The 65,936-nt window shown below is 46.7% G+C and overlaps 1 long non-coding RNA gene, 1 other non-coding gene and 1 pseudogene across 2 annotated transcripts; 2 read left to right on the forward strand and 1 right to left on the reverse strand.

Moving 5' to 3' along the window:
- The first annotated feature begins 17,242 nt into the window (after nt 1–17,242).
- LOC117071588 lies at nt 17,243–20,356 on the forward strand. The gene is made up of 2 exons (XR_004432366.1): nt 17,243–17,310; nt 20,273–20,356. It is a non-coding gene; the product is annotated as an uncharacterized LOC117071588 (long non-coding RNA).
- A 13,562-nt stretch (nt 20,357–33,918) lies between these two features.
- Nucleotides 33,919–34,042, forward strand: LOC117071908. The gene has a single exon (XR_004432633.1).
- Nucleotides 34,043–38,834: 4,792 nt separating this feature from the next.
- LOC117071097 lies at nt 38,835–39,463 on the reverse strand (annotated as a pseudogene).
- Between the last annotated feature and the right edge of the window lie 26,473 nt (nt 39,464–65,936).

A 65,936-nucleotide genomic window follows, 5' to 3' on the forward strand; every position in this document is an offset into this window, starting at 1 on the left:
CGGGAGGCGGAGCTTGCAGTGAGCTGAGATCCGGCCACTGCACTCCAGCCTGGGCGACAGAGCGAGACTCCGTCTCAAAAAAATAAAAAAAATTAAAAAATAAATAAAAAATAAATAAAAAATAAAAACTCAACAACTAACAACAGGTATACTGTAGTTTTGGGAAGATAATTTTTCTCTCTGTAGTCCTTATTTTTATTAAAAACAAATTATAATAGGACTGATTTGTTTGGAAAATAAACTTTAGTTGTATTATACTTGGTCTGATTATTTGCATAAGGCACAGCAAAGATAACTATTTTTCACATAGGGCTTTTTTTTTTTGAGACAGAGCCTTGCACTCTCTCCCGGGCTGGAGTGTAATGGCGTGGTCTCGGCTCACTGCAACCTCTGCCTCCCAGGTTCAAGCGATTCTCCTTGCCTAGGCCTCCCGAGTAGCTGGGATTACCGCTGCCCACCACCACGCCTGGCTAACTTTTTTGTATTTTTAGTAGAGACGGGGTTTCACCATGTTAGCCAGGCTGGTCTCAAACTCCTGACCTCATGATCCCTCCACCTCGGCCACCCAAAGTTCTGGGATTAGGATTACAAGAATGAGCCACCATGCCTGGCCTCACATAGGCTTTTAAAATTGGCTTTGCAGGCGTAGTGGCAGGAACCTGTAATCCCAGAAACTTGGGAGGCTGAGGCAGGAGAATCACTTGAAGGTAGAGGTTGCAGTGACCTGAGAGTGTGCCATTGCACTCCAGCCTGGGTGACAAGTGCAAAACTCCACCTCAAAATAATAAATAAATAAATATAATTTTTTTTTTTTTTTTTTGAGACGGAGTCTTGCCCTGTCACCCAGGCTGGAGTGCAGTGGCGGGATCTTGGCTCACTGCAAGCTCCGCCTCCCGGGTTCACACCATTCTCCTGCCTCAGCCTCCGGAGTAGCTGGGACTATAGGCACCTGCCACCTCGCCTGGCTAGTTTTTTGTATTTTTTTAGTAGAGACGGGGTTTCACTGTGTTAGCCAGGATGGTCTCGATCTCCTGACCTCGTGATCCACCCGAAAAATAATTTTTTAAAAATTGGCTTTGAAGGAACTATGTTCCATAAGGAATCTCAGATAATACTTTTTTAAAGCTGAGCCCAGCTATAGGTTTGTACCCTCAAATGCCTGAGTTAGGTAAATTCCTCTTCTCTTGAGGTCCCAAGACAACTCAAGGCTTCTAGGACTCTCAGAAAGTGACATTTTTTTACTTATCACAAATCAGGAACCCTGTACAGGGACTGTGTAGACAAGGTATGAGGCCAGTTTTCCCAAGGGGCTTTTATTGGCTCTACAAGTCAAGTTTAATTCCTTAAAGGAATCATTCCAGTCAAAGTTTTGGTAAAATAACCAGTTTTTCCAACTGCATCCTGTTGCAAAAGAAAACATTCTTATTGCACTTATGCAAATAACTACATTGCCATTAGTTAAGAATACTCACAAATAGTTCCCAAAATCTGGAGAAATCAGGTAAAGAGAAACAAATATGCTTCAAATTTTGTTCACAGGAATATGCTTTACTCAATTGTTAAAACCTGAAAATAGCTCAAAATAAAAGTTTTCTTAACTCTGAGAAACAAAAACGATCAGCAATATTTTAAGCAAAAAAAAAAAAATTGCTTAAATTTTCTGTTGGTTGAGTCCATTCAGTTAACTCCTGTTCTGCTTGATATTCATGAACATTTCAGCTCTCCATGAGAGTCCTGAAAGTTGTTTTCTTTATTTTAATGTAATAATCTCCATAGTCGCTGGGTGCAGTGGGTCATGACTGTAATCCCTGCACTTTGGGAGGCCAAGTCAGGTGGATCACCTGACGTCAGGAGTTCTAGACCAGCCTAGCCAACATGATGAAACCCCATTTCTACTAAAAATATAAAACATTAGCCAGATGTTGTGGCGGGTGCCTGTAATCTCAGCTACTCAGTAGACTGAGGCAAGAGAATCACTTGAACCTGGGAAGCAGAGGTTGCAGTGAGCGGAGATCACGCCACTGCCCTCCAGCCTGGGCAAACAGAGAAAACTCCGTCTCAAAAAATAATAATAATAATAATCTCCATAGTTATCAGAAACTTTCATTCAAGAGCACCTGTCAACGTTTAATAGCTGATTATAAAACCACCTTCTAAAGAGGACCAAAGAAAGACAACAATTGGCTGTGGATGACAAAAGCATTTAGGGAAGCCACAAAGACACAGTTGACAAGGAAATTTGTTACCTCTGTGGCACAAAATAATTCAACACAATTATAATTATTAATAACATATACTATAGCATATCAGAATTACAGGCATCCTATACAATTTTGCAACACATACTAAAAACAAATTTATGTAAATATAACCCCAAAAAAGTTAAACACCATTTTATATTTGACAATGTTTCCTGCATGGTATTGAGAAGTGACAATGTGCTAGCAGCCCTTGCTCTCGGCGCCTCCGCCTCGAAGTCCACTCCAGCGGCACTTAAGGAGCCCTTCAGCCCGCAACTGCACTGTGGGAGGTGCAGCCTCTCCGGGCTGGCTGAGGTTGCCGGCTCCCTCTGCTTTCCAGGAGGTGTGGAGGGAGAGGCGCGGGCAGGAACTGGGGCTGCGCGTGGCCCTCAGGGGTCAGCATGAGTTCCAAATGGGCGTGGGCTCCGTGGACCCCACACTCGGAGTGGGCAGCTGGCGCCTCCGGCCGCAGGCTGTGAGGGACTTAGTACCCAGGCCAGCAGCTGCGGAGGGTGCGCCGGGTCCCCCCAGCACTGCCAGCACAACTGGGCCATGCTCCAATTCTCGCTGGACCTCAGCCATCTCCCTCCCAATGCCCAAGCCACCCGGCCACTGCCGCCCCTCCCCGCCACACCCCGCGGGCTCCAGCATGGACCCAGCCTCCCAAACGTGCACTGCTCCCTGCTTTGCAGTGCCCAGTCCCATCCACCGCCCAAAGGTTGAGGAGTCTGGGTGTGTGGCATGGACTGGCGGGCAACTCAGCCTACAGCCCTGCCGTGGAATCCCCTAGGTGAACCCAGCTGGGCTCCTGAGTCTGGTGGGGACTTAGAGAACTTTTGTGTCTAGCTGAAGGACTGTATATGCACCAATCAGCACTCTGTGTCAAGCTTGGGGCTCGTGGATGCACCAATCAGCACTCTGTATCTGGCTAATCTGGTGGGGACTTGGAGAACTTTTTATGTCTGGCTAGAGAATTGTAAATGCACCAATCGGCACTCTGTGTCTAGCTCAGGGATTGTAAATGTACCAATCAGCACTCTGTCAAAACGGTCCAATCTGTTCTCTGTAAAATAGACCAATCAGCTCTCTGTAAAACGGATCAATCAGTTCTCTGTAAAATAGATCAATCAGCAGGATGTAGGTGGGGTCAGATAAGGGAATAAAAGCAGGCTGCCCAAGCCAGCAGTGGTAACTTGCTGGGGTTTCCTTCTGGTATGTGAAAGCTTTATTTTTTTGCTGTTTGCAATAAATTGTGCTGTTGCTCACCTTATGGGTCTGCAGCGCCTTTATGAGCTGTAACACTCACTAGGAAAGTCTGCAGCTTTACTCTTGAAGCCAGTGAGACCACGAATCCGCCAGAAGGAAGAAACTCCAGGCACATCTGAACATCTGAAGGAACAAACTCCGGACACACCATCTTTGAGAACTGTGACACTCACCATGGGGGTCTGTGGCTTCATTCTTGAAGTCAGTGAGACCAAGAACCCACCAATTCTGGACACAGTATTAATACATTAAATAAGGTGAATATGTCTTTTTGGACTTCAGGGGCCCTAATTTTTTTTTTTTTTTTTTTTCATTTTAAGTTAGAGCTTGATTTTGAAAGGTTAAATAGTGAAGGCTTAAAACACTGGACATTACGAAATAGAATCCTAGGTTACCATAAGTCATTAATTTAACCAAAATAATAACTCCAAAATTTATTAGCCTGGGTCTTGTGGCTCACACCTGTAATCCCAACACTTTGCAAGGCCAAGGTGGGTAGATCACTTGAGGTCAGGAATTCAAGACCAGCCTGGCCAACATGCCAAAACCCTGTGGCTGCTAGTACAAAAATTGGCTGGGCATAGTGGCATGTGCCTGTAATCCCAGCTACTAGGGAGGCTGAGGCAGGGGAATCTCTTGAACCCAAGAGGCAGAGGTTGCAGTGAGCCAAGACTGTGTCATTGCACTCCAGCCTCGGTGACAGCAATACGTCATCTCAAAAAAAATTTTTTTTCTTATAAGGAAAAACCTTTGTTCTGATAAAGAGGAGACTTAGCTTTGTAAACAATACCCAATGAAGAAAACATGAGGCCAAATGACTGTCTCACCAATGCTTTTTGTAGTTCACTTAAGACACAAAAATCTTTCATTGTCTGTTACATAAAAATCTTTTTCAAAAGAAAAATTTCATGTATGCATTGGTGCATCTTTAATGCTAAAACTAGTTTTTAATGCAATTCTGTAAGTGTATCCAGTTTTAATTAGCTTGAATATAAGGTAAGAGTCTTATAAACCTTTTATAACTCTTTACAGATTTTTTTTTAAGAACAGGACAATGTTCTGAAAAAAACACTGTTGTGCTTTTTTTTTTTTTTTTGTAAGGTGGAGTCTGGCTCTGTTGCCTGGGCTGGAGTGCAGTGGCACGATATCGGTTCACTGCAACCTCTACCTCCTGGGTTCAAGTGATTTTCCTGCCTCAGCTTCCCGAGTAGCTGGGATTACAGGCTCCTGCCACTATGCCCAGCTAATTTTTTGTATTTTTAGTAGAGACAGGGTTTCACCATGTTGGTCAGGCTGGTCTTGAACTTCTGACCTCATGATTCGCCTGCCTCAGCCTCCCAAAGTGCTGGGATTACAGGCATGAACCATGGTGTCCGGCTTCTGCTTTTGATGGCAACAAGGGGCCGTCTGAAGTGGCTGCTGCCATCACACTGGCTGCAGTAGGGAGGCATGGGTGGTGGTAGCAGGAGAAGCTGTGGGAGCAGCAGTGGCAGTAGTGGGACCCCTGTGCCCCATGTTGCCTGTGCCCTGCATCCCTGAGGCAGCTGGTTGCATCACCCCCATCCTCTCATGGCTGGGCAGAACCCACTTCCAGACCCAGAGTTTCCACTATGACCACAACCTTGTTCCCCACTTGTCCCATGAGCACATGCGCACCCAGCCAAAGGCACAGCTGGGACTCATGGGGCCAGTCCCAAGAGCATTTGGTTTGTTTGTGTGGGGTTGGCTGGGGCCACAGCACCACCTGCACCTTGCCCATGACTGGGGCAGGAAAAATGCAGAGAGGAGGCAGGCAGTCCCTGGAGCCCATGCCTGGGAGCCCCCTAGAGCCCACTGCCCTGGGAGCCACTGTGATGAGGCTGGGCTGAGTCACCCACTGATGGGGGAGCAGCGTAATTGAGCATGGAGGGGCAGGCAGAAAAGGGCCCTCATATGGAACTGGGCCCAGGCCAGTGCCACACTCCAAGGAACCAGTGAGAGCCAGGAGCAGGTAGGAGCCTGGCATTCCTGGGCATGGTTGTGGCCACCCAAGTCACAGCTGTGGACCCAGGCCTCCCTGTGCTTTTGGGGGCTGGGAGCAGATAGGAGCCCCACCCTCCCAAGGAGCAGCTGCAGTCACTCAGCCGTAGCTGTGGACCCAGGCCTCCTCTGCACTCTTGGAGCCCCAGGAAGGCCACCCCCTTCCCCGTGCAGACTTGGAGGTGTCTTCTCTCACTGCCTGGCCTCTCTCCACTCCTGGCAACTGCCCTGATCTCAGAGCGAGGTTGGGGCCAAGCCTGGGCACTGTCGCAGCCCGGCCACGTGGGCAGTGCTAATGCACCAGCCCCCTGCCATCTTAGCCCCCTCCTGACTTTGGACACTGACAAGCACCAGAGGGAGGCCAAGGGGATGCTGAGGGCAGCTTGGCACTGGCCTCCAGGTGCCCTTTGGTATGAACAGCCTGGACATCATGAAAGGAGGCAGGAGTCAGGCTCCTGGGCAGAAAGGGAAAGTTCCCCAGCGGAGCCCCACCTTCAAGCTGGGGAGGGCCTGTAGCTGGGGACCAGGCTGCTGGTACCACAGACCAGAGTGGGAACTTGTGATGCTTTTTCTGGGGCTTCACATGGTTTCCTATGGACCAATTGACATGCGCTTCCTCCCCTCTGAGGCCCGTAAAAGCCCTGAACTCAGCCAGACTTGAGAAGATGATGGGACAACCCGCTGCAGAGAGGAGATATCCTCTCTGCTGAGAGCTGAGGAGACAACGTGATGACCAGCTACAGAGAGGAGCTACCTTCTCTCCTGAGAGTTGAACACTCATTGGGACACCCTGGCTACAGAGAGGAGTTACCCACTTCAGGTCTCCTCTAAGCTGTTCTTTCACTCAATAAAGCTTCTCTTCATCTTGCTTACCCTTCACTTGTCTGCACACCTCATTCTTCCTGGATGCAGGACAAGAACTTAGGACCTGCCGAATGACAAGGTCTACAAACAAAGAGCTGCAACACAAACAGGGGTGAAACATGCCCCTTGCTCACCATGTTGTGCATGACAAGGAGACAAGAGAGAAGGAGAGAAGAGCTGCAGCCCTTCAGGGAGCCTAGACCTTAGGAGCTCCCCAAACCAGGGCTGTGACATCCTCTTTAGGGCTCTGTGGTTCCTGGCATCTCCAAGCTTCTGGGCACCACCACATTCCCCAGCGTCAACTGTGTAAGCTACTTATGGTTCGCCTGGTCCAGCTGCAGCCTTGCAGGGAGCCATTGCCCGTGCCAGCATCTGGAGCTGCCCACCCAGCTGCAGTCAGAGTGCCCTTTGTGGGATCCAGGCTGGTAGCACAAGCTGAGAGCAGCCTGCCAGTGTGAGTGGGCAGAATGAGCCCAGCAGCCCAGAGCAAAACTTGGGCAAAGGTGCCACTGAACACAGAGGTTTCCAGCTGGCAAAGTGACACCCCAAGGGTCCTGTAACACTTTGCGGGCTCATCCAGGGTCTGTGGAAGGGTGACTAAAAGTGGATATTTTCTCTTTCTTTCTTTTGTCTTTTTTTTGAGGTGGAGTCTCACTGTCACCCAAGCTAGAGTGCCATGGTTTGATCTTGGCTCACTGCAGCCTCCACTTCCCAGGTTCAAGTGATTCTCCTGCCTCAGCCTCCCAAGAAGCTAGAATTACAGGCATGTGCCATCACACTTAGCTGATTTTTGTATTTTTAGTAGAGATGGGGATTCACCATGTTGGCCAGTCTAGTCTCAAACTCGAGATCTCAAGTGATTTGCCTGCCTTGACCTCCCAAAGTGCTGGGATTATAGGCATGAGCCGCTGTGCCTGGCTGGATCTGCTCTTTCTGTCCTTTCTTCAGACTCCACAACAGCCAAAATTAAAGAAAAAATACCAGGCCTCTGTCAGCCAATTAAAAGCAACTAGCACAGCTGCCAGACTTAAGAAATGGAGGACAGGCTTGCTGGGGAGGCACTGTCAATCCCCCATCACCTTCAAGTGTTGGGAATGTTGGCTTTGTTCCAATCTAGCTTCCCTTCACAGAGGTTTAGCCATTGCATGGGACCAGAAGGAGGTCCTGGGGCAACTGAGGGTATCTCACCAAGGCCACATCTTGGTGTTATCCAAAGGCCCCTGGACTAACTCCAGGCCCCAACTGCTCATAAGGGTGTCGACCCTAGGACCTCCAGTCTTTCCTATTGTTCTTTTTTTTCTTTCTTTCATGGCTCTCATGGTTCCTATCTCTTCTTTATATACAGTGTTAAATGTTAAGGGTGTTGTTGCAAACCACTGATGTTACTGGGTAGAATGAGCATTTGGCTTAATCATCAAAAGCATAAACTTGAAGGTTAAGAGTAGCACAGATGAAGTAACATGTGCCTTGGTATCTGTAAGTAAATTCATGGCAAAAATGTCCATCATTTCCCTGGTTGCCAATGTAGTGCTAAGCACCATGAGACACAGAGAAAACATCTCATATTCCTTTGCACAAAGATGTGGCCAAATTATGTTCTGCAGGGCAGAGAAGCTCGACCTCAGGAAGGAGGCACAGTGCAGTGAACATGAGTAATTCCTGCCAATTAGGCCCTCTTGCTTCATGGATGGAAGTCATGCTCACATCCATGGCATAGAGAAGGTATAGGGAACCCAAAGGTTACCGATATCGGGAGGATAGGGCAGCACATAGGTAAGTGCGAATATCCCTACCCATTAGGCCTCCCTGCTACATGGGTGAAGGTCGCACTTGCACCCATGGGTGGCACCAGCAAAGTTTCTGCAACTTGGGGATATAAGATCTGAAGAAAGAAAGGGATTTTTTTTTTCTCTCTCTCTCCCTTATGTACTCTAGGTATTCACTGGAAAGAGAAAGGAAAAAAGGGACACGTTTTTCCCTTTCCAGATGGGTAACCAATCATTTTCCGCCTGCACTCCTCATGAGTGCATCCTCAATCACTGGAATTCCTTTGAGCCTCAGACTCTGGAGAAAGGAAAAAGCTGTTTCCTTTTTTCCTCCTTTGTCCTCTCTTCAGTGATGGGTAATTGCATCGCTATGCCCCAGGACACTCCCCTCAGATGCATCCTCCAAACTGGGAAGAGTTTAATTTCTCCCAAACCTTAAACTGCTTGGCAATCTCTTGAGGAGGTCCAACTTTTCTATGCCTGTCTCCCTTCACAGGACTCCAGAGTCAAAGGGCTTCTTCCTATTCATTGGGAGTTAAAATGTCCTGTTTCTTTTTAAGCAATAGAAGTTCCTTTTTGTATTGTGGTTGGCAAACATATAAAGGTAAAGCGACAGGTCTATGTTGGTTTCCCCAATTTTATTTTATTTATTTATTTTTCAAGACAGAGTTTCACTCTTATTGCCCAGGCTGGAGTGCAATGGTGTGATCTCAGCTCACTGCAACCTCCACCTCTCAGGTTCAAGTGATTCTCCTGCCTCAGCCTCTGGAGTAGCTGAGATTACAGGCACTGCCACCATGTCCAGATAATTTTTTTGTATTTTTAGTAGTGATGGAGTTTCACCATGTTGGCCAGGCTGGTCTCAAACTCCTGACCTCAGGTGATCCACCTGCCTTGGCCTCGCAAGATGCTGGGATTACAGGTATGATCCACCACTCTCAGTCCCTCAATTTTAAAGAAAGTGGCTGTTCTGTGAACCTGTAACTGCCCAATGGGTTTACCTTGCCCACTGCCTACATAGAGCCGATTTATCAAGACCGGGGAACTGCAATGGAGGAAGAGTAATTCACACAGAGCCAGCTGTGGGTGAAACCAGAGTTTTTTTATTATTCAGATCAGTCTCCCTAAGCATTTGGGGATTGGAGTTTTAAAAGACAATTTGGGCCAGGCGCAGTGGCTCACGCCTGTAATCCCAGCACTTTGGGAGGCCGAGATGGGCGGATCACGAGGTCAGGAGATTGAGACCATCCTGGCTAACACGGTGAAACCCTGTCTCTACTAAAAATACAAAAAATTAGCCAGGTGTGGTGGCGGGTGCCTGTAGTCCTAGCTACTCTGGAGGCTGAGGCAGGAGAATGGCGTGAACCCGGGAGGCAGAGCTTGTAGTGAGCCAAGATCGCGCCACTGCACTCCAGCCTGGGCGATAGAGCGAGACTCCGTCTCAAAAAAAAAAAAAAAAAGATAATTTGGCGGGTAGGAGCTTGGGAAGTGGGGAGTACTGATTGGTTGGGTTGGAGATGGAAGCATAGGGGATTGAAGTGAAGTTTTCTTGCTATCTTCTGTCCCTGGGCAGGATGGCAGAACTGGTTGAGCCAAATTACCAGTCTGGGTGGTGTCAGTTGATCCATCCAGTGCAGGGTCTGCAAAATATCTCAAGCACTGATCTGGGTTTTACAACAGTGATATTTTCCACCGGAGCAATTTGGGGAGGTTCAGACTCTTGGAGCCAGAGGCTGCATGACCCCTAAAATGCAACTTCTCATCTTGTAGCTAATTTGTTAGTTCTGAAAAGACAGGTCCCAGGCAGGAAGGGGGTATTTTCAGGAAATGTCTATTATCAATTTTGTTTCTGAGCCAAACCATAAACTGAATTCCTTCCCAAAATTAGTTCTGCCTATGCCCAGGAATGAACCACGACAGCTTAAAGGTTAGAAGCAAGATGGAGTCAGTTAGGTCTGATCTCTTTCACTGTCATAATTTCCTTAGTTATGATTTTTGTAAAGGGTGTTTCAACCCCCTCTCCTTTCCCCTGATCTTGGCCCTGTGAGGCCCACTCTCTTGATGTTATATGTCCCTGCAGAAGCCACAAGTGACACCCAGCCAGCCTTGATGAGAGCTGGCAATTCTAAGCATTAGAAGTGGGTGCCCAAGAGACAACGGCTGGAAGGGAAGGCTCCGGAAGAGTTGTGGCCCCTTCCACCTACAGCTCTCTGTCCCTGCAGGGGAAGACAGCTTAGGCTGACAGCAGCTAACAAAGCTGAGGCAGCTTTGAAACCCAGCAGGGAGATAACAGAAGACAGAGAAACCAAAGTCTCCCTGATAACTCGCCAGGAAGCCAACACAAAACAAAACATAGATAAGAAGCAGACTGCCTCTCTCAAGGCCAAACTGTTTTAAAAGAGAGTTCTGCTGTGGACATTGGGCTTAAAGACTGCGCGGCTGATAAAGTGATCCCTTTGATGGGGAGCTAAAGAGATAGATTAGGCTCCACCAGCATGGTTTGGGGACCTCTAAAGAAACTGTGCTCCTGGATGGACAGCAGCTAGGCAGCTGGATACCTCCAGCCCTCTGAGTTTTGACCTCATTCCCTAGGGTCAAGGCGAGGTCTTCTTATTTCAGGTTTCCCAGTTAGCCTAAAGTTGTTTTAGTTTTGAAGTTCATTTTTTATTTTATTTTAATTCATTTTATTTGGAGACAGAGTCTCACTCTGTTACCCAAGCTGAAGTGCAGTGATGTGATCTCAGCTCACTGCAACCTCTGCCTCCCAGATTCAAGCAATTCTCCTGAATCAGCCTCCCGAGTAGCTAGGACTACAGGCGTGCACCACCATGCCTGGCTAATATTTTTGTATTTTTAGTAGAGATGGGGTTTTGCTGTGTTGTCCAGGCTGGTCTTGAACTACTGAGCTCAGGCAATCTGCCTGCCTTGGCCTCCCAAAGTGTTAAAATTACAGGTATGAGCCACTGTGCCCATATATCTTTTTTGTGTGTGTGTGGTGGGGGGCTGCTGGTGGTGGTGTTGATTTGAAACAAAGCTAAGGAGATGATGTTTCTACAAAATGCTCAATCAAGTGTCTTTGAACCAAGGAGGGCCTTTGAGGCCATGTGGTATAATGGAGAGCTCCTGGTCTTGGCTTCAGACATATGTCCCAGGACCCTGGGCAAGCAACTGACTTTTCTATGAGCCTTGGTGCTCTCACTGGGGCAATGAAGACGATAAGCCCAGTGGAACAGGGCTAGGTGAGGATCAAGTGATGATGGATAGTACTGGGTGCAGTGGCTCATGTCTGTCGTCCCAGCTACTTGGGAGGCTGAGGTGGGAGGATCACCTGAGGTCAGGAGTTTGAGGCTGCTGTGAGCTGTGATTACGGCTGTAAATAGTCACTGCACTCCAGTATGGGCAACAGAAGGAGATCCTATCTCTCAAGCAAACAAACAAGAGATGAAAGATATGAAGTGCTCAGCTAGTACTGCCCTTAGCTGTGGCATGGGGCCCCTGTCTAAGCCATATGCTTTAGAGAACCTCACTGTGGTCCTCTTCTGCTCCTGGGCTCATTGGGACTAAGGGTTGAACCCATGTGAAGCCCACGACCTTCTTCTAGACCCCAAGCCCACTTTCCAGACCTGAGCTGACCTCCACCCCATGTTGCTTCCCAGAGGCAGCAGGATATGCACTTCCAGGCCCAAAGGATGGCCAATGGGGGCTGTTTGTACAAAGGGACATGGGGAGGGTATAGAGAGTTTGTACAGGCGTTCTGCAGCTCCCACACATGCGAACCCGAGGCTGCTCCTGGCGCAGGATGGAGCCTGTGATCAAATACATTCCAGTTACAGTTATGTAACAAAACACCCCAAGGCTTAGTGGCGTGAAACAGCAACGATCATATTATTATGCCTCAGGGACTGAGGCACGCCTGGGATGCCTTGCCTAAGCCTCCTTCCTTGTGGTCCCCTTCCAGGAGGAGAAACCGGGGGTGGGAGAGAGGGGAGATTGGAGCCATGTGGCCAGATGGTTCAGCAGGAGGCATTTTTGGTTTCCGTGGGGACGCCAGAACGCCAGCCCGGAAGGAGGGAAAGGTGCCTTCGGCATAACAAGACCCTCCACAGGGAAGGGGGCAAGGTCATGAGAATGGAGGAAAGCGAGGGCCTCAAGCTAGAGGACACACCCCCCTCTGGGACCTTTGGAAGAAAGAAGTCCTCCCAGAGGGAAGGAGAGTTTGCCCTCAGGTCCTTAAAAGGAGAAAAGGCAAAGCAGCGTGGCTGGTAGAGGAGCCACTGGCTGGGAGGAAGAACACATCATTGTCTCCAACCTCCAGGCCAGACGCATCCTACCAGGGGAATCCCAGACACCCAGGAGGCCTCCCAGGGGCTGGACTGGGCTTAAGTTTCTGAAAGGATTGATAGCCAGTCCTGGCAGGAGAGTTGCAGAGACAGCAACTCAGGAAGGTTAGAGAGAGGGCTGGGCAGCGGCAGGGAGTGGGGAGAAGAAGTGGGTCAAGGAAGGAGGGCATCTCTGCGCAGGCACCCCCAGAAGGTCCTGGCTGTGAGACAGAGCCCCCTTCTCCGAGAGGAGTTAGTTCTCCAAAGGCATAGCCTAATCTGCCATATCCATCCAAGCACCCAGTTTGCTCCTGTTCCCAGACTCTGGGCAGCTTTGGGACGGAAAGGGTTCCTTTCAGTGGGCTGTGCTGCCTGGAGGCAGCCAGGACCAGCTCTGGGAAAGTCTGGTAGGTGGCAAGGTAAGTGAAGCGGGGCCACTTTGCTCAGCAAGCTGAATAGCAGTGGCCTGCATGGGGTTGCCAGATTTACCAAACAACAATACAGGATTCCATTAAATTTGAATTTCAGATAAACACTGAATTTTATTGTAGGATGAGGAGGTTCCATGCGATATTTGGGATATACTTAGACTAAAAGAGCATTTGCTATCTTAAATCTAATTTTCACTAAGCTTTCTATATTTTATCTGGCAGCCCTAGGAGTGCCCCACTAGGGTCCCCAGTCGCCGCTCACAAGGACCATCCCCAGACACCCTTGCCCTAAAGCATAGAGAGAGTCAGGACCTTGGCAGCAGAAGGAAGTGGTCTTTTCTGGTGCATTCCAGAATTGCTGGCAGGCCTCCCCGCTCCCCAGCAGCTGCCCCCATTCCTTCCGCACACATTTTTAGTTCTGGCACCAGAGATCTTATGGCAGAGTAAGCCCTGGGAGGATGCTAGGTGAGTTGCAGTGCGTCCCACCCTACTTGTGTATCTGCAGCCCTTCAATAATCACGGTCGCAATGGCCTTTTCTTGGAGGAGTCAGGGAGATTGATTGTGGGGCTTGGGCTTAAAGAATGCTTGGGAGAAAATGGAGATGGATGCAGGGACAGAAACGCACACAAATACGTTCTGGGAATCCCACTAACTTCTGTGGCTTGACCTGTGTTTGGATAAAGAGCGAGGACATGCCAGTGGCAAAGAGGCAAAGGCCAATCACTTAAGGCTTTGGATCTTAGAACAAGGCGTCTGTACTTTACACTCAGCAGTGGGGAGCCATGAAAGGGGTGCTTTAAAATTGTTTATTTGGGTGCAGTGGCTCACACCTGTAATCTCAACACTTTGCAAGGCTGGGTGGGAGGATTACTTGAGCCCAGGAGTTTCAGACCTGCCTGGGCAACATGGTGAAACCCCAGCTCGACGAAAAAATACAACATGGCCGGGCGCGGTGGCTCAAGCCTGTAATCCCAGCACTTTGGGAGGCCGAGATGGGCGGATCACGAGGTCAGGAGATCGAGACCATCCTGGCTAATACGGTGAAACCCTGTCTCTACTTAAAAATACAAAAAACTAGCCGGGCGACGAGGCGGGCGCCTGTAGTCCCAGCTACTCGGGAGGCTGAGGCAGGAGAATGGCGTAAACCCGGGAGGCGGAGCTTGCAGTGAGCTGAGATCCGGCCACTGCACTCCAGCCTGGGTGGCAGAGCAAGACTCCGTCTCAAAAAAAAAAAAAAAAAAAAAAAGAAAAAATACAACAATTAGCTGGGCACGGTGGCATGCGCCTGTAGCCCCAGCTACTCAGGAGGTTGAGGCAGGAGGATTGACTGAGCCTGGGAGGTCCAGGCTCTAGTGAGTTATGATTATGCCAGTGCACCTCAGTCTGGGTAATAAAGCCAGATCCTGTCTCAGAAAAATTATTTATTGGTTAAAGCAAACAAACAAGTAACACAATACAGAACAGCAGTGCTGTCAAAGTATGGCCTGTGGACCCTGGAGGTCCCCAAGATACTTAGAGATCTGCAAGGTCAAAACTATGTTTATAGTAATCCTCAGACATTCTATGCCCTTTTCATTCAAATGATGTGTTGTCATTTGACTGACTGCTCAAAAGCAATGGCAAGTGAACCTGTCATTGCTTTAACACAAGTTAAGGCAGTAGTGCCTGAGAGGATCAAAACATGCCATGCCAAAATAAGCCACTTTGGCAGAAGGACTATTTTGAGTGGAATGCAATTGGGAATCAACAGTTGCAGGACGAGTTCTCTGCTTTCCTCTTAGCTGCAAAATACAGGGCATACATTTCCCTTTGTGAATACCAAGATGATTTTGCATAAACAGACCTTACTAAAATAACCTTTATCATCCATTTGTTCCCCCATATATTTCCTAGCCACTTCCCCACAATTTGTCACCCTTGATGCCCAAACCCTCTTTCCTTTGTTAAAATGGTGTGTAAGTCTCCATGTCTAATGACTTCTTTGAGTTCCAGTTCTTTTCTGTGAACTCCCATGCATGTAAATATTCATAAAAGTTGTGTGTCTTTTCTCCTGTTATTCTGTCCTTTGTCAGTTTAATTCACAGACCTCTATTCAATGAATCTAAGAGTGCAGGGAAAACGTCTTTCCTCCCTGACACTGCAGCCTTGACATCCTGGGCTCAAGCGATCCTTCTACCTCAGCTTCCAGTGAGCTGGAACTACAGGCACATACCACCACATCTGGCTAATTTTTTAATTTTGTAGAGATGGTGCCTCAGTATGTTGCCCAGGCTAGCATTGTATTCTTTGCCATGTATTTGCAATTTAAAAACATTTCATTTACGAATGACCTTGATGGAACAGTAAAAAATACTTTTATTAACTCTCAATCTATGAGTAGTAAGTATCTTTCTATCTTTGATATTTTGTGCGATGAAAGGAGTATGCAGAAAGTACTGCTGCTGCTTACCAGAGGATGATGGGCTTGTCTAAGGACAAGTGCTTGTGTGATTGTCTGAGCTGTCAGCCAAACTAGCTGCTTTTTTCATAGAACATCATTTTTACTTGAAAGACTGACAAACTACGGTTATTCCGACTAGTATTTAGCAGACATTTCTCAACAATAAATAAAGTGAAACTGTCACTCTATAAAAGCAACTGGCAGCATTTGTTGCCAATGATACAATTCGGGCTTTCAAGCAAAAGTTAGAATTTTGGAAAATGTGTATCCAGCATTGTGAGCTTAACAAGCTTCCAAGTACTTAAACACTTTTTTTTCTTTTTTCTTTTTTTTTTTTTTAATTTTTGTGAGATAGAGTCTTGCTCTGTCACCCAGGCTGGAGTGCAATGGCATAATCTCAGCTCACTGCAACCTCTGCTTCCCGGGTTCAAGAGATTCTCCTGCCTCAGCCTCCCGAGTAACTGGGATTACAGGCACATGCCATCACACCCGGCTAATTTTTGTATTTTTAGTAGAGATGGGGTTTCACCATGTTGATCAGGCTGGTCTTGAACTCCTGACCTCAGGTAATGTACCCACCTCGGCCTCCCAAAGTGCCAGGATTACAGGCATGAGTCACCATCCCCAGTCTTATTTAAACAATTTTCTTATTAGATTAGTAGTGCTATTAACACACGTGATTTTTCAATATTGTCTAATGAAATGTGTCAAAAATTGGATGATCTGCGTAACTCTATCAGTACTTTCCAAATGACAAATGCATAATGTTACAAAACTACACTCACATAAAAGATTCATTTAAGGTACAAGACAGAGCCAAGTATAGTGGCTCATGCCTGTAATCCCAACACTTTGGCAAGCAGGGGTGGGAGGATCACTAGAGGCGAAGAGTTGGAGGCCAGCCTGGGCAACATAGCAAGACTTTGTCTTTATTTAAAAAAAAAAAAATTAGCCAAGCGTGGTGGCACACGCCTATAGTTCCAGCTACTGAGACTGAGGCAGGAGGATTGCTTAAACTCAGGAATCTGAGGTTGCAATGAGCTATGATCAAGCCACTGTACTCTAGCCTGAGTGACAGAGTGAGACCTTGTCTTTTTTTTTTTTTTTTGAGACGGAGTCTCGCTCTGTCACCCAGGCTGGAGTGCAGTGGCCAGATCTCAGCTCACTGCAAGCTCCGCCTCCCGGGTTTATGCCATTCTCCTGCCTCAGCCTCCCGAGTAGCTGGGACTACAGGCGCCCGGCTAATTTTTTTTTTTTTTTTTTTTTTGTATTTTTTAGTAGAGACGGGGTTTCATCCTGTTGTCCTGTCTAGCCTCAAACTCCTTGCCTTATGTAATATGTCTGCCTCAGCCTCCCAAGGTGCTGGGATTACAGGCATGAGCACCCAGCCAGAACATGAGCATGGCACCCAGCCAGAACAATGAGTTTTAATGTACCAGTATGAATATGTCATTGTTATGGTTTCAGATTCGACACTGGTTTGAGAAACTGCTGCTTGTCCAGTTTCGATGTGCTATCAAATAATACCCATAAAAGGCTATTTTAAAAGTCTGTTTTTTCTAACTACACATCTTACTGACATGAATTTGCTTCACATAGTCCAACCAAAACAATATATTCTGATAGATTGAATGCAGAAACAGACATGAGAATGAGGATTTTTAAATTAAGTCAGATATTAAAGAGATTTGCAAAAATGGAAAACAAACTCATTTTTCTCACTAAATGTTTTTGTTTTGGAAAGAATAGTTGGCCGGGCGCGGTGGCTCAAGCCTGTAATCCCAGCACTTTGGGAGGCCGAGACGGGCGGATCACGAGGTCAGGAGATCGAGACCATCCTGGCTAATACGGTGAAACCCCGTCTCTACTAAAAAAATACAAAAAACTAGCCGGGCGTGGTGGCGGGCGCCTGTAGTCCCAGCTACTCGGGAGGCTGAGGCAGGAGAATGGCGGGAACCCGGGAGGTGGAGCTTGCAGTGAGCTGAGATCCGGCCACTGCACTCCAGCCTGGGCGACAGAGCAAGACTCCGTCTCAAAAAAAAAAGAATAGTTACTTTTTATAAAACTGTTATTTATATTAACATATAATTGCTTTATTGTTATTTCTTTTCTTTTTTTTGTTTTTTTTTTTGTTTTTCACAATCTCGGCTCACTGCAACCTCTGCTTCCTGGGCTCCAGTGATTCTCCAGCCTCAGCCTCCTGTGTAGCTGGGACTACCAGCATGCACCGCCACCACATCCAACTAATTTTGTATATATATATAATTTATTTTTTTTGAGATGGAGTCTTGCTCTGTCTCCCAGGTTGGAGTGCAGTGACGCCATCTCGGCTCACTGCAAACTCCACCTTCCAGGCTCACGCCATTCTCCTGCCTCAGCCTCCTGAGTAGCTGGGACTACAAGCGTGTGACACCACACACAGCTAATTTTGTGTATTTTTAGTAGAGACGGGGTTTCACTGTGTTAGCCAGAATGGTCTCGATCTCATGACCTCATGATCCACCTGCCTTGGCCTCCCAAAGTGCTGGGATTACAGGCATGAGCCACCACACCCGGCCTAACTTTTGTACATTTTGTAGAGATGGGGTTTCACTATGTTGGCCAGGCTGGTCTCGAACTTCTGAGTTCAAGTGATCAGCCTGCCTCAGCCTCCCAAAGTGTTGGGATTATAGGCATGAGCCACCTCGCCTGACCTATTGTTGTTATTTCTAAATGAATTAATATGTAAATATTTTTAAAATTTCTTAGCTTTAATTTCTGATAATCCTCATTAATGAAAGTGTTTTGGGGCACCCTGAGTGATTTTTAGTGTAGAGAGATCCTGAACTTCAAGGGGTTCTTCAAACCCAGAACTTTGAGAACCACTGCAAAACAGAATGAATTAACTTTCCATCCCACTACAGAATCTCAGCCTGCTAAGACAACTACTGTGGCCAGTGTACTACATACCCTTCCCTATATTCTATGCCTTTATACCCAAAAAGTATCCACAATTTATTTTTTTATTTTTTTATTTTTTGAGATGGAGTCTCGCTCTGTCCCCCAGGCTGGAGTGCAGTGGCGTAATCTCTGCTCACTGCAAGCTCCACCTCCCGGGTTCACGCCATTCTCCCGCCTCAGCCTCCCTAGAAGCTGGGATTACAGGTGCCCGCCACCACACCCGGCTAATTATTTTGTATTTTTAGTAGAGACGGGGTTTCACCACGTTCTCCAGGATGGTCTCAATCTCCTGACCTCGTGATCTGCCCGCCTCGGCCTTCCAAAGTGCTGGGATTACAGGCGTGAGCCACCACGCCCGGCCTTTTTATTTTTTTGAGACAGGGTTTCGCACTTGTTGCCCAGGCTGGAGTGCAATGGCATGATCTCGGCTCACTGCAACCTCTGCCTCCTGGGTTCAAGGGATTCTCCTGCCTCAGCCTCCCAAGTAGTTGGGATTACAGGCACTCACCACCACACCCCGCTAATTTTTTGTATTTAGTAGAGACAGGGTTTCACCACGTTAGTCAGGCTGGTCTAGAACTCCCGACCTCAGGTGATCCGCCCGCCTCAGACTCCCAAAATGTTGGGATGACGGTGTGCGCCACCATGCCAAGCCAGGTATTCACAATTCTGTACCTGGCTCTTTTTCGTAGGAAAAGAACAGACCATGGAACCCAGCCCATATCAGTACACGTATGGCTGCTGCAATAGTTTTCCTGGCTCGATTGTGTGCCTATTATATGAACACAATGTAATCTATTCAACCATCCTGCTGTTGCTAGACATTTAGGTTGGTTCTCACTTTTTAACAAGTTCAAACAATGATGTAATGAACATCCTTGGAAAAGTTTTAAGCAGGTAAGTGATAGGATCAGATTTGCTTGTTTAAAATGTCACTCTGAATATGTAAGCTGCTGGAATCTGAACAAGATCTATGGATTGCATTAATATCAATTTCCTGGCTGTGGATATTGTACTATTGTGCAAGATGTTGCCACTGAGGAAACGAAGAAACCAGGTGAAGAGTACATGGAATCTGTCTGTATTATTTCTTTTTTTTTTTTTTTTTTTTTTTTTTTTTTTTTTGAGACAGAGTCTCACTCTGTCGCCCAGGCTGGAGTACAGTGGTAGGGTTTCGGCTCACTGCAAGCTCCGCCTCCCGGGTTCACACCATTCTCCTGCTTCACCCTCCCGAGTAGCTGGGACTACAGGCGCCCACCACCATGCCCAGCTAATTTTTTATATTTTTAGTAGAGTCGGGTTTCATGTGTTAGCCAGGATGGTCTCGATCTCCTGACCTCATGGTCCGCCCTCCTCAGCCTCCCAAAGTACTGGGATTACAGGTATGAGCCACCACGCCCGGCCTGTATTATTTCTTATAATGTGTGTGCATTTATAATTATCTCAAAATAAAAAGTTTAATTAAAAAATTGGGCCGGACGCGATGGCTCAAGCCTGTAATCCCAGCACTTTGGGAGGCCGAGACGGGCGGATCACGAGGTCAGGAGATCGAGACCATCCTGGCTAACACTGTGAAACCCCGTCTCTACTAAAAAATACAAAAAAACTAGCCGGGCGAGGTGGCGGGCGCCTGTAGTCCCAGCTACTCCGGAGGCTGAGGCAGGAGAATGGCGGTAAACCCGGGAGGCGGAGCTTGCAGTGAACTGAGATCTGGCCACTGCACTCCAGCCCGGGCGACAGAGCGAGACTCCCTCTCAAAAAAAAAAATTGAGGCCCGGCATTGTGGCTCACGCCTGTAATCCCAGCACTTTGGGAGGCTGAGGCAGGTGGATCACCTGAGGTCAGGAGTTTGAGACCAGCCTGGCCAACATGGTAAAAACCCCTGTCTCTACTAAAAATACAAAAAATTAGCCAGGTGTGGTGGCACATGTCTGTAATTCCAGCTACTCAGGAGGCTGAGACAGGAGAATCACTTGAACCTGGGAGGTGGAGGTTGCAGTGAGCTGGGATCGCGTCATTGCATTTCAACCTGGGTGACGAGCGAAATTCCATCTCAAAAAAAAAAAAAAATTGACACGTATTAGGATAATTAGCATAAAATAACAGAAAGTAACAAGTGTTGGCAAGGATGTGTGAAAACTGGAACCCTTCTGCACTGCTGGTGGGAATCTAAAATGGGGTAGCTACAATATGGCAGTTCCTAAAACACTAAAAATAGAACAACCCTATGACCCAATCATCTCACTTCTGGGTTTACAGCCAAAATAATTGAAAACAGGACCTCAAGGAGGTATTTCCACACTATGCTTACAGCAGCACTATTTATAATAGCCAGGAGGTCAAAAGCAACCCAAGCGTCCATCGACAAATGGATAAAGAAAATAAGGTATATACATACAATGGAATTATTATTCAGCCTTAAAAAGGAAGGAAATTCTGACACATGCTACAACATGGTTGAACCTTGAGAACATCCTACTAAGTGAAATAAGCCAGTCCCCAAAAGACAGATACTATGTGATTCTACTTACATGAGGTGTCTATAGTAGTCAAATTCATAGAAACAGAAAGTAGAATAGTGGTTGTCAGGGGCTGGGGAGAGGGAAATACAGAGGTGTTAGTTTCATGGGTATAGTTTCACTTTTGCAAGCTAAAAATATTTTGGAGAGCTCTTACACAACAATGCGAATACAACTAACACTACTTAACTGTATACTTAGAAACGGTTAAGATGGTAAATTTTGGCCAGGCACAGTGGCTCACATCTGTAATCCCGGCACTTTGGGAGGCCAAGTCAGGCAGACCACTTGAGGTCAGGAGTTCGAGACTAGCCTGTCCAACATGGTGAAACCCTGTCTCTACTAAAAATACGAAAATTAACCAGGTGTGGTGGTACACGGCTGTAGTCCCAGCTGCTCAGGAGGCTGATGCAAGAGAATCCCTTGAATCCAGGAGGCAGAGGTTGCAGTGAGCCAAGTTCACACCACTGTACTCCAGCCTGGGCGACAGAGTGAGATTCTGTCCAAAAAAAAAGGTGAGCCAGGCATGGCTAACACCTATAATCCCAGCACATTGGGAGCCAAAGCTGGTGAATCACCTGAGGTCAGGAGTTTGAGACCAGCCTGGTTAACATGGTGAAATCCTGTCTCAACTAAAAATATAAACATTAGCTGGCGTGGTGGCGCACACCTGTAATCCCAGTTACTCGGGAGGCTGAGGCAGGAAAATCGCTTGAACCTTGGAGGCGTAGGTTGCAGTGAGCCAAGATCACACCATTGCATTCCAGCCTGGGCAACAAGACAAAACTCTGTCTCAAAAAAAAAAAAAAGATGGTAAATTTTATATTATGCATTTTTTTTTTACCACACACACAAACAAAACTGGAGGAGAGCTAGTAAAAACAAACAAACAAAAAAAAATCACTCTAGCTGCCACAATGTTTGTGGGGGCCCTGCTAGTGGCAGGAAAGTCTCCTAGCAGGATGTTCTTTTGTCCTGATGAGAAGTGCTGGGGCATGAACCAAGGCAGTGCCTTGGATCCCCAAAGACTGTGAAAGATTGAATTATTTGTCTCTTGTAATATAATTATTCACCCACACCCTTGCCATGGTGGAGAGAGAATACTTTCCCACCTTTTGATTTTGTGTTTGGCCGTGTGACTTGCTTTGGCCAGTAGGAAACTTGTGAATCTGACACGAGAAGTTTTGAAATGTGCTTTCTCAGTTGGACATGCCTTCTCATGCTGCAGTAATCTGCCATGACAAGAACATGCCCCATATAGCTGCTGCTCCTTCCTTCTGGGTCCAGGAATGAGTCTCCAGGAACAAGCCATATCCCCTGGTTAACCACTGGTCCCAGGAGAATGAGGGACATGCAGAGCAGACCCGAACTCAGCCTGTAGCTTGGAGTCCAGCCTCGATCAACCAAGGTACGATTCAATTTCAGCTGAATTGTACAGCTGACCCACAGACCCATCCATGAGCGTGACAATAAAGGGTTTTTGTTTGAAGCTTCTGAGTTGTTGTGGTGGTTGTTTTATACAGCACAACGACCCATTTTATAATGGCACTTGGTAGGCTTTTACAGCCTCAACCATTGTTCCGCTGATAGCAAAGCTTTCCATCCAGCAGTACTCAACATCCAAACACAGAAGACATGCCAAAAGCAGGGGGGAGTGCTGAGGTGGTTAAGTTCACGTACAGAGTGCTGGTGAAAGCACAGTGTGAAGAATCCCTGGGGGTCACTTCCTAGATGGGAGCACAGTAGCCTAATACCTGAGCTGTAGCTTCATCAGTATGTTGGTATGGGTCGCTGTAGGAACACGTGCTCAGCAGCTCTTAGCATAATCTTTTTGGAGTGACTTGAGTCTTGTGATTGAAATAATTCTATTTCTTACTGGTTGGGATTACTTAATTAAGACACTGTTTGGAATAGATATTATCATTATCCTATTCCTGGGGGCAGTGGCTCACGCCCGTAATCCCAGCACTTTGGGAGGCCGAGGTGGGCCGATCACTTGAGGCCGGGAGTCCCAAGACCAGCTTGGCCAACATGGCAAAACCCCACCTCTACTAAAAATACAAAAATTAGCCAGGCGTGGTGGCGCATGCCTGTAATCCTAGATACTCCAGAGGCTGAAGCATGACAATCCCCTGAACCTTGGAGGCGGAGGTTGCAGTGAGCCAAGATCATGCCAGTGCACTCCAGCCTTGGCTATACAGCCAAACTTTGTCTCAAAAAAAAAAAAAAGATATGATATTATCTTATGATAATGACTCACTGGCCTTTGCAGGATAGAAGGGACCCAAAACAGTTAACTTGCCCCCAAGGAGGCAATTGGACTCCTTACGGAATGGCGCTCTATGGGGAATTCAGTGTTCCTCTCTGTTGCTGGCAGACTGGACGTTTATGAGCTGCAACGGCTACTCAGCCTTGGTTAGTGGGCACCTATGCTGTTTGCTGGGCCCATGCATAGCCTCCATCTCTCCACCTGTGGTCAATTCCTTTACATATCCTTTGTGCCAGCACGAGGGTGGCCAATGACTGAAGCTGGCTGATGTAGATGACCAAGTCATCTCAGCAGTTTAATGCCTTTTCTGCAGTGGGTAAGCTTCTGAATTTGGGGGGTCATTTGTCATGCAGTTACACTGTAGCAATAACAGTCTAATACAGAAGCATTAAAAAATTTTATTATGAAAAATCTTAGATATATACAAAAGTAGAGAGTATAATATAATGAACCTCTGGGTACCTGTCACATGGTCAATCTTGTGCTCCCCGACTCCTCCCTTAACTCTTGGATTATTTTGAAGCAAACGCAAGACATTTTATCATTTCATCTGTAAATTTTTTTTTTTTTTTTGGAGACTGAGTCTCACTCTGTTGCCAGGCTGGAGTGCAGTGGCACGATCTCGGTTTACTGCAACCCCCGCCTCTCAGGTTCAAGCAATTCTTCTGCCTCATCCTCCTGAGTAGCTACAGGCACACGCCACCACACCCGGCTAATTTTTGTATTTTTAGTAGAGATGGGGTTTCATCATATTGGCCAGGCTGGTCTCAAACTCCTGACCTCATGATCCGCCTGCCTCAGCCTCCCAAAGTGCCGGGATTACAGGCTTGAGCCACCGCGCCCGGTCAGTAAATATTTTTGTACATAGCTTTAAAACGTAAGAAATTTTTAGCTGGGCATAGTGGCTTATGTCTGTAATCCCAGCACTTTGGGAGGCCAAAGCAGGAGGATCACTTGAGCTCAGGAGTTCCAGACCAGCCTGGGCAACATAGCAAGACCGCATCTTTACAAAAAAAAAAAAACAAAATTAGCCAAACATAGTGGCACATACCTGTAGTCCCAGCTACTTGGGAAGCTGAAGTGACGGGGGAAGATGAATAAGCCTGGGTGGTCAAGACTGCAGTGAGCTGAGATTTCCCCTTTGCACTCCAGTCTGTTTGACAGAATAAGACCCAGAAAAAAAGAAAGAAGAGAAGAGAAGAGAAAGAAGAGAAGAGAAAGAAGAGAAGAGAAGAGAAGAGAAGAGAAGAGAAGAGAAGAGAAGAGAAGAGAAAAGAAAGAGGCCGGGCGCGGTGGCTCAAGCCTGTAATCCCAGCACTTTGGATGGCCGAGATGGGCGGATCACGAGGTCAGGAGATCGAGATCATCCTGGCGAACACGGTGAAACCCCGTCTCTACTAAAAAATACAAAAAACTAGCCGGGTGAGGTGGCCGGCGCCTGTAGTCCCAGCCACTCGGGAGGCTGAGGCAGGAGAATGGCGTGAACCTGGGAGGCGGGGCTTGCAGTGAGCTGAGATCAGGCCACTGCACTCCAGCCTGGGCGACAGAGCGAGACTCCGTCTCAAAAAAAAAAAAAAAGAAAGAAGAGAAAGAGAGAGAAAGAAAGAAAGAAAAAGAAAGCAAGCTAGTTCACGCCTGTAATCCCAGCACTTTGGGAGGCTGAGGCGGGTGGATCACAAGGTCAGGAGGCTAACACAGTGAAACCCCGTCTCTAATAAAAATACAAAAAAAAAAAAAAAAAAAAATTAGCTGCGCGTGGTGGCAGGCGCCTGTAATCCCAGCTACTCCGGAGGCTGAGGCAGGAGAATGGCATGAACCCGGAAAGCGGAGCTTGCAGTGAGCCAAGATGGCGCCACCGCACTCCAGACTGGGTGAGAGAGCGAGACTCCGTCACAAAAAAAAAGAAAAAAAAAAGAAAAAGAAAAACCACGGAAAGGGGAGGGGAGGGGAGGGGAGTACAGGACAGGACAAAAAAAAAAGAAAGAAGAGAGAAAGAAAAGAAAGAAAGAGAAAAAGAAGAAGAAAGGAAAGAAAGAAAGAAAGAAAGAAAGAAGGAAAGAAGGAAAGGAAAGAAAGAAAGGAAAGAAAGAAAGAAAGAAAGAAAGAGAAGAAAGGAAGAAAAGAAAGCAAGCAGGCACTACTTTATCATATAAAAATCAATAACAAGTCATTAATGGAAATTATAATCCAGTTGGTGTTTTCTATAATTTTTTTTTTCTTGAGACAGGGTCTCATTTTGTCACCCAGGCTGGAGTTCAGTGGTTCACTCCAGTGAACTCCAGTTCACTGCAACCTCAAACTCCCAGGCTCAAGTAATCCTCCTGCCTCAGTCTCCTGAGCAGCTGTAACTACAGGCGTGCACCACCATGCCTGGTAATTTTTAAAAATTTTTTGTAGAGACAAGGTTTCATTTTGTTGCCCAGGCTAATCTGGAACTCCTAGCCTCAAGTGATCCAACTGCATCAGCCTCCTAAAGTGCTGGGATTACAAGTGTGAGCCACCATGTCTGGCCTCATTTTCGGTTTTTTGTTTGTTTGTTTGTTTGTTTGTTTTTGAGACTCTGTCACCAGGCTGGAGTGCAGTGGCGCGATCTCGGCTCACTGCAAGCTCTGCCTGCTGGGTTCCAGCAATTCTCGTGCCTCAGCCTCCAGAGTAGCTGGGACTACAGGCAGGCACCACCACGCCCAGCTAATTTCTGCATTTTCAGTAAAGACGGGGTTTCACCATGTTGGGCAGGATGGTCTCCATCTCCTGATCTCGTGATCCGCCCACCTCGGCCTCCCAAAGTGCTGGAATTACAGGCGTGAGCTACCACGTCCAGCCCGTCATTTTGTTTTTTTAACAGATGTTTGAATTGATATACAAATAAGGTCTATAAATAGGGCTTAGTTGATAAATCTTAAACCTGCGAGTTTCCCCTCCATCTCGTTTTGTTTTGTACCACTGTTTTGTTAAGGAAATTGTTTTTTGTTTTTTGTTTTTTTGAGACTGAGTCTTGCTATCACCCAGCCTGGAGTGCAGTGGCATGATCTCGGCTCACTGAAACCTTAGCCTCCCGGGTTCAAGTGATTCTCCAGCTTCAGCCTCCCGAGTAGCTGGGATTACAAGTGCCCGCCACCACACCCAGCTAATTTTTGTGGTTTTTTTTTTTTTTTTTTTTTTTTGAGATGGAGTCTGGCTCTGTCGCCCAGGCTAGAGTGCAGTGGTGCAATCTCGACCCACTGCAAGCTCCGCCTCCCACGCTCACGCCATTCCCCTGCCTCAGCCTCCCGAGCAGCTGGGACTACAGGCACCCGCCACCACGCCTGGCTAATTTTTTGCATTTTTAATAGAGACGGGGTTTCACAGTGTTTGCCAGGATGATCTCCATCTCCTGACCTTGTGATCCACCCACCTCGGCCTCCCAAAGTACTGGAATTACAGGCGTGAGCCACCGTGCCTGGCCTAATTTTTGTGTTTTTAGTAGAGACGGGGTTTCACCATATTGGCCAGGTTGGTCTCGAACTCCTGACCTCAAGTGTTCCACCAGCCTTGGCCTTCCAAAGCGCTGGGATTACGGGCGTGAGCTTGGCACCAAGCCGTAAACTGGGTTGTTTATCCTCGCAGTTTCCCATAGTCTGAATTTGGTTGATTGCATTCCTGTGGTACCATTTAACATGTCTTCTGTCTTCTGTATTCAGTTATGGAGGCTTGAATAAATTCAGGTCCAACTATTTTTTTCAAGACCACCTCCTAGATGGTGATAGGTGCTTCCATCAGGAAGCACTTAACTTCTGGTTGTGTCTCATTTTGCAACATCTGCAGCCATGGATCATTATTACCTAAATTCATGAGGAATTGCAAAATAGTAACATTGTAACTATATTATTTCTTTTTTTTTTATTAACCTGCAGTATTTCTACAAAGTGAAATTTGCCCTCATTGATTATTTAGTTATCCTGAGAGAGAGATCATATACAAAAGACAGAACAAACATTTAATGCTTTCCCTTTATTTACCAGCTACCTAGCATCCCCCTAAGGTGAAAAATGAGTTATTTTTAGGCCGGGCGCGGTGGCTCAAACCTGTAATCCCAGCACTTTGGGAGGCCGAGACTGGTGGATCACAAGGTCAGGAGATCGAGACCGTCCTGGCTAACACGGTGAAACCCCGTCTCTACTAAAAAAAATACAAAAAACTAGCCGGGCGAGGTGGCGGGCGCCTGTAGTCCCAGCTGCTCCAGAGGCTGAGGCAGGAGAATGGCGTAAACCCGGGAGGGGGAGCTTGCAGTGAGCTGAGATCCGGCCACTGCGCTCCAGCCTGGGCCGCGACAGAGCGAGACTTCGTCTTCAAAAAAGAAAGAAACATGAGTTATTTTTAAATGTATGTGAATCGATGGATTTAAACATGTCTGACTGGTGTCAATCCATTGCAGTTATTAATCTTACTGGTGCTCAAAAAATCCCACCTTTGGCTGGTGAAAGTGTATTCAGGTTGGCTCCTGTGTCTTTTTGACATGACCCCGGGAATGTTTCATAGCATCCTATTTTATATGACAGGATATTTATGACTCATTCCTTATATCTCCTGTCCCCAAAATGCCCAGAGGCATTTTTCATCTGGATTGACTGAAGGTCAGTGATGACGGGAGGTAGGCTGACTCCCAGTTTGAAGACTTACAGAGCTACATGGATGTCACCTGCAGATGTGGGGTCGACATTGAGGTTGGGAGACCAGAGTGGTCAAAGAAGACTGAGAGGGTAGTGGGGTGAGGACAGACATCTTTGGCCATCCCGCAGGGCCTTGGGGACTTAAGCAGTGCAGCTCCAGTCCACATTAAGGGTGATGGCAGTTGCTGCAGGTGGCCATGGGCGGCTAAAGGCAATGGTACTACGAAGGCCCCAGGCATCTTCAGACTTACACACGGTCTGTGGCACAAGTCACCACAGACTGCCTAAACCTGGGGTCACTTTCCTCCCTTGGCTCCTGTGCATGAGAAAGCTCTTGTCTTCTCCAAACATGGGTTGGTCCAAAAGAGAGATGTGTGTCTGCTTGTTACAGTCTGACCCCCAGCCCCCACATACACACGCCTTTGTGCCTTCACCCGTGCATCATAAAGCACATGTACTCCATGCGTAAACACGTTTACGTATACGATGGTGTGCAGTTGCCCACTCACACGCACACATGCAGTGGTTTAGAGAAGGAGCCTTGGTGGTGTGCTGTGGTCAGGAAGGCCTGCACTTGAACCTCCTTCGCTAGGCCACGGGTCTCTGGACCTCAGTTTACTGATCTGTAAAACAAGATGTAGGCCTTAATGTCCCTCTGTCCCCAAGGTCCCTGTCTGTCCATGCTGACAATAAGGTTCTAAGTGTTTCAAAGTATATACACACTCATAGAAACTCTGGGGACAGCCCCTCCCAAGCCTCCCCAGTCCCCGTACCCACACATTTTAACCAGAAAGAGCCCTATACCTGGAATGCCCAGCCTTCAGGTTGCAACTTGCTTTTTACCTTGACTATATCACCCAAGGAGACTGATATGCTCACTGAGTGGCCCCCACATTGGGGTACTAGGGGGCAGGTGACTCTGGCTTGGTACCTCCTTGGACCTGAATTTCTCCCCACTTCCACAGGGCTCCAGCAGGGACAGTAACTAGTCTGCAAGGGCAGTAGGCTCTCCCAGTTTGCCTCCCGATCAGGATTTGCCAACACTGGCCATCTAAGGCCTATCGGGGGTCCTTGCAGGTTTCCTGAGGGGATAGGAAAATCTGTGTGCTGACTGCCCCCCACTGCTCCGCAACCCCGAGCTCAGCTTACCCCCTGCAATCGGCTGCCAAGGAGCGCTGGATCTCAAGTGCTACTCCATATGAGTGTGTGTTTTGGGAGAGGTACTAGGGAAGAAGGGAAGGCTTTTTTCCACAGAAAGGCATGCAATGTAGTGAAAGTGGGGAAGCTTTGGACAGAATCCTGGCTCGACAATTTATCAGGGGTGTCTAATCTTTTGGCTTCCCTGGGCCACATTGGAAGAAGAAGAATGGTCTTGGGCCACACATAAAATACACTAACACTAATAATGATAGCTGATGAGCTTAAAAAAAATTGCAAAAAAAAAAAAATCATTTTATTTATTTATTTTATTTTATTTTATTTTTTGAGATGGAGTCTCACTCTGTTGCCGAGGCTGGAGTGCAGTGGCGTGGTCTCAGTTCACTGCAACCTCCTCCTCCCAGGCTCAAGCGATTCTCCTGCCTCAGCCTCCCAAGTAGTTGGGACTACAGGCGTGCACCACCACACCCAGCTAATTTTTTGTAAAAAAAAAAAATTACAGTATTTTAAGAAAGTTTACGAATTTGTGTTGGGTTGCATTCAAAGTCACCCTGGGTCGCATGTGGCCTCGGGGTCATGGGTTAGACAAGCTTGACTTAAATGCTATGTGGCCTTGGCCCCTTCCCAGGCCATGGTTTCCTCTTCCGTGTAAAGGGAACCAGTGCCTGGGAAAAAGGAACCAGAAGCCGAAGTGGGAGGATCACTTGAGCACAGGAATTCGAAATCAGCCTGGGCAACATAGCAAAACCTTGTCTCAATTTTAAAAATAAAAAATATATGAAGAATAAAAAAGGGAACCAGAGTGACTATTTTAGGGTAGTTTTGAGAATTCACTGATTTATAGGTATTAACCTATAAATCCACAGCAGCTGTTGGCCACATAGTAGGTGTTCAAAAGCAGAAAGCTGCTGCGTTGCTGCTGTCATTATTGACTGGCCTGTTTTTCAAAACAGGGCACAAAGGTGGGTTATGGGAGCTCCAGAAAGCAATGCTTGGTTTCAATACTTAACAAATAATAACGAAAGGGATATTAAGGTATATATAAATATTTTGAGGCCGGGCGCAGTGGCTCACGCCTGCAATTCCGGCACTTTAGGAAGCCAAAGTGGGAGGATCACTTGAGGTCAGGAGTTTGAGACCAGCCCGGCCAACATGGCGAAACCTTATCTCTACTAAAAATACAAAAATTAGCCGGGCGTGGTAGCACGCACCTGTAGTCCTAGTTACTTGGGAGGCTGAGGAAGGAGAATCACTTGAACCCAGGAGGAGGAGGCTGCAATAAGCCAAGATCGTGGCACTATCGCCTGGATGACAGAGCGAGACTCCATCTCAAATAATAATAATAATTTTAAAATAAAGCGTATATAAACATTTGAAAACAATGACCATTTATCTCTCTATCTGGAAATATGCAGACTAGTTGAATAGAGAAATCCCTTCCTAAAAATGCTGAATGAAATATCAAAAACGTGTGTGTGAAAGCACAGATGAACAGGTGTTAAACAGGGTATCAGTCAGAAGCCAGAATAATAAGAGCATGACCCTATTAGGGTGAGCCTGCACTGGGGTCTGTGCTTCCTGAGGCCCTGGGTTGTAAATGGCCGGTGTGCCAGGCACCTCCTGGGCACCACTTCAGTCTGCTTGGCCCCAGTTCTGATTCCGGCCACTGCTGAGGTGATGAGTGCTCTGTGGGCCTCATGCAGGTGCCACCTCACCTTGGGCACATGGGGCCCACCCCTCCCTTCCTGTCTGAGTCTCACTGACCCCACAGGGCAGATGCTCTTGGAATCCCCTGGAACCTTATGCATGCGCGGACCCCAAGTTCAGGGGAGTTCATGTCTGTGAGGCCACTCTTGACCAATGAGTGACACAAGCAAATACTCAATGTGTTTTTTTTGTATCTCCCATTTCCTAAGACTCCTTGGAAGATCCTATGGAATCAAGAATTCCTATAGAATCAAGCACCTATCAGAGGTCCCAGGTCCCCTTGATAATGTGACCTTGTCCTGGGCTTCCCTCTTTCTTTCTCCCTGGGATTACTTCCAAAAAATTAATTACACAAAAACCTTTGTCTGAGGCTCTGCTTTTAGGGGAACCAAAATGAGGAAAGAGAAGAAAAGACCTGGCCGGGCGCGGTGGCTCAAGCCTGTAATCCCAGCACTTTGGGAGGCCGAGACGGGCGGATCACGAGGCCAGGAGATCGAGACCATCCTGGCTAACACTGTGAAACCCGTCTCTACTAAAAAATACAAAAAACTAGCCGGGCGAGGTGGCGGGCGCCTGTAGTCCCAGCTACTCGGGAGGCTGAGGCAGAAGAATGGCGTGAACCCGGGAGGCGGAGCTTGCAGTGAGCTGAGATCCGGCCACTGCACTCCAGCCCGGGCGACAGAGCGAGACTCCGTCTCAAAAAAAAAAAAGAAAAGAAAAGACCTGAGGTCTGGTCCTGGAAAGTAGTTATCAAAGATTTCTTTTCTCTCCCAAATTTGGGACTTCTCAAAAGCCAGTGCCCTAGGGGAGAAATGGGGAGAAAACAACTCAGCCACAGAAGACTTTGCCGTATCCACTTAGCTGTGCTGGAGAGGCAACACAGGCTGAAAAGAAGTCCAGTAAAATGCATAACAAGATAATATTCACATAGAGGAAAGCCCAACATCATATTCCCTATGTGACTGGAAAAACACTAAGCCAAAAACAATTTTTAAGTGGATCTGAGTTGGAAGTACCCCTAGGCGCCTGGCAAAAGCAAACAAAAATCCTTTTTGGAAGAATATGTTTTAAACACAGATTCAAAGACTTCCCACAAAGAATTTCAAGGAACATAAGCTCATAATTAAACATCAATAAACTCAAAAAGAAACAAACCACAAGAGCATGAGTCAGCAGAAACAACGAATAACAAGATGAGACCCACAAATACTGCATAAAATAGAATGATGAGATGCAGGACAGAAAATTAAGTGTTTCAGGCTGGGCACTCGGCTGTAGTCCCAGCACTCTGGGAGGCCTGGGCGGGAGGATCGTTTGAGCCCAGGAGTTCGAGACCAACCTGGGCAATATAGTGAGACCCCATCTCTCTCTCTAAAACAAACAAACAAACTATATATATACACACACACACACATACACACAAAGAAAAAATATATATAAAATATTATATGTTATATATAAATATATTATATATAATATATATTATTAGAGAGGGAGAGAGAGAGAGAGAGATGGAGTTTCGCTCTTGTTGCCCAGGCTGGAGTGCAATGGCATGATTTTGACTCACTGCAACCTCCACCTGCTGGGTTCAAGCGATTCTCCTGCCTCAGCCTCCCAAGTAGCTGGGATCACAGGCACGAGCCACCATGCCTGGCTAATTTTGTATTTTTAGTAGAGACGGGATTTCTCCATGTTGGTTAGGCTGGTTTCGAACTCCTGATCTCAGGTGATCCACCCACCTTAGCCTCCCAAAGTGCTGGGATTATGGGCGTGAGCCACCACACCCAGCTGAAAAAAATATATGTTAACATGTTTAAAGAAGTGTAAAATGGGCCAAGCATGGTGGCTCACAGCTGTAATCCCAGCACTTTGGGAAGCCAAATGGGTGGATCACTTGAAGTTAAGAGTTTGAGACCAGCCTGGCCAACATGGTGAAACCCCGTCTGTACTAAAAATACAAAACTTAGCCAAGTGTGGTGATGTGTGCCTGTGATTCCAGCTACTTGGGAGGCTGAGGCAGGATAATCACTTGAACTCTAGAGGTGGAGGTTGCAGTGAACCGAGATGGTGCCACTGCACTCCAACCTGGGTAACAGAGCAAGACTTCATCTGAAAAAAAAAAAAAAAAAAACTGTAAAATGATACTGAAAATATGGCAAAGAAACTAATTAAATTAATTAGGCATATTTGAAGATGAACCAAATAAAACTTCCAGGAATGAAACTATAATTATTAAGATTTGAAACCTCAAAAGAGGTTGGGTGTGGCGGCTCACACCTATAATCCCAGCTCTTTGGGAAGCTGAGACAGGTAGATCACTTGGGGTCAGAAGTTTGAGACCAGCCTGGCAAACATGGTGAAACTCTGTCTCTACCAAAAATACAAAAATTAGCCGGGCATAGTAGCAGGCACCTGTAATCCCAGCTATTCGGGAGGCTGAGGCATGAGAATCACTTGAACCTGGGAGGCGGAGGTTGCAGTAAGCCAAGGTCGTGCCACCACACTCCAGCCTGGATGACAGAGCGAGACTCCATCTCAAAAAAAAAAAGAAAGAAAGAAATTACTAAGAATTCAGCAAAGAATGAAAAAATGGTGAAATATGAAAGAGAAGTTAAGAGACGTGGAAGAGGGGGTTGGGCACGGTGGCTCACACCTGTAATTCCAGCACTTTGGGAGGCCAAGGCAGGCGGATCACAAGGTCAGGAGATCGAGACCATCCTGGCTAACAACGTCTCTACTAAAAATACAAAAAAATTATCCGGGCGTGGTGGTGGGCGCCTATAGTCCCAGCTACTTGGGAAGTTGAGGCAGGAGAATGGGGTGAACCCGGGAGGTGGAGCTTGCTGTGAGCCGAGATTGTGCCACTGCCCTCCAGCCTGGGTGATAAAGCGAGACTTCATCTCAAAAAAAAAAAAAGACATGGAAGAAATTCAACATTTATTCCTGATAAAAAAAACCTCTCAGCAAACTAAGAATTAAAAGGAATTCCTCAACTCAATGATAGACATTCACAAAAACCCTACATCTACTGTCATATTTTATGGTAAGAAACTGAATTCTTTCACTCTAAGTTCAGGAAGAAGCAAGGATACCCCCTCTTAACACACCCATCCAGTATTTTACTAGAAGCCCTAATCAGTGCAAGAAGTCAAGAAAAACAAATAAAAGGCCTACAGACTGGCAAAGAAGAAACAAACCTATTTCTGTTAGCAGAATACATAATTGTCTTTACAGAAAATCACAAAGAATCTACAAAAAGCTCCTATAATAAATAAATGAGTTAAGCAAAGTTATGGGATATGAGGTCAACATCAACACAGAAAAATCAATTGTGCCAGTGGGGCTATGGGTGGCCCCTTTTCTCCTCAGTCAGGGCTGGAGGCCAAGATCAGCCTTAGAGGATTATCAGGGCTGCCACAAGCTGGGCAGCATGGTTTTCCTACCTCAGATATTTGTAGAAGAAAAAAAAATCAGTTGTATTCCTATAGATTAGCAATACACAAATAAATCGGAAATTTTGAAAAGTACCATTTAGAATTGCATAAGAAACAGATTCACACTTTGTATAAATCTAATGAAACATGTGCAAGAGGAGTATGCTGAAAACAAAACAAAAACTGATGAGAGAAACTAAAAAATATCTACATAAACATTTATAAAGTAGAAAAATCAATATGGTTATGTGATAAACTCTTCCCAATGCAATCAATAGAGTTAGTGCAATACCAGTCAAAATCCCAACGGGGTGTCAGGTGTGGTGGCTCACACCTATAATCCAAACACTTTGGGAGACCAAGGTGGGCAGATCACTTGAGGCCAGGAGTTCAAGACCAGTCAAGTGATCTGCTCTGTCACCCAGGCTAGAGTGCAGTGGCATGATCTCAGCTCACTGCAACCTCTACTTCCCGAGTTCAAGCGATTCTCCTGCCACATCCTCGAGCAGCTGGGATTACAGGTGCACACCATCACTCCTGGGTAATTTTTGTATTTTTAGTAGAGGCGGGATTTCACCATGTTGACCAGGCTAGTCTTGAACTCCTGACCTCAGGTGATTTGCCTGCCTCGGCCTCCCAAAGTGCTGGGATTACAGTCGTGAGTGACTGTGCCCAGCCTTAGAAGGAAATTTGTTTTGTTTTGTTTTGTTTTGTTTTTTGAGACGGAGTCTCGCTCTGTCGCCCGGGCTGGAGTGCAGTGGCCGGATCTCAGCTCACTGCAAGCTCCGCCTCCCGGGTTTACGCCATTCTCCTGCCTCAGCCTCCCGAGTAGCTGGGACTACAGGCGCCCGCCACCTTGCCCGGCTAGTTTTTTGTATTTTTTTCAGTAGAGACGGGGTTTCACCAGGTTAGCCAGGATGGTCTCCCAGGATGGTCTCGATCTCCTGACCTCGTGATCCGCCCACCTCGGCCTCCCAAAGTACTGGGATTACAGGCTTGAGCCACCGCGCCCGGCCGTTGTTTTTTTTTTTTTTTTTTTTTTTTTTTGAGACAGAGTCTCGCTCTGTCGCCCAGGCTGGAGTGCAGTGGCCGGATCTCAGCTCACTGCAAGCTCTGTCTCCCGGGTTTACACCATTCTCCTGCCTCAGCCTCCCGAGTAGCTGGGACTACAGGCGCCCGCCACCTCGCCCGGCTAGTTTTTTGTATTTTTTAGTAGAGATGGGGTTTCACAGTGTTAGCCAGGATGGTCTCGATCTCCTGACCTTGTGATCCGCCCATCTCGGCCTCCCAAAGTGCTGGGATTACAGGCTTGAGCCACCGCGCCCGGCCAGGAAATTTGTAATTTCAATAATTGAAATGCTTATGCTGCAATGGGAGAAAAATCAAATATCAATAATCTAAGCCTCCACCTCAAGTAGTTCAAAAAAGAAAAGGAAATCAAACTCAAAGTAAGAAGGACATAACAAAAATTAGAGGAGAAATCAATGAAATAGAAAAAAACAACAACAGAGAAAATTAATAAAACCAAAAGTTGGATTTTTTTGTTCTGTGTTTTTTTGAGACAGAGTCTCACTCTGTCTCCCAGACTGGAGTGCAGTGGCGCGCGTCCTGCCTCAGCCTCCGAATTAGCTGGGACTACAGGCGCCTGCCACCACGTCTGGCTAATTTTTTTTGTATTTTTAGTAGAGACGGGTTTTCACCATGTTAGCCAGGATGGTCTTGATCTCCTGATCTCGTGATCTACCCGCCTCAGCCTCCCAAAGTGCTAGGATTACAGGCGTGAGTCACGGCGCTCAGTCTTTTGTTTTTGTTTGTTTTTGAGATGAAGTCTCACTCTGTCGCCAGGCTGGAGTGCAGCAACGCAATCTCGGCTCATTACAACCTCCGTCTCCCAGGTTCAAGTGATTCTCCTGCCTCAGCCTCCTGAGTAGCTGGGACTATAGGCGCCTGCCACCACGCCCAGCTAATTTTTGTATTTTTGGTGGAGATGGGGTTTCACCATGTTGGCCAGAATGGTCTCAATCTCTTGATCTTGTGATCCGCCTGCCTCAGCTTCCCAAAGTCCTGGGACTACATGCGTGAGCCACTGCACCTGACCCAAAAGTTTTGTTGTTGCTGTTGTTGTTGTTGTTAATGATCAACAAAATTGACAAGCTTTAATAGAGACCAAGAAAAAAACAAAGAATACATAAATTACCAAAATCAGCAATAAAAAAGGGGACTTCACAATAGACTATTTACCAAAAAACTATGGCTAACTTAATACTTAATGGTGCAGACTGAATGTTTTTCTCCTAAGATAGTGAAAAAGACAAGGACATTCTCTCTCCCCACTCCTATTCAACATTACCCTGGAATTTCAAGCCAGTGAAATCAGGGAAGGAAAAGAAAACAAAGGCATGTAGGTTGGAAAATAATAAGTAAAAATGTCTTTAATTGCAGAAGACATGTATATAGATAATTCTATGGAGTATATTTTATTTAATTTTTCTAGAGATGAGGGTCTCACTACATTGCCCAGGCTGGTCTTGAACTCCTGAGCTCAAGAGATCCTCCCACCTCAGCCTCCCAAAGTGCTGGGATTACAGGTGTGAGCCACCACACCTGGCCCTGTGGAATGCACTTTAAGAACTAATAGAACTAATAAGCAAATGTAGCAGGGTCACAGTGTGCAAGAGCAATATATATGATCAAAAAACTCTCACAAAGAAAAAAATAGGGATGATTTCACTAGTGAATTTTAAGACAGTTGAAGAAGAATGAACTCCAATTCTCCATAAAGTCTTCCAAAAATTAGAAGAGGAAAGAATACTTTCCAACTTATTCTATGAGGCCAGTTATTATTCTGATACCAAAATCAGAGAGACATCATAACAAAAACAGAAGCAAAAATTCTACAGACCAATATCCCTTGTCAATATAGATATAGAAATCTTTAACAAAATACTATCTAACTGAATCCAGCAACATATGAATAAGATTGACCAAGTGGAATTTTTCCCAAGAATGCAAGTTTGGCTGGACTTATGAAAATGAATCAATTCAATGCACCATATTAGCAGAATAAGGAAGAAAACCACAAGATCCTTTCAATGATGCAGAAACAGAATTTGACAAAATTCAACACTCTTTTATGATAAAGACACTCAGCAACTAGGAGTAGAAGGGAATTTCCTCAACCTGTTAAGGTTCACCTATGAAAAACTCAACATCAACTTCATACTTAATGGTGAAAAACTGAAACCTCCCCCTAAGATCAGGAGCCAGAGAAGGATGTCCACTCTCACCACTGTTATTCAACATTGTACTGGAGATTCAACCAGAACAGTTAGCCAGGGCAACTAAAATTTAATTTCAAATCTCACTGAAATTTGGATGGAGGAAGTAAAGCTATCTCTATTTGCAGAGCATATGATCTTGAAAGAGAAAATCCTAAGGAATCCACTAAAAACAACTACTAGAATGAATGAATTCAATCAGTTTGAGGAGTATAATATCAATATATAAAAGTCAACCACATTTCTTTATGCTAGCAATGAACAATATGAAAATGAAATTAAGAAAATAATTATATATACAATAGCATCAAAAAGAATAAAATGCTAAGTGTTGGGAGAGAAGCTGAGGCAGGGCTTGGAACATGTCCAGGGTCCAGGGTCTAAAACCCCTCCTGGCCTTTGGAATGTGTCTAGATTTGCTGGCTCCTTGCTTGTAGCACTCCCATTATCCCAAGTAGCCATATGTTTCAAAGAAAATGCTAAACCATCACAGCTGTAGCTCATTCACTTGATACACTGCTTCCTTTCAACCCCCACATCCTTACCACCTGTTTCTTTGTTTGATCATCAATAAATAGTGTGGGCTCCCAGAGCTTGGGGCCTTCACAGCCTCCATCCTAGCGTTGGCCCCTTGGTCCCACCTTCTCTCTTGTCTTTTCTCATTCCTTTGATTCCGATGGACTTCGTAGCCCCCACGGCCTGGTGTTGGGTCTGATCACCCCAACAACTTAGGAATAAAATTGGCTGTTTATTATGTTATATTCTTTGAGAGTCTTTGGCCATAATTAGTCAGAAATCTATTAAAAATGAGGTACCTGAGGAGAAATGAAAGTAGAAAGAGAAAGATTTGGATGCAAGTAAAGCTCTTAAAAGGCCCCACGTTGAAGGTTCCCAGCATCTGAAAAGAGTCTTAGGACTCAAGGATAAAGCAGATCATGAAATAGCACACCTAATAAATAACACAGAGGCTAATAATAAAATTCTTTTTAAAAAAAATCATTTTGGAGGCCAGACATGGCAGCTCACACCTGTAATCCCAGCACTTTGGAAGGCCAAGGAGGGTGGATCACTTGAGCTCAGGAGTTAGAGACCAGCCCTAGCCAACATGGTGAAATCCTATCTCTACTAAAAATACAAAAATCAGCTGGGTGTGGTGGTGGGTGCCTGTAATCCCAGCTACTTGGGAGGCTGAGGAAGGAGAATTGCTTGAACCTGGGAGGCGGACATTGCACCATCGCACTCCAGCCTGAGGCCTAGAAGTTTCCCAGCTAAAAGGGATGTCCCCTCAGTGTGTCTTATCAGTGAATAAAAAGCATCCACCCTGTCACCAGCAAGTCCTCTACTCAGCAAGAACTGACCCAAGTCTGGGAGAGCAACCAATTCAAATGTGCAGGGCTGGAGCTTGTGAGCACAGCTACTGTTTTCCGTCGCACGTCTTCATCTCAGTAGTAACAAGGCCACTCCCAGGGAACTTGTGTCAGGGATCCCAAGGTGAAGCGGCACAGATGTCTACAAACTATATAGTGACAGTGGCTCAGAGCCTCCAGACTCCTAGCTCCGCATGGTGGCCTTCTGCCTTCAACAACTCACTGGGCCTCATGAAGATGCCTTCCATGGCTTTCCAGCTGTTGTTCTGGCTTGGCTAGGCCAGGCCATGCATCTCTTTTTGCCCACTGATGGGTCCACCATATTGTTCTCCTATGACAGACAGCAGTTCCTCAGTGGAAGAATGTTTGAACCACCCTCACCATCTCTCACCCAGTGGGGCCCATTACAGAGTATGGTCCAGTCATCCAGGTGACTACCTTCACCTTCCTCACCAAAAGCACTCACTTCCTGGTTTTCAGAAAGGTGTGGAGGTTTCAGCCAGTGTTGACATGTGTCAGCCGAATGGGCTGGCAGCACTTGATGGGGGTTCCCCTCTCACCAGCTGTGGTGAACTTACCCCGGTATTCTCCAGTAACTGTTGCTCTCATTCATGGAGGTTACACCTGTCACTGACTGCTGCCCACTACCTGACCCATAGAGCACATCGTGTGAGTGCAGTTGGACATTGTAGCACATTTTGAGCAGCTTCACCATAGAGCCGCAAGTAACAGCCAGATTGGACGTTCTCACGGTGCTCCACAAACCCCCGAACAGCAGTAGTGGAACCACAGCCATCCTAGCTGGATTCGGAGACCCAGATCTTCCAGGAATAATTTTTTTTTTAAAGAAAGGCAAAACATATGCTCTGAAAACTAAAACATTTGTTTAAAGGAATTAAAGATTGGCAGGACCCCGTGACTCATGTCTGTTATCCCAGCATTTGGGGAGGCGAAGGTGGGAGGATTGTTGAGCCTAGGAGTTCAAGAACAGCCTGGACAACATAGTGAGGCCCATCTCTACAAAAAACTGAAAAATTAGGCGGGGGTGGTGGCCTATACTTGTAGTCCCAGCTATTCGGGAGGCCGAGGGCGGCAGATTGCTTGAGCCTGGGAAGTCGAGGCTGCAGTAAGCTGTGATTGTGCCACTGCCCACCAGCCTGGGCAATAGAGTGAGACCCTGTCTCAAAAAAAAAAAAAAAAAGGGTAGCACAGTGGCTCACACCTGTAATCCCAGCTACTTGAGAGGCTGAGGCAGGAGAATTGCTTGAACCCAGGAGGCAGAGGTTGCAGTGAGCCGAGATCGCACCACTGTACCCAGCCTGGGTGACAGAGCAAGACTCCGTCTCGGGGGGAAAAAAATACAAAAATTATCTGGGTGTGGTGGTGCTAGTCCCAGCTCCTTGGGAGGCTGAGGCACAAAAGTCCCTTGAACCTGGGAGGTGGAGGTTGCAGTAAACCAAGATCATGCCACTGCACTCCAGCCTGGGCAAGAAAGCAAGACGTCTACCTTAAAAAAAAAAAAAAAAGAGAGAGAGAGAATCTGAGCCAGATAAGCATCAGACCTCTCAACAGCAATATTAGAAACTGGAAGTTTATGAAACAATGCCTTAAAGTTGCTGAGGGAAAATCATTATATACCCAGCGAAAGTATCAATCCAGTGTGAGGATAGAATATAGACATTTTCAGACACGCAAAGTTAAAAAAATTGTCTTCCATGAAAACTTCGTCAGGAAGGAGCTGGAGGATGTGCTCCACACTAGAAGGGCATAAACCAAGAAAGAAGAAATGGAACCCAGGAAAATCAGAGATCCAGAGGAAAGAGAAGAAATGACGTTGCAGAATGCTGGCAAAGGAAAGCCATGCTGGGTGTGGTGGTGGGCGCCTGTAGTCCCAGCCACGTTGCAGAATGCTGGCTAAGGATGACGACTGTGCTGCTGATCTGAAAAGCTTCAGGCTCAGATGGAGGCAGGAGAACTGAGGGCTCCAGAAATGGTGTCACAAGGAAAAAAAAATTAAGGAACTGGAACTCATAGTGAAAATGAGTATTGAGAATCATCTTACTGGGCTTTCGCAGAAGATCTAATCATGGGTCAAAGAAAATAAGCAAGTGAAAAAAAATGAGACAATGATTAACTCTGTCGGGGAAAGGAGATTGAAAAAGATAGTATATTAGTTGTGGCCGGGCGTGGTGGCTCATGCCTGTAATCCCAGCACTTTGGGAGGCCGAGGAGGGTGGATCACGAGGTCAGCAGATCGAGATCATCCTGGCTAACACAGTGAAACCCCGTCTGTACTAAAAATACAAAAACTTAGCTGGGTGTGGTGGCAGGCACCTGTAGTCCCAGCTACTCGGGAGGCTGAGGCAGGGGAATGGCGTGAACCCAGGAGGCGGAGCTTGCAGTGAGGAGTGAGATCATGCCACTACACTCTAGCCTGGGCAACAGAGTGAGACTCCATCTCAAAAAAAAAAAAAAAAAGATAGTATATTAGTTGGTTCAGCCATAAACACTTTTTAGTGACTGTGAATGTAACCAAGAGTTGTGGTGGTATGATATTGAAAGGAGAACAGAAAGAGTGTAAGCGAACCTCCTCTGTCACAATAGGGAGCCCTAGAGACAGCATCTAAATTGGACCTCTTGGGAGATAACCAGAATTGAAATCAATGCTTTATTTAGGAAGTAAAAACCAGAAGAAACAACTGAATAAGTTGAAATGGTTGCCTTTGGCGAGCAGGCTGACGTGGGGTAAAAAGCGTGCTATTTTTGTTGTAATCCTTTAGCATTCTCTGACTGTAAATACTCTGTACACATTATTTTGGGGAATAAAAACTGACCTGAAGACCTGTGAGGAGAAACCATGACAACAATAAGGCTGTTTCCTTTTGAGATTTTCCTGTCTGAAGCAATTCTCCTTTGGAAAGTGAGCAAACAACCCCTCCCCGTTATTTCCGCTGTCTCATGAAGTGCGTTTTCACTCCCGTCATAATCTTGGGAGGCAGGTATTGACAAGGGTTCTTGGTGCTTTACGAAATATTAACTTGCATGTTGGTGACTCAGAGCAAGACTCTATCTCAAAGGCAGGACAGAAGTAAAAATTCCCGCTTTTAAAATTTTTATCATTATATTTTTCAGAGACAAGGTCACACTGTGTCACCCAGGATGGAGCTCAGTAGCCCAATTGTAGCTCACTGCAATCTTGAATTACTGGGCACAGATGATCCTCTTACCTCACCCACCCAAGTAGCCGGGACTACAGGCGCACCCCACCATGCCCAGCTAACTTTCTAATTTTTTATAGAGACAGGGTCTTACTGTGTTGCCCAGGCTTGTCTCAAATCTCCTGGGCTCAATCTGTCCTCCTGCCTTGGCCTCCCAAAGTGCTGGATTAGTGTTGTAAGCCACTGTGCCTAATATTCCCTTTTTTTTTTTTTTTTGAGACAGAGTCTTGATCTGTTGCCAGGCTGGAGTGCAATGGCATGATCTCAGCTCACTGCAACCTCCACTTCCTGGGTTCAAGTGATTCTCCTGCCTCAGCCTCCCAGGTAGCTGGGACTACAGGCGTGAGCCACCACGCCCAGCTAATTTTTTGTTTGTTTGAGACAGAGTCTCGCTCTGTTGCCCAGGCTGGAGTGCAATGGCACGATCTCAGTTCACTGCAAGCTCCGCCTCCCAGGTTCACGCTATTCTCCTGCCTCAGTCTCCCGAGTAGCTGGGACTACAGGCGCCCACCACCATGCCCAGCCAATTTTTTGTATTGTTGATAGAGACGGGGTTTCACTGTGTTAGCCAGGATGGTCTCGATCTCCTGACCTTGTGATCCACCCGCCACGGCCTCCCAAAGTGCTGGGATTACAGGCGTGAGCCACAGCATCCGGCCTTAAATTTTGTATTTTTAGTAGACAAGGGGTTTCACCATGTTGGTCAGGATGGTCTCAATCTTTTGACCTCATTATCTGCCTGTCTCGGCCTCCCAAAGTGCTGGGATTACAGGCATGAGTCACCGTGCCCAGCCTAATATTCCCATTTTACAAACAAGACAACATAGACCTCAAAAAGGGAAGTAACTCTGGATCCAAAGTCACACAGCCAGTGAGTGGCAGAGCTGGAGTCCTGACTCCCTGTCCTGTTTTCACACAGCTGGCCTCAGGCCCAGGGACCTCTTGACCTTCATGCTTCCACTTCGCCCCTCTCTCCCAGCTGACCCCACCTTGCCTTCAGACACTTTCCACAACGTCCCTGGCCCTGAGCCCCACCCGGAGAGGATCCTTAATGTGAGCTATAGGCTGAGCCCAGAATCTCGTCACAGACTGAGCTATCATCCTGATCACTCACTAAGCCCTGATCCTGCCACAGAATGAGTCTTGGTCCTGGTCCTAGACAAAGCACTGAACGTGGTCATAGACTGAGCCCTGATGCTGGTCACAGACTGAGCCCCAGCGCCTTGGCCACCAGCTCCCTTAATAATGTATACAATAGGCCGGGCGCGATGGCTCACGTCTGTAATCCCAGCACTTTGGGAGGCCGAGGCGAGCGGAACATGAGGTCAGGAGATCGAGACCATCCTGGCTAACACAGTGAAACCCCATCTCTCCTAAAAATACAAAAAAAATTAGCTGGGCATGGTGGCGGGTGCCTGTAGTCCCAGATACTCGGGAGGCTGAGGCAGGAAAATGGTTTGAAACTGGGAGGCGGAGCTTGCAGTAAACCAAGATCGCACCACTGCACTCCAGCCTAGGAGACAGCGAGACTCTGTCCCAAAATAATAATCATAATAATAATGTATACAATTAAACACAAGTTGGGCCTGGCACAGAAGACATGGATGACTGGGTACCATCCCTCTCCAGTGTTGCAGAAATCCTGTCTCAGGGACAGAGGTGGTGTGACTGTAGCCTGGCTAGATGCTCTGGCATCATTTCCCTCCATCCTCCACCAGAATTTATGCCACAGCTTGTGCCCATTCATTTCTGTCCCCTCCCACTGCCCTCCCTGTGCGGGTGGGGGTTTGGGCAGCCCATGGTAATAAGCACGGAGCAGGGGTTGTCTGTAATGAGTCATTCTTGCTCAGAACGAAGCATTCCAGCGTGGACAGCACTTGTCCTGGCTCCCCTGCTACAGAAATCACTGTTCCCCACCCTAGACCCTTCCCCTCACCCCTTGCCAGGCCAGCATTCTCCAATATGATTTCCAGGAGCTTCCAGAATGCTGGCTTGTTATAGCTGCTGCCCTGCTCTTAGTGACCAGCATCTCCTTGGAGCAGTCCTCTGTGTCAGGTGGGAAGCCGGGCCAACTTCTGACCACCCTAAGCTCTTGTCAGCCCACGAGAGGGGAAGGTCAAGGGAGGGGCAGGGAAGGTGCTGGAGCTGGGCAACTTGGAGGAGAGAAAGCAAGGAGACAGAAGGGGGCAGGTGTCACTGTATCACTGAGTCATAAAATGTCAGGGCAGGCGGGAAGTGGAAGGACTGGCCCTCCTCCGCTCTCCCTTGCTAGGCAGATGGAGAACTGAGGCCCAAGATCCTACAGTGACTTAAGAGACAAATGGGGTCTCACGTGTGGATTCCTGATACCAAAGAACAGCAGACCCTATAGCTCCAGAGGCCAGAGGAGGACCCTAAGGGAAGGAAGATCTCGCTAATTATTTAAGTTGCCCAGCCCAGGGACCTCTGGTTGGAGGGGCACAGGGCTGTGAGTTCCCCATCGTCAGGGGACTGTAGCCAGCACAGTCACAGTATGGGGGTGCAGCCCAACCCTGCCGGGGTCGGAGATTGGTTGCTTTCTTGGTCACATTTCCTTTTGTGGGTTTGGAACCCAGATGTGCTCCCCGCACGGGATCTTGGGGTCCCAGAAGGGCCTGTTCTCCCTTCTACGCCCTCCAGATCTAGCACAGTTCCTCTGGGCGGTTCCAGGGTTCTGCCGCTGCCGCTGCCTGGTCACAAGGCACTCAGGACGTAGGAGGCATCTAGACCCACAGTCAGAGTATGTATTTGGGGAGGGAAATTGGGAGAGGGTCCAGCCGAGTAGGGGCTGCTTGTTAGAACAGACTGGGTCTGAGAAAATCATGGTAGACAGGCGGGGACCCCTCTCCAAGCCAAGGGGTTGTGGGCTGTGGTTTTCAGGCGCTTGGGCCCTTGCCTTGCTGCTGTGCCCCACTGCTGAACTCCACGGCCCACACACCCCACAAAACCAAAGCCAGCTTTCGGGGCCCTGGTGGCTGTGTCTCCCTGGGCCTATATCTCCCCACCCCGGTGGTTTACGTGCCTCTGTACCACGAGCCTGGCCGCTCTCTGAAAGCCGAGTATTGTAGAGTGGGTTCCTCGGGAAGTGGATGTGGACTCGGAGTTACCGTGAGGGATGTCTGTTAGGGAGAGCTCTTGCAGACCGTGCCTGGAGAAGGGAGGGCAAAGAGGCCAAATTGGGCAGAGGGAGAAGAAGTCGAGCTGCCAGACAGGCCCAACCCCAGTCTCTGCTGCCTCACTGGGAGCTCCAAATGACCTGTCACCACCCTGCACGGGGCTTAAATAGCCGGGCCTGAATTAGTACCCAGCTGGATTAGTCCTTGGATATGAGGCTGCCCAGAGAAAGGCATGGGAGGCCGAGGCGGAGGAGGCAAATCTCTGCAGCTGAGGGCAATCCCTGGAGGGCTAAGGACCCACGACCCTCCCGCCACCAGGGCCAGTCCTTCCTGAGGTACATCTGGACATCGTGTCTCTGTGTCTACCATCCTGGGTTTTAGTGGGTTGTTGAGAGACGCTTGTTGAATAAATGAATGCATAAATGAAATAAGCCCCTCACACATGTTGGCCTCACTCTCCTCGTCTATTGAATAGGGATAATACTTTCCATACTCATGCTGTGAGGGCCAAGCTCATCGTAAATACCAAGTGCCATGGGCCTATGAGGCCTCCCCATCTGTCCGTCAGCTGAGGCCCCGAGGTTGGGGCTAGGACACGAAGGGGTGGGCTGGGCTTGGCAGTTCGTGGTTGCTGCTTCAGAGGAAACCACAGCTGCCTTTTGCTGGGGCAGTCAGTGAGGCCCAGGGGAGGGGAAGATTGCATGCAAGGCAGGTTGTGGGCACTGAGTCACCACCCAGATGAACACCACAGCCTCAGGAGCCCAACGCCAAAGGACAGGTGGCAGGTGAGGTGGCCCAAGAGCTAGCAGTCAGGAGCGGGTACCCGGACTGCTTCTTCACCTCAAGGTCCAGCCCTGTCCCATCCTGCAAGGGCAGCATCTACTGTATGCAACAGGAGGGGCTGGCTCAGTCACAGATCTCTGAGCAACAGGACAGAGCAAGAGCTGAGTGACCCTGGGCAAACAGCCATCCCTCTCTGGCTCTTCCCTACCCCTGGGAAAATAGGCATAATTCTTGGGTTTGAGAAAATTCATCCATGATGTCATCATCTGAAGATTCTGCTCGTAGGATGCTTTTACCTCATCATTACAGTCTAGAGTGCTGCTGTTTCTCTTGTTGCATTCATCTACTGATTCCTCTAATAGCTGTGAAATGTCTTCCTCTGTCAGTTTCCTTCTCTTTTCTCTTTGTAGGAAAACGAACAATTCTGAATTCTTAACTGTGTGCAATGAAAGCTTAAAAAAAATAAAACAAAGATGATATCTCCGGACTTTTTACACTTTCTTGAAAGGTGGTTTAATGCTTTGGACAAGGCAATAAGAAAACTGAAAATTGGTGAAATAGCAATGACTCATGTCACTATTCAGTCATTCCTTTCAGGCAATTCCATCATTCTTCTGTTTTCTTACTATTTTAGTCTTTTTTTCAAAGCATGGTTGGGAATAATTGATGAGTAACGATGAAATAGTTCCTGAGAGAATACCATAGCAAAATGTTTCATGATACAGGAAAAATAAGATCATGAAGATCTCATAACATATTTTAGATTTACAAATGATCCAGTGGATCCATGTGATAATTACAAGATAAAATAAGCTTTTTGAGGCAGGGTATCCTCTGTTATCCAGGCTGGTGCAGTGGCTCACTGCAACTTCCGCCTCCTAGGCTTAGTATTCCTCCCACCTCAGCCTCTTGAGTAGCTGGGAGTACAGGGGTGCGCCACCACGCCCAACTAATTTTTGTATTTTTTTCTTTTTTTTTTTTTGTTGAGAAGGAGTCTTGCTCTGTTGCCCAGGCTGGAGTGCAGTGGCGTGATCTTGGCTCACTGCAAGCTCTGCTTCCTGGGTTCACACCATTCTCCTGCCTCAGCCTCTCAAGTAGCTGGGACTACGGACGCCCACCACCACACCTGGCTAATTTTTTGTATTTTTAGTAGAGACGAGGTTTCACCGTGTTAGCCAGGATGGTCTTGATCTCCTCACCTCATGATCCGCCCGTCTTGGCCTCCCAAAGTGCTGGGATTACAGGTGTGAGCCACCTCGCCCGGCCAGTACTTTCTCATAGAGGCAGGGTTTCACCATGTTGCCCAGGCTGGTCTCGAACTCCTGAATTTAAGCAATCTGTCCTCCTAGGCCTCTGGAAATGCAGAAATACAGGCATGAGGCACCACACCCAGCCCTTCATTCTTTTTTTACTAAGAAAAAGAAAAAAAGTGGCCGGGTGCAGTCGCTCACACCTGTAATCCCAGGACTTTGGGAGGCCGAGGCAGGAGGATTACCTGAGGTCAGGAGTTGGAGACCAGCCTGCCAACATGGTGAAACACTGTCTCTACTAACAACAATAAAAAAAAAAAATTAGCTGGGCATGGTGTCAGGCACCTGTAATCCCAGTTACTCATGAGGCTGAGATAGGAGCATCACTTGAACCCGGGAGGTGAAGCTTGCAGTGAGCCAAGATTGTGCCATTGCACTCCAGCCTGGGCAACAAGAGCAAAACCCTATCTCAGGAAAAAAAAAAAAAAGTAAAAGTTCTCTTTGGTTTTGGGAGACCTCCGTGAAAAAATAAAAGTAATAAAATAATCCTCATAAATAGTTTGAACTGCTCAAAAAAGAAACTTCAACCAGGCGTGATGGCTCATGCCTGTAATCCCAGCACTTTGGGAGGTCGAGGCAGGCAAATCACTGAGCTCAAGAGTTCAAGACCAGCCTGAGCAACATGGCAAAACCCCCTCTCTACTAAAAATAAAAATGCCAAAAAACACAAAAATTAGCCAGGCATTGTGGCACACACCTGTTGTCCCAGCTACTCGGGAGGCTGAGGCAGGAGGATGGCTTGAACCTGGGAGGCAGAGGTTGCAGTGAGCTGAGATTGTGCCATTGTACTCCAGCCTGGGAGACAGAGTGAGACCCTGTCAAAAAAAAAAAAAAAGAAAGAAGGAAAGGAAGGAAGGAAGGTTGGTTTAAAATTAAAATTCAAATTGGGTCTAATGGAGTCTGAAGGTATATTGAGAGTTAAAATGAAATTCCCCAAGGAGGGCTTAGCTGAAGGTCCACCTCTCCCTGTGCCCAAATAGGGAGGAAAAAGTAGAGACTGTGACATTAAATAAGGCCCCACCAAATGACAAATTATAAGCAAAAAAATGCAAATAAACGCAAGTGAGGACAATATTGAGGACCCTGGCACTCCTGGTAATCATGGAATACAGGCTTCTTTGGGTGATGGGTAGTTCCAAGACAGCTGCCCCATCCTTCTTCTGGGGTCTCCCCTACAGCCCCTCTGGCTGGGAGACCCATGCCTGAAGGCTGTTCTTGCTTCCTTCCTCCGTTCCCCAGCACTAACAGAATTCTCCTGTTGCCCAGTGGAGGAGCCCCAAGGCTTGGCACACCAGCCATTCTGCTCTCGCTGCTGCAGGCAAGGGGCCCTCTGGCCACCCACGACGTCCCTGTGAATCATCCTAGAGCAAGGTCAGTGACAGGCCTGGCACTGCTGGGCACTGGGAGCCCTGAGGATTGCTTCCCACGTGGGTTTTTGTGTTTTTGTTTTTTTTGAGACAGAGTCTTGCTCTGTCACCCAGGCTGGAGTGCAGTGGCATAATCTCAGCTCACTGCAACTTCCGTCTCCTGGGTTCAAGCGATTCTCAAGCCTCAGCCTCCTGAGTAGCTGGGACCACACATGTGCACCATCGGCTTGGCTAATTTTTGTATTTTTAGTAGGGACGGGGTTTCACCATGTTGGCCAGGCTGGTCTCCAACTCCTGACCTCAAGTGATCCACCTGCCTTGGCCTCCCAAAGTATTGGGATTACAGGCATGAGCCACCATGCCCAGCCTCCCATCTGGGTTTATCATCAATTTACAATAGCCTCACAAGTATTGGGGAAAACTGAGGCTCAGAGAAGGAATGGTGACTTGCCTGGGGTTCCCTAGCAAATCATTAACAGAGCAGGGTTCATAACCAGAGCTTCTGCTACCTGTTCAGAGCCTTGCCTTCCATGTATAGGCCCAAGGAAGCTCATGCCTTCCAAGGGTGCAGGGGGCACAGGCTACTTGAGCTCATGGGACACCTTGGGGGCTTGGGTCCAGAAGATTTTCTTTCATGAGAAGAGACTGGATTATGCTTGTTCATGGGAGGTAGGAGAACCTATTTGTTAAGAGCTCAGGCTTAGGAGTTTACAGCATGTGGGTATTTATCTTGGCTGTACAACTTATTCCTGTGTAGCCCTCAGAAGGGAACCTAACCTCTCTGTGCCTTGGTTTCTTTACCCGTTGGGGAGGTGGGAGGTTAAGTCCTTTTGGTTGCCAAATCAGCAGGTCCCTCGGGTTCCCTTGAGTCTGGGGGATTATAATCAGTAAGGGAGACAGGCCCTCACAGGACTCCAAGAGTAGGATCTGGACCTTGTCCAGGCATGGACCCTGGGGCTGGAGAGTGGTACTGGGTGTGGGCACTATGGGGTCAGGACAACAGGGCGTGGTGAATGGTCCTATGACACTTCCTGAGCTCTCTCAGCATCCGCTCCCTTCCCTCACAAACACCCCACAACCACCCCGCATTTGTTAAGGTTTTTCTTGTCTTCCCAGCTTCCGCAAACTCATTTTTTCCATTTCCTCATCTCTCAGCTTCCTGGGCATGACCTCAGAGTCCAGACAGCTTTGTGGTCACTCGGAAACACACCCTTTCAACTTAGCCTCAACCACTCAAACCCCTGAGGGAGAAACCTGATTCCAGCCATGGCAGACTCATTGATCTTAGATTTACCCTACCATGGTAAACAACCATAAATACTGGGCAAAATAGAATATCCAACAACAGTTTGTAGGCACTGCACAGCAGCCAATGCAGGGTTATGATCATTGGAGAAGGAGTGCACATGAGGTGAGCCCCACTTTTTTTTTTTTTTTTTTTGAGACAGGGTCTCGCTCTGTCCCCCAAGCACGAGCCACCTCACCTGGACAAGCCTCACATTTAAATTGCTTTTTCCATGAAGCCATTTCCCAAACTCAGGTGCAAGGAAGTGGACCAAGCAGGAAGTCATAGTCTCAATGAGCCAACAAAGCAAATATCTGGCCAGGTGCGGTGGCTCATGCCTATAATCCCAGCACTTTGGGAGGCCTAGGCAGGCGGATCACGAGGTCAGGAGTTCGAGACCAGCCTGGCCAATATGCTGAAACCCTGTCTCTACTAAAAATACAAAAATTAGCTGGGCGTGGTGACGTGCACCTGCACTCCCAGCTACTCAGGAGACTGAGGCAGAAGAATCGCTTGAACCCAGGAGGCGGGGTTGCAGTGAGCCAAGATTGTGCCACTGCACTCCAGCCTGGGTGACAGAGCAAGACTGTGTCTCAAAAAAAAAAAAGAAAAAGAAAAATGCAAACATTAGCCGGGCATGGTGGTGGGTGCCTGTAATCCCAGCTATTCAGGAGGCTGAGGCAGAAGAATAGCTTGAAACCGGAAGGAGGAGGTTGCAGTGAGCCGAGATTGTGCCAGTGCACTCCACCCTGGGTGAGAGAGCAAGACTCTGTCTCAAAAAAGGAGGAGGGGAGGGGAGGGGAGGAGAGAATCTGCAATTCAATTTGGAGTGCAGGTACCAGATCCCATCTGGTTCCTTGACTGACTCCTAACCTCTATGTGTTCAGGGTGAGTCTGAAAGATCCAGCAGGGAATAGGCATGGAGAAGTCAGAGAGCTGGCCATGACTTCAGCAGCCAAACAGGGCTGGAGGACTTTGGAATTCAGGCCCAGGCAAAGGGGAGAGATCTTTGTGAATACACCAGGGCTTCAGTTAGGATTTCGGAACAGCTACATACACCCCAGGAGTAAAGGCTATCCCCTAGGAGAAAAGGCAAAATTGAAATGACCGCCCTAACAAAGCCTAAAACCAAGCCTCTGTAGATACAGGTGACCCATTGGTAATTTAAATGCTCATCAAAACAAAACCTAACACTTTAACATAGTTTAGAGGAAAATAACATAATTCAGAGACTCTAAAATGTAGCAACTACAATAAAAAATTGCTAGATATGTGAAGAAGCAGGAAAAAGTGTCATGGCACATAACTGAAAGATAAAAGAGGGAACAGAAACAGACCCAGTGATGATCCACATAGTGGATTTAATAAACAAGGGTTTTAAAATAAGTAAAATTAATATGTTAAGGAGACTAGAGCAAGAGATGCACAAAACATGTTAAAAGGCTGAGTACTTAAACAGAAAACCTTTTTTTTTTTTCTTTGAGACAGGTCTCTCTCTGTTGCTCAGGCCAGAGTGCAGTGGTGCAAATCTCGCCTCACTGCAGCCTTGACCTCCCAGGCTCAAGTGATCCTCCCACCTCAGCCTCTAGAGTAGCTAGGACTACAGGTATGCACCACCACACCCAGATATTTTTTGTATTTTTTGTAGAGATGGGGTTTCACCATGTTGCCCAGGCTGGTCTCCAACTCCTGAGCTTAAGTGATCCACCCACCTCAGCCTCCCAAAGTGCTGGGATTACAGGCATGAGTCACTGCACCCAGCCAAAAAACTGACATTTTGGACTGCAAAATATATTTGAAATTAAGAACTCACTGGATAGGTTTAACAAGAGACTATATACAGCAGAAGGTGAGACTAGTGAACTTAAAGACCGGTCAATAGAAATTATTCAAATTGAAGCACAAAGCAAAAAGAATAATAGAAGGAAAAACAGAACTGAGTAAAAGAGATGCATCAGACATGCTCAAAAGGTCTAACATACGTGTTTGGAATTCCTTAAGGAGAGAAGAGAGGGAATAGGAGAGAAGCAGTATTTGAAGAAATAATGGGCTAGGCATGGTAGCTGACAACTGTATTCCAAGCACTTTGGGAGACTGAGGTGGGAGGATCACTTGAGCCCATGAGTTAAAGACCAGCCTAGCCAACATGGCAAAACCCCGTCTCTACAAAAAATACAAAAACTAGCCAGACTGTCCCACTCCACTCCAGCAACCTGGGCTACAGAATGAGACAAAGAAGGAAGGAAGGAAGGAAGGAAGGAAGGAAGGAAGGAAGGAAGGAAGGAAGGAAGGAAGGAAGGAAGGAAGGAGAAAGGAAAGAAAGGAAAGAAAAGAAAGAAGAAAAGAAAAGAAAAAGAAGGCTGGGCACAGTGACTCATCTCTGTAATTCCAACACTTTGGGAGGCCAAGGAGGGCAGATCACCTGACGTCAGGAGTTCGAGACCATTCTGGCAGAAATAGTGAAACACTGTCTCGACTAAAAATACAATTAGCCAGGCATGGTGGCACGTGCCTGTAAATCCTAGCTACTTGGGAGGCTGAGGCACAAGAATCACTGAAACCCAGGAGGCAGAGGTTGCAGTGAGCCAAGATTGCACCACTGCACTTCAGCCTGGGTGACAGAGTGAGGCTCTGCCTCAACGGAAAAAAAAAAAAAGAAAAGAAAAAGAAATAATGGCTGAGAATTCCACAAATATGATGAAAGGCATCAAGCCATAGATTCAAGAATATCAATGAGCTCCAAGCAGAGTAAGCATAAAGTACACTTAGCCTCATCACAGTTAAATTGCTGAAAATCAAAGACAAAGTAGAAAGTCTTTTTTTTTTTTTTTTTTTTTTGAGGTGGAGTCTTGCTCTGTCGCCCAGGCTGGAGTGCAGTGGCGCAATCTCGGCTCACTGCAAGCTCCGCCTCCCGGGTTCACACCATTCTCCTGCCTCAGCCTCACAAGTAGCTGGGACTACAGGCGCCCGCCACCTCGCCCGGCTAGTTTTTTGTATTTTTAGTAGAGACGGGGTTTCACCATGTTAGCCAGGATGGTCTCGATCTCCTGACCTCGTGGTCCGCCCGTCTCGGCCTCCCAAAGTGCTGGGATTACAGGCTTGAGCCACCGCGCCCGGCCAGAAAGTCTTAAAATAAATCATATTTTAAAAGAGAGAGAAAGACAGAGATAACCAACAATACAATTGATGGCAGACTATGGAAGCCAGAAAATAATGAAATGACATCTTTAAAATGCTAAAAAGGGCTGGGTACAGTGGCTCACGCATGTGACCCCAAAACTTTGGGAGGCTGAGGCAGGCAGATCACTTGAGGTTAGGAGTTTGAGACCAGCCTGGCCAACATGGCAAAACTCCATTTCTACTAAAAATACAAAAATTAGCTGGGCATGCCAGCACACACCTGTAATCTCAGCTACTCAGGAGGCTGAGGCACAAGAATCACTTGAATCCAGAAGGCAAGGCTGCAGTGAGCTGAGATTGTGCCACTGCACTCCAACCTAGGCAACAGAGCCAGACTCTCTTTCAAAAAAAACAAATAAAATAAACAATAAAACAAAATGCTAAAAAAAAACCCTGCCAAGCTACAATTCTATGCCCACTTCAAAAAATAAAATAAAAGAAACATGTTGTCAGACAGACAAAAGCGGCAAGAATTTGCTTTGTTACTAGTGCACATCTGCACTATAAGAAATACTTGAGGAGGCTGGCGCAGTGGCTCATGCCTCTAGTCCCAGCACTTTGGGAGGATTGCTTGAGGCCAGAAATTCAAGACCACGTGAGCAACATATTAGACCACATCTCTACGAAAAATAAATAATTGGCCAGGAGTGGTGCTGCACACTTGTAGTCCCAGCTATTAGAGGTCGAGGCTACAGTGAGTTGTGACTGTGCCACTGCACTCCAACCTGGGTGCACTCCAACCTGGGTGACAGAGCAAGGCCCAGTCTCAAAAAAAAAAAAAAAAAAAAAAAGCAAAAAAAAAAGAAACGCTTGAGGAGTTTTATTTTTGTTTTTGTTTTTTATTTTTTGAGACTGGGTCTTGCTCCCGCTCTGTCACCCAGGCTAGAGTGCAGTTAGTGCTATCACAGCTCACTGCATCCCCAGCTTCACTGGCTCAGGTCATCCTCCTGCCTCAACCTCTCGAGTAGCTGAGACCACAGCCGTGCACCACCACATCCAACTAATTTTTTTTTTTTTTTTTTTTGAGACGGAGTCTCACTGTGTCGCCCAGGCTGGAGTGCAGTGGCGCGATCTCGGCTCACTGCAAGCTCCGCCTCCCGGGTTCCAGCCATTCTCCCCCCTCAGCCTCCGAGTAGCTGGGACTACAGGCGCCCGCCACCACGCCCGGCTAGTTTTTTGTATTTTTAGTAGAGACGGGGTTCCACCGTGTTAGCCAGGAGGGTCTCGATCTCCTGACCTCGTGATCCGCCCGCCTCGGCCTCCCAAAGTGCTGGGATTACAGGCTTGAGCCACCGCGCCCGGCCCCAACTAATTTTTTTAAAGTATTTGTAGAGACTGGGTCTCCCTATGTTGCCCAGGCTGAGGGAGTTTTTCAGGCTGATGGAAAATGATCCCTGATGGTATTGCAAGAAGGAATGAAGAGCACAGGGAAAGAGTAAAAATGTGTCCAATGAGAATCAAATATTGGCTATTTAAAACAACATCTCATAGGCCAGGTACAGTGGCTTACGCCTGTAATCCCACTACTATGGGAGGCCAAGACGGCAGGATCACAAGGTCAGGAGATCGAGACCATCCTGGCTAACACGGTGAAACCCCATCTCTACTAAAAATACAAAAAAAATTAGCCGGGCTTGGTGGTGGGCACCTGTAGTTCCAGCTACTCGGGAGGCTGAGGCAGGAGAATGGTGTGAACCTGGGAGGCGGAGCTTGCAGTGAGCCGAGATCGCACCACTGCACTCCAGCCTGGGTGACAGAGCGAGACTGTCTCAAAAAAAGCAACATCTCTTAAGATTTTTCACATAAAAGTAAGTATATGAGACCCAATGTGGTGGCTCACACCTGTAATCTCAGCGCTTTGGGATGCCTGCGTGGAAGGATTACTTGACACCAGGATTTTGAGACCAGCCTGGACATCATAAAAAGACCTTATCTCTATAAAAAATTAAAAAAAAAAAAAAAAGCCAGGCATAGTGGTGCATCCCTGTGGTCTCAGCTACTGGTCTTAGCTACTGAAGAGGCTAAGGCAGGTAGATCGTTTGAGCCCTGGAGGCTGAGGATGCAGTGAGCCGAGATCATGCCATTGCCCTCCAGCTTAGGCAACATAGCAAGACCCTGTCTCAGAAAAAATAAAAAAAGTAAATATATGACAACAATAAAACCAAAGAGGGGAGGGGACTAAATGGGAGTTAACTGTTAAAAGGTTACTGCATAGGCCGGGCGCGGTGGCTCAAGCCTGTAATCCCAGCACTTTGGGAGGCCGAGGCGGGCGGATCACAAGGTCAGGAGATCAAGACCATCCTAGCTAACACGGTGAAACCCCGTCTCTACTAAAAAAAATACAAAAAAAACTAGCCGGGCAAGGTGGCGGGCGCCTGTAATCCCAGCTACTCGGGAGGCTGAGGCAGGAGAATGGCGTAAACCCAGGAGGCAGAGCTTGCAGTGAGCTGAGATCCGGCCACTGCACTCCAGCCTGGGCGGCACAGCGAGACTCCGTCTCAAAAAAAAAAAAAAAAAAAGGGTTACTGCATCATTTAATTATAAATTTAAATGTTCTAACAATGTAGATTGAAATAAATAAAGGATGCATATTATAATCTCTAAGATGACCACTAAAACAGTAGTAAAAGAAAATGCAGTTAAAAAGCTAACTATAGGCCGGGCGCGGTGGCTCAAGCCTGTAATCCCAGCACTTTGGGAGGCCGAGACGGGCGGATCACGAGGTCAGGAGATCGAGACCATCCTGGCTAACACGATGAAACCCCGTCTCTACTAAAAAAAATACAAAAACTAGCCGGGCGAGGTGGTGGGCGCCTGTAGTCCCAGCTACTCGGGAGGCTGAGGCAGGAGAATGGCATAATCCTGGGAGGCGGAGCTTGCAGTGAGCTGAGATCTGGCCACTGCACTCCAGTCCGGGGGACAGAGCAAGACTCCGCCTCAAAAAAAAAAAAAAAAAAAAAGCTAACTATAGGCCAGGTGCAACAACTCATATCTGTAATCCCAGCACTTTGAGAGGATGAGGCAGGCGGATCAAGAGGTCAGGAGATTGAGACCATCCTGGCCAACATGGTGCAACCTTGTCTCTACTAAAAATACAAAAATTAGGCCAGGTGCGGTGGCTCAAGCCTGTAATCCCAGCACTTTGGGAGGCCAAGGCAGGTGAATCATGAGGTCAGGAGTTCAAGACCAGCCTGGCCAAAATGGTGAAACCCCGTTTCTACTAAATATACAAAAATTAGCTGGGCATGGTGTCACATGCCTGTAATCTCAGCTACTCAGGAGGCTGAGGCAGGAGAATGGTGTGAACCCGGGAGGCGGAGCTTGCAGTGAGCCGAGATTGCGCCACTGCACTCCAGCCTGGGCGACAGAGAGACTCCGTCTCAAAAAAAAAAAAAAGTATTCTTACACTTACAGGCATTGGCACAGAGGGACAGAGGGAGGAAGAGAGAGAGAGAGAGAGAGAGAGAAGAACCAAATAGAAATTTTATTATTTTTGTTGACAAACAAAAATTATATATTTATGGTATACAAATGATGTTTTGATAAAGGTAGACATTATGAAATGGCTAAATCAAGCTAATTAACATATGCACTACCAAATGGAAATGCTCAAACTGAAAAAGACAATGACTGAAATTTTAAAGCTCAGTGGATATGCTCAACAGAAGAATGGGAGGACAGAAGAACGAATCCGTGAAATGAAACACAGAATAGAAATGACCCGATTGGAACCACAGAGAAAATAGACTGAAACTGAACCAGAGAGAAAATAGATGGCAGGGGGGAGAAAAACAGTTTCAGGGGCCTGTGGGACTACAAGAAAGATGTAATATGTCACTGGCATCTCAAAAGGTGAGAAGAGCATTTGAGATGGGCTGTGTGGTGGTAGCCGTCTGGAAAATATCATCAGCTACATCCATGTTAATGCATGGAGCTATAGTTTTCTGTTTCACTACAATATAGGATTATATTGTGTGACTGAACCACAATTCATTTATTCACTCTACTGTTACGGGTATTTGGGCTATTTTGTTTTTGATCTAATAAACAGTGCTCTGTGACTATTCCATCCATGTCTACAGGAGTGGAACTGCTGGGTCTCAGGGTGTGCGAATGTTCACTTTTACCAAATAATGCAAGACTCTTCTTCAAAGTGAGTGTACTCACCTCTAGTCCCACTGCAGTTTAATCATTACATTTCACCAGCATTTTGTCAATCTTCTAATTTTTCCCAAACTAATGGGCATGAAATGAAAATTTGTGGTTGTATTTACATTTCCCCTTTTTACTAATGAAGGTGAGTATATTTTCACATATTTAATGGGTCATTTGTGTTTTCTGTGAAATACCTCTTTATGGTTTTGTTTTGTTTTGTTTTTTTGAGACAGAGTCTAAGTCTGTCACCCAGGCTAGAGTGCAATGGTGTGGTCTCAGCTCATTGCAACCTCCACCTCCTGGGTTCAAGTGATTCTCCTACCTCAGCCTCCTGAGGAGCTGTGATTACAGAGGCCTGCCACCATGCCCGGCTAACTTTTATATTTTTAGTAGAGATGCGGTTTCACCATGTTACCCAGGCTGGTCTTGAACTCTTGACCTCAAGTGATTTGCCTGCCTCGGCCTCCCAAAGTGCTGGAATTAACAGGCATGAGTCGCCGCATCCAGCACCTGTTCATATTTTTAAACATTTTTCTATTGCATTTTTTGTCCTCCTAATTGATGTATTGGATCTAGGCACTAATTTTTTTTTTTTTTTTTTTTTTTTTGGTGAAATGTGGGAAAAGTTTTGTTGTGATTTGATGGAAACAGTATTAAAGCTATAGATCAATTTGGGGAGAAATAACAGCTTTACAGCTTTGAGTCTTTCTATCCATGAACATGGTGTTGCTCATCAATTGGTCTTCTTGTTGCCTTTCAGTAAGGTGCTATAATTTTCTACATAAAGATTTTACAGGCTGGGCACGGTGACTCACACCTGTAATCCCAGCACTTTGGGAGGCCAAGGCAGGCAGATCACAAGGTCAGGAGATCCAGACCATGCTGGTTAACACGGTGAAATCCCATCTCTACTAAAAATACAAAACATTAGCCTGGAGCGGTGGCATGCGCCTGTAGAACTAGCTACTCGGGAAGCTGAGGCAAGAGAATGGCGTGAACCCGGGAGGCGGAGCTTGCAGTGAGCCGAGATCACCACACTGCACTCCAGCCAGGGTGACAGAGCAAGACTTTGTTCCAAAAAAAAAAAAAAAAGATTTTACAGGGCTGGGTACAGTGGCTTATGCCTATAATCCCAGCACTTTAGGAGGCAAAGGTGAGTGGATCGCTTGAGCCCAGGAGTTCAAATCCAGCCCAGGCAATATAGCAAGACCCCACTTATTTTAAAAAACAAAAAAAGGTTTTTACACATCTTTTGTTGGATTTATTTTCAATATCTTATATTTTCATTGCTATTGTAAATTTTTTTTTTTTTTTTTTTTTTTTTTTTGAGACGGAGTCTTGCTCTTTCGCCCGGGCTGGAGTGCAGTGGCCGGATCTCAGCTCACTGCAAGCTCCGCCTCCCGGGTTTACGCCATTCTCCTGCCTCAGCCTCTCGAGTAGCTGGGACTACAGGCGCCCGCCACCTCGCCCGGCTAGTTTTTTGTATTTTTAGTAGAGACAGGGTTTCACCGTGTTAGCCAGGATGATCTCGATCTCCTGACCTCGTGATCCGCCCGTCTCGGCCTCCCAAAGTGCTGGGATTACAGGCTTGAGCCACCGCGCCCGGCCGCTATTGTAAATTTTTAAGTTACATTTTCTAACGTATTGATGATGCATATACATTTATTAAACTTTAATTTATTAGATATTGAATTTATGTCTGGCAACTCTGCTAAACTTTTTTTTTTTTTTTTGAGACGGAGTCTCGTTCCCTCGCTCTGTCTCCCAGGCTGGAGTGCAGTGGCGTGATCTCGGCTTACTAGAAACTCTGCCTCCCGGGTTCACACCATTCTCCTGCCTCAGCCTCCCGAGTAACTGGGGCTATAGGCACCCGTCATCATGCCCAGCTAATTTTTTTTATTTTTAGTAGAGACGGGTTTTCACCGTGTTAGCCAGGATGGTCTCCATCTCCTGACCTTGTGATCTGCCTGCCTCCACCTCCCAAAGTGCTGGGATTACAGGCGTGAGCCACTGCTCCCAGCCTCATGGTCCTTTTTAATGAGCAATTTTGTTAAAGTCTTCCACCTTGTACCTTGAGCCTTTTTTTTTTTTTTCTGATATGGAGTCTCACTCTGTCGCCCATGCTGGAGTGCAGTGACACGATCTCGGCTCACTGCAAGCTCCGCCTCCCAGGTTCACGCCATTCTTCTGCCGCAGCCTCCCGAGTAGCTGGATGCCCAGGTAATTTTTTGCATTTTTAGCAGAGACGGGGTTTCGCTGTGTTAGCCAGGATGGTCTTGATCTCCTGACCTCGTGATCTGCCTGCCCCAGCCTCCCAAAGTGCTGGGATTACAGGCGTGAGCCACCACATCTGGCCTATTTTAGTTTATCTTTAATGGATTCAACAATAAGGAAAGTTTGGCCAGGCACAGTGGCTCATCCCTGTAACCTCAGGACTTTGGGAGGCTGAGGCGGGCGGATCACCTGAGGTCAGGAATTTGAGACCAGCCTGACCAACATGGCGAAATCCCATCTCTACTAAAAACACAAAAATTAGCCAGGTGTGGTGGCAGGCGCCTGTAGTCCCAGCTACTCAGGAGGCTGTGGCAGGAGAATCACTTGAACCTGGGAGGTGGATAGCAGTCAGTGGAGATCACACCACTGCACTCCAGCCTGGGCAACAAGAGTGAAACTCTATCTCAAAAAAAAAAAAAAAAGAAAGGAAAGTTTATGAATTCATACAGCAGGCAGCAAGGAGATGAGCCTGGGCAACAAGAGTGAAACTCCATCTCAAAAACAAAACAAAACAAAAAAAACAATAAGGAAAGTTTATTAATTCATACAGCAGGAAGCAGGGAGGTGAGGGCAGCTCCAGAATGGGCTAATTTGTGACTCAGCAGCAGTGTCAGGCTCAAGTTCTTCCTGTCTTTCCTCTCCCATGCTTACTGGCTTGGTCTGTCCTAGGAAAGGCCCTGGGTATTGTCTCAGGAGAGCTGCCACAGCTCCAGGCAGTCATATCCAGAAACATCCGCTGTGAGAGGAAGGATGCCTAGCCCTTGGAGCCCTTTTTAAGAACAAGGAAACATTTCCCAGAAGACTCTGCTATGGTGCGAGTGTTTGTGCCTCCTCCAAAATGCATGTTGAAACTGAATCCCCAGTGCAGCTGTATCAAGAGGTGGAGCCTTTAGGAGATGATTAGGCCACCAGGGCTCTGTCCTCACAGATGGGATTAGTGTCTTACAAAAGGGCAGGTGGGAACTAGCTTGCATTTCTTCCTTTTGCCCTTCCACCTTCTGCGCCATGAGGAAACACCATTCATCTCTTTTTGCCTTTTCAGCTTTTGTGTTATGGGAGGACACAACATTCGTCCCCTCCAGAGGACGCAGCAACAAGGTCCCATCTTGGAAGCAGAGACTAAGCTCTCATCAGACACTGAATCTGCTGGTGCCCTGATTTTGGACTTCCAGCTTCTGTAGCTGTGAGCAGTACAGTTATGCTGTCTCTGAACTCTCCAGTCTAAGGTATTTTGTTACAGTGGCAGGAAGGTACTAATACAGTCTCCCTCCCCACCCTTTTCTCAAATCTCACTGATTCACATGCCAGCTCTTAAACCAATCTCTGCAAAGAAGACTATCCTACACCAATCAGGATTTACCCCTTGAGCTGGGTAGAATGGAATGGTTTTCCTGAGCCCCTGGGAGGAGTGGGACACACACATAAAAGGTGTCTCTGCCAGCAAGAAAGAAAGACATGTACAGACAGAAACTTGATCTAGACAATAGTAACTGCCTCAGAGCCAGCAGTCCCAGAGGGTTAAGACAAAGAGTCTCTATGCAGAAGGCAAAGATTTACTGTTAAGTACAATGTTACTAGGCTCCAAGGACATTTCCAAGGAAGCTAGAAGGATTAAGAGCTTCTCTCTGCCCACTTCCCATCCCCATCTCCAAGACAACTGGGCTGGACATGTTGGAGACCTGCACGCTAGCGCACAGCCACCCCTGGTTGGCCGTGAGGTGGAAGCTAGCTCCAGAGCTCTTTATGGAGCCCATTTGAGAGCCCCCCACCCCTCTTCACATTTTAAAAATAAATTAGAACATTTTATTACATTTTCATAACTAACAAAATTAGCAGGCTGGGTGCAGTGGCTCACGCCTGTAATCCCAGCACTTTGGGAGGCCAAGATAGGCAGATCACCTGAGGTCAGGAGTTTGAGACTGGCCTGGCCAACATGGTGAAACCCCGTCTCTACTAAAGATACAAAAAATTGGCCGGGCGCGGTGGCTCAAGCCTGTAATCCCAGCACTTTGGGAGGCCGAGACGGGCGGATCACGAGGTCAGGAGATCGAGACCATCCTGGCTAACATGGTGAAACCCCGTCTCTACTAAAAAATACAAAAAACTAGCCGGGCGACATGGCAGGCGCCTGTAGTCCCAGCTGCTTGGGAGGCTGAGGCAGGAGAATGGCGTAAACCCAGGAGGCGGAGCTTGCAGTGAGCTGAGACCCGGCCACTGCACTCCAGCCTGGGCGGCAGAGCGAGACTCCGTCTCAAAAAAAAAAAAAAAAAAAATTAGCCGGGCATGGTGATGTGCACCTGTAATCCCAGCTACTTGGGAGGCTGAGGCAGGAGAATTGCTTAAATCCGAGAGGCAGAGGTTGTAGTGAGCTGAGATCACGCCACTACACTCCAGCCTGGGCAACAGGGCAAGCCTCCGTCTCAAAAACAAAAATTAATAATAATTTATCTTTTTTTTTTTTTTCATGAGGTCTTGATCTGTGGTCCAGGCTGGAGTGCAGTGGCGTAATCACTCACTATAGCCTCGATCTCCCAGGCTCAAGTGATCTTCCCACCTCAGCCTCCTGAGTAGCTGGGACTACAGGCATGTGCCACCATGCCCAGCTACTTTTTTGATATTTTTGTAGAGATGGGGTCTCATTACATTGCTCAGACTCGTCTCAAACTCCTGGGCTCAAGTAATCCTCTCATCTTGGCCTCCCAAAGTGTGGGATTACAGGCATGAACTGCTACACCTGGCTGCAATAATTTCTCAACATCATGTGATACCTTGTCTCATGTCACATTTCTTCAAAATTTGAGTTGGAGTGGCTTTGTTAAGACCATGATCTAATAAAAGATATGTATTATTTTAAAAATAGCTCTACTGAGGTATAATTGATGTATTATTTTAAAAATAGCTCTACTGAGGTATAACTGATGTACAATAAACTGAATTATTTGAAGTATACACAGGTGTTCATAAGTTTTGACATGGGTGTACAAATCATCACAATCAAAATGATGACCACATGCAGGCCAAGCGCGATGGCTCACGCCTGTAATCCCAGCACTTTGGGAGGCCAAGGCAGGTGGATCACCTAAGGTCAGGAGTTCAAGACCAGCCTGGCCAACATGGTGAAGCCCGTCTCTACTAAAAATACAAAAATTAGCCAGGCATGGTGGCAGGCACCTGTGATCCCAGCTACTTGGAAGGCTGGGGCAGGAGAATCACTTGAGCACAGGAGGTGGAGGTTGCAGTGAGCCGAGATTGCACCATTGCTTTTCAGCCTGGGCAAGAAGAGTGAAATTCCATCTTGAAAAAAAAAAAAGATGACCACATCTATCAGCCCCAAAGGTGCCCTCGTACTTCTTTGTTAATTTGATTCTTCCCCCACCCTGCTCCCAGGCAACCACTGGTCAACTTTCTATCACCCCAGGTTAATATGCATTTTCTAGAATGTTATCTTATATTTTTATTTATTTGTTTATTATTTCTAATTTTTTATTTGTTTTTAGTTTTTTTGAGACACAGTCTTGCTCTGTCACCCAGGCTGGAGTGCAGTGGCATGATCTCGGCTCACTGCAATGTCTGCCTTCCAGGTTCAAGCTGTTCTCCTGCCTCTGCCTCCTGAATAGCTGGGATTACAGGCGTGTGCCGCCATGCTCAGCTAATTTTTTATATTTTTAGTAGAAATGGGTTTTCACCATCTTGGCCAAGCTGGTCTTGAACTCCTGACCTCGTGATTCACCTGCCTCAGCTTTCCAAAGTGCTGGGATTATAGGCGTGAGCCATTGTTCTCAACCTATTTATTTATGTTTAGACATGAGGTCTTGCTCTGTTGCCCAGGCTTGAGTGCAGTAGGGGCAATCACAGCTCACTGCAGCCTCAAACTCCTAGGCTCAAGTGATCCTCCTGCCTCAGCCTCGTAAGTAGCTGGGACTATAGGCACACACTACCACACCTGGCTAACTTTTTTCCTATTTTTTTTAGAGACAGGGTCTTGCTATCTTGCTCAGTCTGGTCTCAAACTCCTGGCCTCAACCAATCCTCCCACTTCTAGGATTTTATATAAATTGAATTATACAGGATAAGCTCTTTTTTGTCTGGCTTCATTTATTTAACATAATTGTTGAGATTCATTCACTTAGTGATCCACACCATACACAATAGTTTGTTCTTTTTCATTGCTGAGTAGTATTCCATTGTGTGGTTGTTCCACCATTTGTTTACCACCCTCTTGTTGATGGACACTTGGGTTATTTCCGGTTTGGGGCCATTATAAAAAAAACCTGCTATGAACATTGATGTGTAGTCTTTGTATGGACATATGCTTTCATTTCTTTTGAGTAAATACCTAGGAGTGGAATGGTTGGGTCACATGACAGGTGAATAATTAATCTTTTTTTTCTTTTTTTTTTTTGAGACAGGGTCTGATATGGTTTGGCTCTGCATCCAAAACTCATCTTTAAAAGAAGACAGGTGATTTCTGCATTTCCAACTGAGGAACACAGCTCCTTGCCAGCAATGGAACAAAGCTGGACAGAGAATGACTTTGATGAGTTGAGAAAAGAAGGCTTCAGACGATCAGTAATAACAAACTTCTCCTAGCTTAAGGAGGATGTTCAAACCCATTGCAAAGAAGCTAAAAACCTTGGAAAAAGATTAGATGAATGGCTAACTAGATTAAACAGTGTAGAGAAGACCTTAAATGATCTGATGGAAGGAACACCATGGCATGAGAACTGTGTGACACATGCACAAGCTTCAGTAGCTGATTTGATCAAGTGGAAGAAAGAGTATCAGTGATTGAAGATCAAATGAATGAAATTAAGCGAGAAGAGAAGTTTAGAGAAAAAAGAGTAAAAAGAAACAAACAAAGCCTCCAAGAAATACGGGACTATGTGAAAAGACCAAATCTACATCTGACTGGTATACCTGAAAGTGACGGGAAGAATGGAACCAAGTTGGAAAACACTCTTCAGGATATTATCCAGGAGAAGTTCCCTAACCTAGCAAGGCAGGCCAACATTCAAATTCAGGAAATACAGAGAATGTCACAAAGATACTCCTCGAGAAGAGCAACTCCAAGACACATAATTGTCAGACTCATCAAAGTTGAAATGAAGGAAAAAATGTTAAGGGCAGCCAGAGAGAAAGATCAGGTTACCCACAAAGGGAAGCCCATTAGACTAACAGCGGATCTCTTGGCAGAAACTACACAAGCCAGAAGAGAGTGGAGGCCAACATTCTTTTTTTTTTTTTTTTTTTGAGACAGAGTCTCGCCCTGTCGCCCAGGCTGGAGTGCAGTGGCACAATCTCAGCTCACTGCAAGCTCCGCCTCCCGGGTTCACGCCATTCTCCTGCCTCAGCCTCCAGAGTAGCTGGGACTACAGGCGCCCGCCACCTCGCCCGGCTAGTTTTTTCTATTTTTTTAGTAGAGACGGGGTTTCACTGTGTTAGCCAGGATGGTCTCAATCTCCTGACCTCGTGATCCGCCCGTCTCGGCCTCCCAAAGTGCTGGGATTACAGGCTTGAGCCACCGCGCCCGGCCAACATTCTTAAAGAAAAAAATTTTCAACCCAGAATTTCATATCCAGCCAAAAGTGAATATTGAGCCTTCATAAGTGAAGGAGAAATAAAATCCTTTACAGACAAGCAAATGCTGAGAGATTTTGTCGCCACCAGGCCTGCCTTACAAGAACTCCTGAAGAAAGCACTAAACATGGAAAGGAACAACTGGTACCAGCCACTGCAAAAACATGCAAATGGTAAAGACCATCGATGCTGGGAAGAAACTGCATCAACTAACAAGCAAAATAACCAGCTAACATCATAACGATAGGATCAGATTCACACATAAAAATATTAACCTTAAATGCAAATGGGCTAAATGCTCCAATTAAAAGACACAGACTGGCAAATTGAATAAAGAGTCAAGACCCATCTGTGTGCTGTATTCAAGAGACCCATCTCACGTGCAGAGACACACATAGGCTCAAAATAAAGGGATGGAGGAAGATCTACCAAGCAAATGGAAAACAAAAAAAAGCAGAGGTTGCAATCCTAGTCTCTGATAAAACAGACTTTAAACCAACAAAGATGAAAAGAGACAAAGAAGGCCACTACATAATGGTAAGGGGATCAATTCAGCAAGAAGAGCTAACTATTCTAAATATATATGTACCCAATACAGGAGCACCCAGATTCATAAAGCAAGTCCTTAGAGACCTACAAAGAGACTTAGACTCCCACACAATAATAATGGGAAACTTTAGCACCCCACTGTTAACATTAGACAGATCAATGAGACAGAAAGTTAACAAGGATATCCAGGAATTGAACTCAGTTTGAACCTAATAGACATCTACAGAACTCTCCACCCCAAATCAACAGAATATACTTTCTTCTCAGCACCACATTGCACTTATTCGAAAATTGACCACATAATTGGAAGTAAAGCACTCCTCAGCAAATGTAAAAGAACAGAAATTATAACAAATTGTCTCTCAGACCACAGTGCAATCAAACCAGAACTCAGGATTAAGAAACTCACTCAAGGCCGGGCGCGGTGGCTCAAGCCT

This window comes from Trachypithecus francoisi, unplaced genomic scaffold (genome assembly GCF_009764315.1).
Source record: "Trachypithecus francoisi isolate TF-2019V2 unplaced genomic scaffold, Tfra_2.0 Lachesis_group3, whole genome shotgun sequence".
Classification (NCBI taxonomy): Eukaryota; Metazoa; Chordata; class Mammalia; order Primates; family Cercopithecidae; genus Trachypithecus; species Trachypithecus francoisi.